This window comes from Mauremys reevesii, linkage group 4, assembly GCF_016161935.1.
Source record: "Mauremys reevesii isolate NIE-2019 linkage group 4, ASM1616193v1, whole genome shotgun sequence".
NCBI lineage: Eukaryota > Metazoa > Chordata > Testudines > Geoemydidae > Mauremys > Mauremys reevesii.
Window position 1 is genome coordinate 30296588 of NC_052626.1, and position 72089 is coordinate 30368676.

Consider the following 72089-nt stretch of genomic DNA (forward strand, 5'->3'; position numbering starts at 1 on the left):
CCAGTTGTTAGTTTTCATCCCCACATGCACTACATGGCTTATGGCTCTGATACAAGAAAGTATTTCCAGTTTTTCTGCATGACAGGTTTAATTATCTCTAATTTGTTTTCTTTCAGGTGGAATGTTCTCCCATTGTTTATTACAGTAAATTCCAAAGGCAGTTGAGTCATTGACTGTATTTCCTTTGTCTAGGGGCTAAATGACGCTGGGTCATAGCATTGCTTTTCCTGCCTCTCACCGAATAACTCCTACGGCTGACTGCAGTAATGCATGCCATGTCAATTTGACATTCACTGGGAATATGTTGACTTACAAGCTATTCTCGGTGCTGATAAGGATCTTTCGCTGTTTCAAATAAAAATTGACAGCTAAGTTGCTCTTTAACAGTGTCACTAGTGCGCTGAAGTCACTGCACTGCAAACTCGGAATCAAGTGATATTGAAAGAGCATGGTACAGTAGTTGGTGGGAAGGGGAAAGGAGCCCAAGGGCAGGAATACTGGTTAGAAACACTTGAGCAGAATCAAACGTCCCAATAAACCTACCCATGCTAAATGTTGTTAGCACTGTTCTACGGCCCATGGCCAAAATCTTCAAACCGGGAGCATAAAATCAGGCTCTGACAGCCCTATTGGGGCATCTAAATAGAAATGGCCTGATTTTTAAACCTGCTGAGCATCTGCAGCTCACATACACTGCCATAGAAAAGGGGCTTGTGTGGAAAGCAAGTCAGTTTCATTTATGTGTCTGAATATGGCTTTAAAAGCCTGACTTCAGGCTCACAGCTTTGAAGAGGGTGGCCTCTCTCTAGCTGTTTCCCTGCGTGCTTTTAAGGTCAGTGTTGTTATAATCACTGGAGTGTCACTGTCTTCTGGGTTTGTATATAGCACTACTGCCACCTCCTTTGGCCCTATTTACAGCACAAGGATAATCTGTTTCTATGGCCAAGGGTTGTCCTCTGCTAGGGGCTGTCCCACTGCCCTTTTTATATGATCTCACAGGCAAAGCAGATGGGGTTGTCTTTCTTCAGGGAAAACCCACAAGGGCTGTGGAAGTCTGACTACTCTTCTCTCTGTCAGTACTGAGCCACAGCACTGCTGGACATGTCGTCTTTTGGCTAGGGTGTAAAACTGAGGTCCTGGCTATCTGTAGTCACTACATTTCCTGTTGCAGTTTTCCTAAGAATAGGCGTATTAACCCAACTTTCCTGACTAAATCCCAGTTGGGGAATTGCATTCTACCTACCTAAATTTCCCCTTGCACTTTCAATGGCAGTAGGCATTCCTCCCCCCCGCCCCCCCCGCCGTGTGTCTGATGTTACTGAATGCTGTTAACCCCTTCCTCCATTTCAGTACCCAGGGGCCATCATCAGTGGCAGGGGAAGTGAACTCTGTAAAGCCAGATTGTGAATCCCATATTTGTACTAGGGAGCATTTTCTCACACCGTTAATACTATTGCTTTCATTTGGACGACTCATGTTAGTAACTGCTCACCAGCATGAGTAAGAAGTTCCCAATCTATCCCATAGTTTATAAAGCATTTTGAGGTCCTCTTGGATGACAGGTGCTATACAAGAATAAGATGAGTAGTAAGGATCTTCTCGGTGTCTCATTTCCCATTCTACCTTTAAATATCTCTCCCTGCCACGGTTCTTCCATAATTCAGTCACAATATCATTACAAGATGATCGAAGTTCCTCTAACATAGAGCACTGAAATAGGGTTCAAAGCAAAGTCTGCTTGACCTTTGCATGTTAATGACGGATTTGAAGATTACACAGCCACTGCGTTGTTTTACCGAGAGCACTTGGGGAGCAATCAGTGCATTGACTGAGAAGTGTGCAATAAAGTTTACTTAGTCCTTGAATAGGCCATGAACTGCTTGAGTGAATGTACCCTTCACCCCCACTGGTCATTTTTCATCCTGTCACTTGGATACATATACATGTGTTTTTAATGTGATGTTAATCCCTGAGCTGCAGTGAAATGATTAACCCTTCACCCCAGAATGCCTTGCTACCACATATGTGGCTCTGATGGTGTTAAGGAATTAAAGCAATAGTGACTGCTGAAAATATAGCAATACTTTTGAATGGATGGGTGTTTCAAAGTTAGCAAAGGACCAGCCTTCGTGGTAAATATGAATGCTTCCTCTCAGAGCGTAAATATATACCAAATATAGCTACCTTTCCCTGCAATACATATTATACGTGTAGTTATTACTCGTGCCTCCAGTTGTTTGGAATTACTTTGTCAATCAAACACTTTCAAGAATAAATGCTATGCAATTTGCAGCTTTTAGTGTTTATGCTAACACTGGTTTGGAATAGAATTGATAATGCAGCTCAAGTTATGAGATCAAGTTACACATGAATGGAACACATCCTGCTCTGTGTAGTCACTGATGTGATCTGTGTAGACATATACACACTCATCTCATGGAGCATGGATTTATGCATTCAGCTTCATGGGAGTTGTAAAACCCTGCCCATCAAGGTGAGGATACATTCCACTATGGGCTATATAGTCTATCCTCATTCCTGGCATGGAATTCCTGGTGATATCAACAGCAGTTTTGCACAAAGAGTAGAATAGCTACTGATTGCTGTTTCCAATTGCCTAAGAATTGCACACACAGGTAATCTGTGATAAAATACCCAGTGATGTTTCTTACCCTGTCCTCTCACCCCACATGCCCCCCTGTTTTGGCTCATCTATATGTTATTTCTTGTATACTTGATTGTAAGCTCTTTGGGGCAGGGACTGTTTTGTTATATGTCTGTACAGTGCCATAATTCAGGGCAACTGCTCCTGTATTTGCCTTTTATAGTCCAGCAAAGACACCCACACTCAGTCACCTCTCTTGGGCAGAGACACCTGTCTCTCCCCCTCCCTCCTAACCAAGGTATTACCAGGCTACACAATTCCGTCCCTTTACACACTGTGTTATTCCCCAGCAAGGCATAGAGTCACTGCAGATAATTCCACAATAATACATAAATATTTGCATTTTTAATATAGTGAAGTCCTAAGATACTTCAACTTAATTCAAAAGAGTTTAACTTAATTACATACAGTTTGTCCAGGATTTTGTCATACCTGTCACATACAGCACCTTGTACAATGGATCCCTCACCTGACTGAGAATTCTAGGTGCTACTGTACTATAAACATTAATTTGTTGATGAAGAAGAATGGATTATTGGTTTAGTATCGACTCAATGGTAAGAGTCTACCTACCAAATCGCTACCACCACTTCCAACACCACTCTGGATTTTCCTTGAGGGTTTGGATAGAGCTCTCAGCTAAATATTGCCCAGCTCCAATCCTGCATAACCTGTAAGAGATGACACAGTCATGGACTAGCTCCTCAGATGACACAAATCAGCAGAGCTCTATTGAAATTGGAAATGGAATTAAAATGGAGCTATCCTGATCAGAGGTGGATTAAGATTTATTGGGGCCCTGGGCACAAAGAACATTGGGGGTCCCTCCACACACACCCTACAGGCCCCCGTCCCCTGCTCCTCCCCTTCCCCCTTGGCCCTGCCTCCAGGCCTGGCCGGAAGTCAGGCCATGGTAAAAGCTGCCCAGGGAGCCTGGGCTGCTGTGGGGAGCCCTGGACCCTCCACCTGTCCTGGATGGTGGGCCCTGGAGGGCAGGGACATGGGCTGGGGGCTGCTCTCGGGCATCCCGGCTCCTTGCCCCGGACAGATGGAGGGTCTAGGGCTCCCCACAGCTGCCTGGGCTGCACAGAAATAAATATGAATGAAAATAAATGGTTCAATGCACTAAAAACGTGGCTATCTTCAAGATGTCATCTTGTCACTACATGGTTTGGTTTTGAATTAATAACCCTGCTGACACTTGTGGCATTAGTTCTGGAGCCTGCACTATCAGGTGCGTGAGTGTGGACAGCTGCAGCTGTCTGTCCACATTATACAGCATTATGCCAGAGAACTCTGCCAAAGTGCCAAATATTGTAATAGCTGAGACATGAGGATTTTTATTAAAACAATATCTGTTGGTAAGTGTTGAAGACTGGGAGTCAGGACACTTGAGTTTTCTAACTAGCAGTGATACTTGATTCACTTTGTGCTTGACTGTAGGCAATTGACTTAACCTCTGTATGTTTCACTATGCCCATGTGTAAAATGGGAGGAAAGGGGGGGCAGCTCCATGTGGGAGGGAGGGGGAAGGAAAGTGACTTAGGAGGGCAGCTCCACATGGGAGGGAGAAGCTCGGGGGAGGGGGCAGCTTCGCACAGGAGGAATATGCTCAATGCTCACCTGGTCCAGCTTGGGGCCTCAAGGGGGAAGAGGAGGAGCAAGTGTGGGGCAGAGTTCTGGCTTGTGGAGGGGACCCTCCAATTGTCCAGGGCCCCTGGGCATGGGCCCCATACGGTAATCCACCACTGATCCTGTTTTACACCAGCTGAGGATCTGGCCCCATACTGCAACATGGCATGGCTGTAGTAAAACGCTTGGTAGGCTTCCACCTTGAATAAAGGCTGCTCCCTCTTTGAGAGTATTGTGCATTTATTTCTTTAGCTTCTCCTTTTCATTTTCTCCTTCAGTAGCAACCTCCGGCATTTGTATTCCTTGCAAGGTTCATATGCTAGGGAGAGTACAGTTCTTTTTAAGCCTTGATTATGCATGTACTTAAGTGCTCTCCTGAATCGGGGCCGCTATTACCAAGCTAATTATGACTGCGCTACTTGAAAACACAAAGGCTTCTTTGTTTATAGCTATTGTTCCTTAACATAACTTTGATTCAGGTTAAGTAAAGTAGCTCTGTGAGATCTGTTATGTCCTTGGCTTAAAAAATAAAACAACTTTTTACTAGGTTACACTAATATTTTGTAATTCATTCTTTATATTATTCAATAAAGCTCTGCACAAACAATCCATCCCACAGGAGGAATATGTGCCAGATGTCAGACACATTTGCTTTAGATACCAGAGTTCATGAGCTTTTATGTTTGTTAATGTGATGCCATGGAAATTATTTAAAAAAAATAAAAGTATAGCAGAATCAGGTGTTCTTACAGGCAGTTTTCAATGATATAATCTTTCCTGGAACAGGTCTTTCCTGTTTTTTTCCTAAGCATTCAAGTATTGGGAACAATTGTAACCTTACTATTGAACTGAGTCCAGCTGTACTATGATTTGCACTGAAATAAAGACAACGTCAAAGACATCTCCGGTTTCACAGTCACGTGGTGCATAGGTTGGTTTATAGCATAATATCAGAATAAGAAATTATTTTAACGATGCTGATTAAAATGACAAAAGGGGTATGCCCACTATTATTGACTGTTTGTATTACCATAGTGCCTAGGACCCCTAGAGGTGGACCAGGACCCCACTGTGATTCTTAGACGTAGTGTACTAGGTCTTAAAGTCAGAGACCCACTGCCTGGCACATTCTCATAGACTTAAGATGCCTTGAAGAGGTCCTGCGATGCCCTGGGCTCTATTGTCAACAATATGCTGATAGTATCTAGTTCCATCTCCTTGTCAGTGGATATGACAATGGCATCACAAAGCCTACACAAGATCAGTGCCCAGATGAAGAGCAACTGGCTCATACTGAATCCAAAGAAGACTGAAATGATACTGTTGATCAGTGCCAGAACCATGGCACTGACCTCTCCATCAAGCTATCCTCCATTAATCAAGATGGTAGGACATCTCATGGTCTTCCTAGTGTCATCACTAATCCTGGATACCCAGGCAGAAACAATGGCAAGAAATGCCTTCTTCCACCTCCTTCTTGCCAAGAAACTGCACCCGTTCCTCTCAGATGATTATCTCTTCACAGTGACCCATATGTTTGTCACTCTCTAGGGCTGAAGATGGAAGCAAGATGGAAACTTCAGCTTACACAGAACCCAGTGTCCAGCCTTGAGAACAAATCACATCACTGTCCTACATACCCTGTCCTCCACATCCTATATACCCTGTCCTCCAGTTCCTGTCCCATGCCAATCTGAGGGCTTGAAGAAGGCCCAGCTACCTCAGAAACAACCTCGCTATTCACAACACATCAGTACAGCTGAACTTCTGTGTGTCAGAAGACACAGTCCAGAGTAAAACTCATGAGAGACAGAGAAGGTTTTTTTTGTCAACCGCCTTCAGAAGTGGGATGACATACCAGCATCAAAAAGACTGAGCCCAACTTGGCTTATTTTCAGAGCATGTTTTATAGCTTTTCATAAAAGTTTTCTTGCTATAACTGAAGGCAAGGAATTACAACAATAAGAAGACAAAACAAACCACCCCAAAGACACAGTTAACCAAGGCTGCTGAACCAGGAGAGGCAAAGCAAAGAGACTGCTATGGACAATTCTGGTGTATCTTACTACTTAATTATTTGATGCTCTGTGCTCCCTAGAAACACTTTAGATAGATTTATATAGATAGTGTATTAGAGTTGTGTTTCAAAAGCATTGCAGTATTGAATATCTGGCAGTCATTGCAAATAGTAGCTAGAAATCTCAAAGAGAAATGTCAGAAAAAAAAATAAAAAAATATATAATAAAAAAAAAAAAAAAAAAAATATAATCAGCTCTATATATATAAAATGATGACCCCCCCCCTGTTGGGGGTGGGGGAAAAAAAAAAAAACAATGAGAAGAGAAGGAGAAAGCCAGTTGTCTGTTAAACAAAAAAGCAAGGTGGCAAGTGGAAAAAAGTGAAAGAGATTATTCTTTTTTTTTATTATTCAGGATGCAGTTTGGGGTTCCTCCCAATGAGAACAGGGAACTCTGTCCCTTGTTCCTCCCAAGGGACAGAGTCTGAAGAAGTTTTTATGGAATTGAAAGACTCTGGCTGCAGAAGTTGGCTGCAAGGAAGGTGTATTAACTCCTTACAGGCTCTAGCTGCGAAGAATTTATATTCTGCTGTTTAAAGACCTTGCCTGCTGGGCACTTTTCTCTCTCAGAAGGCTATGGATATGACAGCTTTCTTTAATGGCTAAGCATATACCTGAGCCAGGCACCCTTTGCTGTGTGCCCCCGCAAAACCCTAGTTTTAAATCCTGAAAGCTGGACAAGGAATAGATGCTGATGTATGCTTACCAAAACAACTGCTGTATGCCCAATTCACCAAAGGGGAAAGGAAATGAGGAAGCCAAAAGAAACACTTTAAAGACATCCTCAAGGTAAACATCAAGAGACGTGGCATCGAAACAGCACACTGGGAGACACCAGCACAGGATAGGGATAACTGGCGAAGACTTGTCAGAGAGGGAACATCTACTTTTGAGGAAAATCGCCTTGCCCTGGTCTCAGAAAAACACCAGAAAACAAAAGAAAGACAACAGTCATGCAGCAATCGTGGCCCAACCGTATCTTCCAACACCACCTGCAATGTCTGCCAATGAGCCTGTGGCACAAGAATTGGACTCTTCAGTCACCAAAGGACCCATGAAAAATAAAACCTGTGAAAAATCATCCTCGACCTTGAGGGATTGCCGACGACGATAAATACCTACATGGGGAACAACTATCTAATAATAGGCTCTTCAATCTAGCACACAAAGGTATAATGTGATCCAGTGGCTGGAAGTTGAAGTTGAAGCTACAGAAATTCTGACTGGAAAAAAGGAGAATTTTTTTTAACAATGAGAGAAACAATTTATTAAGGATCATGGTGGAGTCTTCATCAGTGACAATTTTAAAATTGAGATCGGATGTTTATCTAAAAGATCTGCTCTGGGAATTATTTGGGGAAGTTCCATGGCCTGTGTTATACACGAGGTCAGACTCGATGATCACTGAGGTCCCTTCTGGCCTTGGAATCTATTAAATCAACTGTTGTCATGAACAGTAAAAATATATTGTTCAAATCAATTAAATGTAAAGTGATGCCTTGAAAGATTTATTTAAAGTAAGCTTCAGACAAACAGATGTTTTAGAAATAGTAGCAAATTACTTTTATGCCTTTAAAATATTGTAGCATACTAGCTAGTGTGCCCTCTGCTGGAGAGAATAAGGGCTGCTCAACCACGTGGGGGTTGGCTCTGTACTGGTGACAGAGATTGTAAGAGTCTATGCTTTTGGAGTAGGAAGAGTTGAGGCTCTGAAGTTTCATGTGGCCATGCCACATAACATGGTGACAGACATGATATTCATAGTTGGCATCAGATCTGTGACAATATGAATTTTAAATATTCTCAGACTGGGGAAACCTCAAAAGCGCTATAGTTCAGGTGCATTTAGTATGATCACTCAAAATTTGGAGACTTTTTTGAATTTTCCAAAATTCTAGACTCTGCAGAATTGCACTGGAAATCCTGAGTGCCTGGTGTCTCTATTTTCCATTTCTACAGCTGAAAATGCCACAAGTAGAGCCTCTCTCAAGGGATTTCTGGTTTTGATTTTTGCCAGAACTGGAAGGGAGGAAGGGGAAGTGGAGGAAAGAGAGGACCTACCTAAACACTGAACTTATGTAAACATTTTGGAATCTCAAGAAACATTGTTAGTGAGTGAGTCTAGAAATGAGCAAATGTTCTTGGGGAAAATTCTGAATTGCTTCACTGTATAGACTGTGAAGACTGGGGGGCTTTACAGTACAGTGCCTAGCACAATGGGGAGCTGTTTCCTGACTGGGGCCTTTGGGCATTATACCAATATAAGTAATAATTCACTCCTCCCTAAATAGTCTCTTCTATAGAGGTTTTAGTGCACTCAGCACCATAGTATGTGGGCCCAATCCTGATACTAAACGCCTAATCCCAGTCCCAATTCGTTCATCGGGAATGTTGCCATTGACTTCAGTGGGAGCAGGATGAGCACCTACGTATCACAGTAACTGGGAAGCTAATTTAATGAAATGTTTCCTGAGTTTTGCCCTTCTCAGAAATCCCCTAAGCAGCCACACCTGTGAGGCGCTGCGGTCAGCCTCGCAGACGCGAATTTACCAGGGGAACCAGCTCCCTCCTCTCCTAACAGGAGCGATCAATCACTAACCAAGGGGAACCGCTCCACTGAGGGAGGACAGATGAGATTTACAGCGGGCTGGGGCTGCAGGCTTGGAAACTCCCCCGTTGGCAGCCCTAGACTTGTCAGGCGTTAGGACCCAAGGGAAAGGCTGCCGCAGCCGGTGTCCAGGAGCGCGCTGGGCAGGTAAGGAAGCCAGTGCCTGGGGAGGCAAGTGAAGAAGGCAGAGGGCTGCGGCACCAGAATCGCTTGCAGGTTAGACAGGCGGGGAGCGGCTGAGCCCAGTTCCAGCCGTGTCAAGGGGCAGGCGAGGGAAGCCCTGGCAATGAAAGCTTAGAGCCAGCTGCCTACAGGAGAGCCGGGGAGAGGCTGTAGCTGGGAGGAACCCGCACTGAGCCTGCAGGTAGCTGGGGCAAGGTCCAGGAGCTGGGTGCGTTGAGCCAGCTGTGGGGTAGGAGCCAGCTGAGCAGAGGAGGTTGGGGGATAAATCCTGGGCATTGAGTCCTAAAGCCACCTGTGTGCGGGGGACAGACGCTAGGCACAGAGCCAGCTGGGTGCAGGTGGGAGGGGACAGACGCTGGGGATTGAGGGCTCCAGCCAGCTGGGGGCAGGTGGGAGGGGACAGACGCCGGGGGATTGAGGGCTCCAGCCAGCTGGGTGCAGGGGAGTGAGGGGACAGACGCTGGGGATCGAGGGCTCCGGGCAGGTGGGGGCAGGGGGAGTGAGGGGACAGACGCTGGGGATCGAGGGCTCCAGCCAGCTGGGGGCAGGTGGGAGGTGCCGGGGAGGCTGGGGGAGAGGCGCTGGGGAGAGCAGGTGCAAGCGCCGTCCGCTCTGCAGCATGGCGAGGGAGCCCGGCCCCCAGCTGCCCCGTGTCCTGCCCGCCCAGAGGAAGCTCCGCAGCGGTTTTGCCAAGCCCCGGCCCCTGTGAGGAGGGGAGAAGTTGGCGGTGAGTCTCACACCGCAGCCAGCCTCTGCCTGGCCCCGGCGCCCTGAGGAGGAGTCCGGTGTTTCCCGCGAGGCCGCTCAGCTGCGCCGGCCGCCGCCCGCCGGCAGGAGGATGCGGAGCCGCGCTGCCCAGGGGGAGATTGCCCAGGTAACCAGCCCAGTCCCCGGCGGCGCTGCAGCTGCCCGGGCGGGGCCGCCCCTCGCCTTGGGATTTTTGGTGCCGTCTCGCCTGACGCGGGGGATCTTGCTGCTCTGTTTGAGGAGGCTCTGAAGTCCCCGGGGGTAAAGCTCTGGGCTCTCCCCGGTCAGCTTGGCCCGGCCTCGCCACGGCCCTTTCAACCCTCCGCGGGTCAGAAGGGTTTTCCTGTTGTACTAAAGTGCAGTCAAAGCCCCTAACTGAAACCTGACCCTGCGGTAAAGGTCCAGCAGCAGCATGTGCTTGGTTACTGACCCAGTGTGAAACCCCAGGTCTTCTGAACACTGTTCTCAGTGGTAGCAGATAACAGAACAAGAAGCAATGGTCTCAAGTTGCAGCGGGGGTGCTTAGGTTGGATATTAGGAAAAACTTTTTCACTAGGAGGGTGGTGAAGCACTGGAATGGGTTACCTAGGGAGGTGGTGGAATCTCCTTCCTTAGAGGTTTTTAAGGTCAGGCTTGACAAAGCCCTGGCTGGGATGATTTAGTTGGGAATTAGTCCTGCTTTGAGCAGGGGGTTGGACTAGATGACCTCCTGAGGTCCCTTCCAACCCTGATATTCTATGATTCTAATACAGGCTCGCTTTAAAATAAAAAAACTTTCTCCCTGTTAGTGAATGATGTTGCTCTGTCCTTCAAAGGCCTAAAAAAGAAAACCACAGGCCTATGCCAGCAACAACCCCATGTCTTGTATTGTTGCACTCCAACATTAGGGAAAGTATCCAGGGCATTGGCATTATATTGTGATTATTGCCTTCTCTTTACCAGATGCAGCCCGCCTGCTCTCTTTGGCAAATTGCAGGAGTGCGTTGGCAATGTAGCTGCATAACTGATAAAGCACTTATTTTGAAGGCATGTCAGACACTCTCCACAGTCAATGGTTGGGTTCTAGAAACAATTGAGTTAATTCTCTTCCTTCCGCTCCCTTATATAATCACTTAGGCCTGGTCCACACTTATAAGGGGAGTCGAATTAGGGTACGCAAATTCAGCTACGTGAAAAACGTAGCTGAATTTGAAGTACCCTAATTCGAACCACTTACCCGTCCAGACGCGGTGGGGTCGAAGTCCGCGGCTCCCCCGTCGACTCCACCACCGCCGTTTGCGGTGGTGGAGTACCGGAGTCGACCGCGGCGCTTCCGGAGTTCGAACTATCGCGTCTATATCAGACGCAATAGTTCGAACTCCGAGAAGTCGAACTCGCCACGTCGACGGGGCAGGTAAGTGAAGACCTACCCTAATATGAAGACTAAAATTTAGCTCTACAGGTTTCACAAGAACTACATTATTGTAAACCCACACTGCCACGCAATGCGCTCTGTAATTCATGCTGTGCTTGGCTATTGCAAGAAGTGTTCCCTAAGAGTGACTAGGAACAGAGTTAGGAGAAAGTGTTTGGAGAAATTCTGATTAGGGCCAGCCTTTAACTGTAACCACTTGGTTTGTTGGTAATTAAAAATGTAAATATTAAGAGCTGATTGGAATGTGAATTGACATGTATGTACATTAGGTTTATATATACATACCAAATGTAAAATATTAGAGTGCAGATTATTATTCCATGCTGATGTATACAAGGTTCCTGTGCAAGGAAAATAAACTAATGCACTGATCCTGCAAACTGTTTTGTGCTTAACTTTACATATGAGACTGTTCATGTGTGTAAAGTATCAGAGGGGTAGCCGTGTTAGTCTGGATCTGTAAAAAGCGACAGAGTCCTGTGGCACCTTATAGACTAACAGACGTATTGGAGCATGAGCTTTCGTGGGTGAATACCCACTTTGTTGGATGCATGTGTGTAAAGTTAGACATGCATAAGTGTTTGCTGGATCAGGGCATTAGTTTTTATAACTTCACTGAATCTTTGTCACTTTTGCTAGTGGCATAAAGGTAGTTCTGTGTAATTTTAGTTGGCAAAGTATCAGTTGTAGACATTAGCGATAACCAATTATCAGTTCATGAGAGGTGCTGAGGACTCGCAACTTCCATTGACTTGAGTGGGAAGTCAAATTGAGTCAATGGGACTGAAGAAATCCATCTGTGTGCTACAGCTTGCAATATTGGGGCTTTTGTTTTTATTACAATCATGTTAGTTTTAAGCTGACCGTATCCCATTAAAAATCTGCTCACAACAGGTCTTTCCTTCAAGTTGCAAACAGCCAAGAATGGAGCTTGATGGTGGAACTAGTTACTACATTCAACTATAGAATCATTAATTTTGCATAAATTATGCCATAGTCCAGTTGTAATCCCATACATTCAGAATTTTCACATTGAATCTATTACTAAATCATCATTACTGCATGAAGTTGTTTGACTTAAAATTAAAATATTTAATGTAAACCAAGGGTCCCCAATGCGGTGCCATTTCGCTGGCATTTAGGCAGCGACGCTTCTTGTCATTGCCGCATTTCGGCAGCTGCTTGTCCGGCGGCCACGCTCCTCAGTGGCTAGTTGTCTGGTGCCCGCCACACGGAAAGGTTGAGGACCACTGATGTAAACCAAGACTGATTATGACCAAAATCCAACTGGGCATTGTTCATTCTTAAACTCAGACAAGGAGCATTGTAACTAATCTAATCATGTGCAGAGGAGCTCTTTACAGAACTAGTGGTTTAGCTTAACCACAAACAAAAATAGTGTTATCAACTGAGGCATCTCTCCCTTATTAGCAACAGAACACATCTCATATCAACATATTCTAAGTTATAATATGGGTTGTCTATTAACCCTGGTCTATTAACCTCCAAGTATCATTTGTGAATTAGAAGTGGCTTCAAAACATCCTGTTCTAAAGCCAGGCTGTACTTTTGTTAATGCATTCTGTATGCTTGGGTTATTGAGTGTGTTCAGACACTCTATTCTTACAGTGCTACTTTAATGACTGAAGATTTGGTTGTAATTAAGCTCATCTTATAACTTTAATTATTAGGCATGCTGCCATACTGAAAGCAACACATTTTCTTAGTTAAGAATGAAAGGGCAAATATTGTGGAACCGAATCTCCTTTAACTTACACTGGTGTAAATTGGCAGTAATTCCTCTGAAGTCAATGGAGTTGTAACAATGAGAGGAGGAGAACTAGGCCCTGGACTTTCCTCATTAGCAAATCTAGTAACCAACAATAGAAGTAGTTTGTGTTCAAAGATGTTCATTCCTGCACTCTGGGTTCAACTGACAATAATACTCTTAATTTTGACTTTGCTTGATTAATTGAAATAAACACTGCCATCTCAATCAGTGGGTCTTTTCTGACCATTAGCAAAACTACTCATTCCCTTCTTTAGGCTTTTATTTAATTTTGCAACCTAGCTAACTCTATTTAGAATAAGCTAGTACATTTCTTCAGATGCCTTAAATCTGGTAAATAACCTCACTCTAATCTTCCTCAGACAAATCCCTAACTCCCCAAACACAGAATTTGGGACTTGCTCTGTTTGAAGTCAAGGGTCAAACTCTCACTGACTTCAAAGAGCGCATTGTGTTAAATCCTGTTATTCACCCAGTGAATAACACTACTCAGTTTCCCTGGCAGCCTGATGGATGAGCATCAGTGGATGAGCCCCCTCTTCCTCCAGTCATCTAGATGGTGAGAGAATTGTTAATGATAATGGGGGGTGTGTGAGAGACAATTAAAATGTTCTAAATAAATTTTACTTGGATAGCAAACATAATTTGAAGATTTGCATTGTGACCCTTAGAAAGAAGTCAGTGATTGGGGATACATTTTATGTAAATATGAGAGGCGGTGGCTTTAGTGTGTGTGTGTGTGTGTGAGAGAGAGAGAGTGGATTCTGAATAAGAACCTGCTTATGGATTTCCCAGAGGACCTGATCTTGCAAATAGTTATGCACATGCTTAACTTTACTCATAGGAGTAGTTCCATTGAACTGCAAAGGTTTACTTGTGAATATAGTTAAACATGAGCATAAATATATGTAGGATTGGAGCCTAAACTGGGAGGAGAGTCAGATCCTGGGTTTGGTTTGAACCTATCTATACTGCATAATGTTTCCTAGCTATGTTAGCCCATCTGAACATACAGAATTACCTAGGTCACATCTCTTCTGCTTAGTATGTGTGTTCGTCTGCCCGTCATCTTAGCTAGGTTTAACCTGGTCAGTGCTTTAATAATTTATAATAAAAACCTAAAACCACCTTCACTATAAACGCTGATGCTTATCTTCTCTCTGGATTGCACCCCTGAATTTGTTAGGAAATTCTGTACTGTAGTGAAAATTGAAAATATTTGACCAGCTCTAGTGAGGAGTTCATTTTCATGAGCTGTCTGTCCATACACCAAAAGTATCTTAGGTGTGTCTTGCATAGTCTTGGGGCTCAAGAGATCTGGATTCTATTCAATGCTCTGCTTAGTGTGTTACTTTGAGTAAGTCACTAAGGGACACATTTTCCAAGTTAGGCCCTCAAGTCTAGCCTAAGACCCCGAAGTGATAAGATCCCTTCTGCCTACAGTATTCTCTCCTGGTTATAGTGTTTGTGAATGCTTACAAATGGCTCCAGTTCTTCAAGTATCAAAGGCATAGCAGAATACCTGATAGTTCTATTCTTCCATCTCATGTAAGAAAGTGGGGAGAGACTTCTGGGTGCAAAAACATCTTGGAATCACAATAAGTTTAGAACATGTTAGATAAAGTAAACCCCTTATACTTAAACTGGATTATAAAGTAACCATTGATGACTAGGATAAATAGTCAATAGTCTGCTGTGTTAGAATGGATGAAGCCCCTCATGTGGGAACTACTGCCACATTTTCACTAGAAGTCATGTTGTTCTTGCAGAAGTTTCATTCTCAGAGTTTTCTTTCATTGCCAGCCCCCATCTGAATCTGAATGATCATGCTATCCAACATTCATTTGCATTAACCACTTCCATAACTTATTTCACTGTCTTTTCTTGTCCAAGTCAGTGAACATATCTCCAGCTCTCAGGAACAATGTTATCAATACAAGAATTGCAGTGGTACTTGCCTAATGCTGTGTTAGGCACATGGCTATAGTACCTCCAACAGCTATTACAGGCCATGGCTGGGGCGTGCATGTTTCAGTATATTAAAAAAAAAAAGGTTTTAAGCATTATCATGGGACTATTTTATAATGCCCTTTCCTTTATATTTGAGCTAATCTTGCATGTGAAGAATTGGCTGAGATTTATGGATATTATGCTTTTGGCCCTTTTTTTAAACTATATTAATCATCTGGTTACTAGGACTTGGATGATGACTGTATTTAAGAACTGCAGGTGCAAGACTATAATGCTAACTTTAAAAAAAGAGTGATTTGGACACCAGCAAACAGCTGCTCAACTCACTGGAGGCTCCTGTTGCTGCAATGTTTTCCTCCAAGGGGCTTTTAAAAAAGTCTAAGCTTAAGATGCTCTTTCACTTTTCAGTTAGTTTTTTGTCTCTCCAAAGCACGCTGGCCCTGCATCAGGGAAAGGTTGGCTCCATTCTTGTGACTGTTAGGGTGCGGGGGAGGGGTGTGTGGGTCAAAGCAGAGTTGTCATTTGGGGCCATGCCACAGGAACAACTGCCCATAGTGTTCTCCTGCCAAAGTTTACTTCCCCCTTCTCCGAGGGGTGTCTTAAGAGCAGAGGCAATTGTTCCTGCAGGTGCAAAGGTTCAAACGCACACTTGCTCAACTTTATTTTTCTTCGGGGAGGTAGCCAGCAGCAATTCAGTTTTACTTTGTGCCTTATTACTGTGCTGGTGGTCTGTTCCTGGGCTCTCTGCACAGATGTATTGGTTTGGGGTGGGTGGGTGAGGGGTTTTATCTGCCTTCCCCAGTATCTGCAGCTGCTGCTTCATCAGGCAGAGAGCTAAAGCTAGACTACACCAGTGCTCATCCTGTGGAGTTAAGTTAAAAAGGCCCGCCTGGAGAAAAATGTGTATGTAGATCTTCTTTGTAAGGGCGGAGACGTCTGAACAAGTTACTTTTGGCCAAGCACGGTAGTCAGGAGGTATCGGCTATTCTGCTGCAGGCAAAAACCCGTTCACAGGCCACTGTGGTAGTTCAGCCATACCTATATGCCCCCTCCGCACAGGAGCCAGTGCAATGAACAGTAGAACCACAGTGAACCGTATTTCTGTTATCAACAAACCAGCTTCCTTTGGGGCTTGTCTGCACATGGATGTTACATCAGAGTAACTGTAGATTGTTTGCTTCATGGTGGCAACACACATTTTAAAAAAAAAAAAAGTTACGAAAATTCTTTCGTGTCTTAGGCTGCAGCAAGTGATCCCTCTTGGAACAGGAGTAACTCTACTTTTGCACTGAGTTTGTTCACTTTAAGGTACATGTGGTCCCTTTCCTAACTATTCCACTGCTGGTAGTCTTCCCAATGCTATCCCACACTGCCCTGCGTCACACCTGAATCAGCCTGCCTGTGTGCCCTCCATTGCTTCAGAGTCTTCTTAATTGGGTGTCATCTCTCTGTTTAAATGCTAGTGTAATGCTGACAGACCTCGGTTATCAGTGGACGGGATCAAACCAGGGACCTCTGGAATTTAGTGCATGAGCCTCTACTGCAGGGGTAAGCAACCTATGGCACATGTGCCAAAGGGGGCACGTGAGCTGATTTTCAGTGGCACTCTCACTGCCCGGGTCCTGGCCACTGGTCCTGGGGGCTCTGCATTTTAATTTAATTTTTAAGTGAAGCTTCTTAAACATTTTTAAAACCTTACTTTACATACAATAGTTTAGTTATATATTATATACTTATAGAAAGAGACGTTCTAAAAACATTAAAATGTATTGCTGGCACATGAAACCTTAAATCAGAGTGAATAAACGATGACTCTGCACACCACTTCTGAAAGGTTGCTGACTCCTGCTCTACTGCATGCGCTAAAAGCCAACTGGCTGTTAGCTAAGGCTGCAGGGCAGACTCATTTTCTCTCTCTAAGGGCTGGTCTACACTGGGGGTGGGGGTAGGAGGGATCGGTCTAAGATACTTCGACTTCAGCTATGCGAATACCATAGCTGAAGTTGTGTATCTTAGTTCGACTTACTTGACCGTCCTCACGGTGGTGAGCCGACTGCCGCGGCTCCCCCATCGACGCTGCTTACTCCTCCTGCCGAGGTGGAGTTCAGGCATCGATTCGCAGATCAATTACTATCCGGCGAGTAGTCTAGACGTACCCTAAGTGGTCTCAGTGCCCCTAGATGGAACAAAACACTACCCCCAGGAGGTGTGTGGGTTACATTAGCACTTAGCCAGGTGTAACCCTTATGGATACCAGGTGAGGTGTCACACCTAGTCATATACCAGTTATAGCAGCTATGCTCACCTGTCCCTGCTTCCATGTAGACCTTTGCAAAGCTCCTGGGATTGCCAGCCCTCTTTGGAGAGCTGCATGTTCAGTCCAGTCTGGAGAAGTCACCAGAATGCAGACATCTACCAGATGCATTCTGAGCAAATGAAGATGAGGGAACGTTCCTGGAGGTGGGGCAAGTGCTGATTCAAAGCCCAGGAGCACCAGCACAAGGCAAAGGACCAGAACAGGACCTCTAGTAATGCTCCCACTACCTTCCCATACTGTTAGTACCTGGAATTGCATTTTTCGAAGGGATACTCATGCCACCGCCACGACACAAAAGTGATGTGATGGAAAACTTTCCAGAAAGCAGCCAGAATCCCCAGAAGGTGCTTTTGACTGCCCTAAAATCCAGGGGATCTAAGTAGGAGGGATTTTTTCTGGGCAGGCAAGAACTGTGAGACCCAGTAGATTCAGAGATTACACAGGAACCCTATGCAGTGGAACAGAGCTCTACCAGCAGCCAGCCTGAAAATGCTGCAAAGGGGAGCTGTAGCAGTCAGTATTATGGGCTGTATTACAAAACAGCCTTTTCTGGGTACCAGCTGTCCACCACTATGTTCGATGGAGCTGGGAGCCTCTCTCCAGCTGCTTGGCCAAGTCTCCTTCCTGAGCCGCTTGCTGTTGTGGAACCTTTCTCGCCACTGAAGCTGGGGGGGAGGGATAGCTCAGTGGTTTGAGCATTGCCCTGTTAAACCCAGGGTTGTGAGTTCAGTCTCTGAGGGGGCCACTTAGGGATCTGGGGCAAAAATTGGTCCTGCTAGTGAAGGCAGGGGGCTGGACTCAATGACCTTTCAAGGTCCCTTCCAGTTCTAGGAGATTGGCATATCTCCAATTATTACCTGTCAGCACCATGGTGATTAAAAATCAATTGCTTTGCATGGCAGATACAGCAATAGAAAATAGCTTGGCTCAAAGTTCTACAAATGCCCTCAGCTTTTCGCTAACGTGAGATTTTGAGAAATTCCCCCAACCAGCCTTCAAAGATATTTCAGAATGCATAGATGTTTTTAAGCCATAAGGCATTCATTCCTGGCTGTCTGGAACTCTTGGGTTCAGAAGAACTACTGCAGTTTTATATATTTGGCAGTGCACCTTATACTGAGGGGAGAGTGTCATAAAGAGAATTTAAGATACAGACAGTGCTCTCTTGGTGTGCACAAATTACATGGAGAGATGGAGAGGTTGGATGGTCCAATGATTAGTACCCTAGTCTAGGATTTGAGGCACACTAATTCAGTTCCCTGCCCCACCACAGACTTCCTGTGTGACCTTGGCCAAGTCACTTAGCTTCTCTGTGTCTCAGTTCCCTATCTGTGAAATGGGAATAAGAATAATCCTCTACCTCCACAGGGGTGTTGAGGCATTCGATACTATTGTGATAGGGGCTATATACATTCCTAAGACAGAAGGCAATGCACCTCTGCTGGGATACCTGTATATAGCTAGTGTTTCCCTCCTTCGACTCCTGCAGCAATTGGAGCATCACCCTCCTAGCCAATAACAGGGCTGTGTAGCTTTCTGGTTTGCCCATTGCCTTTTTTAATAGGACCCTTCTGTGTCTCCTGGGGAATTTGTCTCAGAGGGATATGACAGCCTGCAGAAGTGCACATGTAAGTACTAGGCTGCCTACACCCACCCGACATTTTTACAGCGCTATACAAGGTGGGGGAAACTTGAAAAACAACATATTGTCTCAAAGCAAACCCCAGCATGGGAAGAGGAGATGGGAATGGCATCCCAAAATGGTGGGAAAAGCAGCCCTTTATCAGCGCTGGCACAGCAACTAGGATTGGGAAGATAAATACTTGGGCTTTTTCTGACTTCCCTCAGCACCTGCAATGCCCCAGCTTGCACATACAGAGGACTTATCACCTCCCAAGAGAGGGACAAACCTCAGAAGGAGAAAAAGGCAAGAGGCAGTGTTCAAAGGATGAATGACTGCAGCCCAGCAGAGGGCTGGGAAGCCCTGAAGTGTGGAGGGAATGGCTTCCTGGCGCACACTCAGAGGCTCAAAAGGGAGTGTGGCCCTGGAAAATGTGATGCAACCAGTGCAGAGGCAGTAGCTGCAGTGCAGCACCTTCTGTTACAAAGGTCAAGCACAGTGCCTGATCCCAGCACTGTCCTGCAAGCTATGGGGAGCATGCCATACTGGGATCACCCTTTCAAGCAACTAAATTTCAGGCTCTTCCCATTGCAATCCACCCCCCTCAAGAAAATAGTTTACAGGAGCGTGTGAGCATGCTACACTATGAGCATGCCACAGTTCCATTGCTTTTGTGTTTGCACTATGTTCTTGGTTATTTTTTAAACTCAAGCAGTGTTATGTTACCTATGAAACTTATAAAAAAAATCATAACTCTGCTGATAAAGTTTGAAGAAATTGAGGGGGAAAAATCATCTGATCACAGTGCATGTCTTCCATGCTGCCTGACAGCAATGCGAAAATGGCACTTGCAAATTACAGATGCCAGGAGACGAATGATGGGAGTTTGACACTAAGTCTCAGAATTCCTGTAAGTTCTAGTAGGCATCCCACAGCACACTGAGAATACCACTGCACACAGATGAGTGGCAGAACGTTGTACCATAGGATATCTGCCCAGAAAACTTCATGGTTAATTTGAACAAGCATAGAGCTGTGTATGCAGAGATTCATAAGGGAAGTACTTTAAACCAGCATAACAAAGCGGTGAGAGTTCAGTTCAATATAGTTAGTTCACTGTTTCTAGAGTGAACAGACTAATCCAATGTAACATCTTCATGTACATAGTGCCTTATATCAGTGGTTCTCAACCAGGGTGTGTGTACCCATGGGATTATGCACAGGTCTTCCAGGGGGTACATCAACTCCTCTAGAGATTTGCCTAGTTTTACAAAAAGGCTACGTAAAAAGCACTAGTGAAGTCAGTACAAACTAAATTTTCATATAATTACTTGTTTATACTTCTCTATATACTATACACTGAAATGTAAGTATGCTATTTATATTCCAATTGATTTATTTTGTAATATGATTAAAGGAGAAAGCAAGCAACTTTTCAGTAAATGTTCTGTGAAGCTTCTGTATTTTTATGTCTGATTTTTGTAAGCAAGTAGTTTTTAAGTGTGGTGAAACTTGGAGGTACACAAGACAAACCAGACTCCTGAAAGGGGTAACAGGCCTCTGGACAGGTTGAGAATCACTGCATTAGAGATTTGCTCAGAGTAGGGTCATCAAGAGTCTCCCATTTGAGGATTCCATAGAAGACTTTCTTTAAGAACATTTCTGCTTTTGTTGCATTGCTGGACGAACTCTTGTGTGACATTATCCATCTGGAATGATGTGGACATTTTAAATGAGGCCTGGGTTTGACTGTTAAGAACTGGGATGCTAGAAAACCTGAAATTGTTTCTGCAGCAGAGGCAACTGTAGTATCTGTATCTGGTCTGTGATTTTTGGTTGCCTATTATTAGCTCTGTTGCACAATAGCAACACAGAGTTTATTTGTATATTATACCGCAACTAAAGACTGCTTCCTGAGCTGATGCTCTTCCTCCACCTTGGCTGGCAACCTGCGGAAGTTGATAGTAATATCAGTACTTTCTAGACACATCGTGAATGCTAGCAACAAAATGCAGGACAAATTGTTGGTCACGAATACTTCTTAGTTTAAGTTTAGCTGTGGCTGTCTTCCCCTAGTGAGCATAGCAGTCATCCCTATCTGAATCTGAAGATTCTGTCTGAGGCGGTTAATGGAGGGATGGGGAAGATTGGCGATCATTCATAATGGCAATGGGGTCATTGGGCTAGGGAACGAGAGTGAAAATGACACTCGAGCCTGGTGGTTAGGACAATCATGTAGGATGTGGGGAAACCCATGTTCAAGTCAATGCTCCAATGACTCTTTACACACAGTGGAACAGCTTCAATGGGAGAGTTAGAGGGAGTTCTCTGCCAGAATATCCCCTAGCCCTGTGGCTAGGGTGCTCTCCTACAAAGTGGGAGACCCAAGTTTAAATCCCTTCTCCACATCAGGCGGGGGGTTGAACCCAAGTCTTCCACAGCCCAGGTGAGTGTTCAATTTACTGTTTTTTATTGCAATTTTTTGATTTGGTTTGGGTTGAACCAAATATATATTTTTTAATAGGGCACTGCCAGCAAACAAACAAACAAAAAAAATCAGTTATTCACCCAGTTGTAGGTTTAAATTTACATGGAGGACATACTGTGGGAGACCTAAGGAGCTCAATCTGTTTATCAAAGAGAAGGCTAGGAGGTTATTTGGTTTATACATGCCTATGTGGGGAGAAGATATCTGATATTTAAGATTTCTGTTAATCTAGTGGGCAAAGGCATAAAAGATCCAATGGCTGGAAGTTTAAAGATAGAAACATTTTCAACAGTGAAGGTAATTTACCACATTCCTTGATTATATGTTCCAATGGTTGATTTTGTTGTCCAGCCTTGATATAAAGACTCCATCTTGCTGAAGGACTTGCCCTTGTTCAGTCATATACTGCACTTGATGCAGGAATAAGTGGCTGTAATTCTCTGACTTGTATTGTATTATATAGAGGGTCAGACTAGATGATCACAATGGTCCCTTTGGCCTTAAAATCCATGATTCTGTTGTAGGTGAGGGTTATCCCCATTATGAGTGGGAAGCATTCTGGAGAGGAAAGTCTGGTGCCTGGAGGAGAGTGGTGTTGGTGTTTTTGTGTGTGCACAAGTTTCAAGCAGAGGACTCGCCAGTGGAAACGTGATGGGTGGGCTGCATGCTGATTAAGAAAAGAAACGGAATGGTGGGCATGCTGAAGATGATCAAAACTATGTCCTGCTGCACAACCTGGGAAATCCAACTACTTGTATGCACAGAAGGAGAAAATATCTTCTTTGTGGTCAGGCCCCAGAAGGAGCCACTTGTCAGGCTCAAAAGAAAAAGCACTGGGAACTTTATGGACCCTCCCACCCTGCATCAGTTTCTTCTTGCTCCCACCAGTCTTGAAAACTAAACAAAATAAGAATGTTCCCTCCATTTCTATGGATCCAATTAGAGTAGTTAATACACATAAGAAAAAATCTCAGACATTTTAACTTTTAAATGGATGTTATGAGTAGTATACTTAAATGTAGTTTTAAACTTCAGCCTCCTTCCTTCTCTGACCTTGAGGTGGTGAGATGGCTCTGGTTGACTCCTCACAGCGGCTGGCACTTAGACAACTACATATTTGTATCAGATGCTTATGTCCTGGCAGCTGCTCAGCAAGCATCAAAGCAGCACTTCCAGAAGATCAAAGGCTGAGGTAGCCAGGGGCCCCAGTTTTCCACATTGCAGGATATAAATCCTGCTGACTTCATGCAATGTTACTCATATCCTGCAGTGGGGGAGTAGAGCCCCAGCAGTGACTCTGATCTAGCAGATCTGATCTACATCTCTCAGTCAAGGGCATTCATTTCCAATGTCAGGGTATCCTCAATACAAGAGAGGCATTGAGGAACATGGATACTGCCATGCTGCTGCCGATCAGTATTCCATCTAGTCCTGTATCCTGTCTCTGACCATTGCTAGTACCAGATGCTTTATGTGAAAGTATAAAGCCCCCACACTGGACCATTATACAATAACCTAAGCAAGTGGGACATTTCTTCCTAGCCCCAGGCAGTTAGTGGTTTGTTTGCAGCATGCCATTTTATCTTACCCTGTGTAACTGTATTTTTATTACTCTTATTTAAATGGGATTTTTTTAAACCATGCTATGCTCTCTGCTTCAGTACTGTTTTGTGAGAGTCCATCATAGCTTTGTGTGTGTATATTAAAAATTCCATGACTTTTTATCAGTTGGAAATTTATTCTTTTTATGGTGTGTCATCTTGTTTCTCGTATTATGAGAGGCTTAATAGCAAAGCCAGATTTACTCTGTTCATTATGTAATACTTTGTCACATCCTCACTTGGAAGACTTTCTGCCTGTAATAATTTTCATTGCCCTTCTCGGGAACTTTTCTATTTCTGCTCTAACCCTTTTGACAAATCTTCCAAGATCCATTGGTTTGAGGGGCTACATCTCCTGTCTCCTTCTGGGGATGGGAACAAATGTCCTCCCTGCATTTTCCCAAAAGACAGAAGAATTGGAAAGAGACTCTGTATGCAAACTCCCAGGGTTTCTACGCTCTTAAGTTTTATCTATGTAGGGAAGAATAGGATCCTTGGTGAGTAGATACTTAACAACTAGCTTGCTATAAGCATTACTGATTGTCGGGGTTCTGCTACTCTAGGTAAACCTGTCAGCAGCCCTCCCTACCAGGCTGTAGTTACATAGATAGTAACCTCTACCAGCAGAATTCAGTAGTCTATACACTTGAATTTTTACTTGTTTAACTTGCATTCACTAGAATTGAGTAATGGTAACTTTAGACAGGACACAAGTGTTTTATTCCTACTCAAACAACCTTCTGCTACCTAGGGTTAAACTCAGCTAGGAACAAATGCTTGTGTCTGGCCTATTAACAACTGTTCGTACACAATTAAAAAGTCAAGTTTAGATCTACCCAAAGTGACGACAGCATATTCTACCTGTATGGTCTGAACCAGCCAGGCCTAGCTACAGAACTGAACAAGCAAGACTTTGTTTTTTAACCACACGCTCACTTTGGCTTATGGATGTGGTGAACGACGAATACGTGTGCTTACCCTGCTGCTACTTTGTCTGAAGGCAAATTTCTCAAAACCATTTGCTCTGCTTCTCCAGTTTCTTGATATTTTAATCTAGGAGCCTTCCCTTTCCAATTGCATGGTCTCCCCAGCCCAGCATCACTTACACAGCTACTCCCAGCAACCCACCTGACATTTGGCTGCAACCAGTTGGTCCTGCTAAGACATGCACAGAGAGTCTGAGGGAGCCTTTCCAGCCTGCAGTGGAAGCAGCTTTTGCTGTAGTGTGTTTTGTTAGACCTCCAGTGATGTGTGGTGTTACCATTATGCTCTTTGCAGGATTTACAAGGCTTAAAATGGACTGGATCTCCTAGGATTGAGATCTAGCCAACAGGGAAAACAGAGGCTTGCGTGATCAGTACCTGGTGAGGGAGTGATAAAGTCCAAAGTGGCACTGTTCAAGGGGCAGATGGTCAGCTGGCATAAATGCTCCCAGTGCCAATGAAGTCAGTGGAGCTATGACCACCTATGTCAGCTGAGCATTTGCACTCAGATGGCTAACAAGTACTGACCGTTCCTCCTCCTAGTTATTTTGTTGAATACTTGCTATTTTGTCAGGACACGTTGCTATTTGCAGTAGTGCTGTAATGTACTTGTGGAATGGAGGTCTGGGAATGAGTTGTATGTATTTCAGGCTAGAAATAAATCTCAACTGTTTTGGTGTGTCCTCTAAATGTAATCCTTTGGGAAACTGCAGTATGGCAGATCCAGTCAGGGATCAGAATATTTCACTTTTATCTTCATTTAAAAACACCTGTCCACCTCCAAAAAGCAGTGGTATTGTTAAATAAACAAGCTATTCTAGCTCTAATTTTTTTTTAAACAATATATTTGCATCATGGGACAATAACAAATCTGACATTTCTTTGAGACCACTTCCAGCCTTGAATATTTATACTACATTCAGCTATTTCCGATCCTGTTCAGTTTATTTAATGAGTTGTTGAAAATATTTGCATCTCTGTCCAAACATTTGTGTCTCATGTCTTGCAATTATTCTGAAAGCATCTGGCAGTAAAGTCTTTGATATCCAGTTTATCTGATTTAACTCATTTAAAATTTGTATCTGAGAAACCTGGAAATCATTAAGGTAATTATCCTTTCTGGTCTAAATAAATTAAAATAGCAGTGATTTAATTCTCTGGATTGTGTGTGTTGTTTTTTTTAAACTATATTCTTTCATCTTGTCTTCCATGTTATTAGGGGAATAATTGGACTTTCCCTTTTACTTTATCTTTTTGTAAGAGGACTATCACTGAGTTATATTTGATTATCCAACTGTTGGATGATTGGGGAAGATAAAGCTTACAAGAGAGTCAAATTCATATTGAGATGTGGTGTGAGGAAAGATTGGGCTTTGTGGATAAAGCACTGGATTGGCACTCAGGAGAGCTGGGTTCATTTCTGCTCTGCTACAGTCTTCCTGTGTGACCTTGGGCAAGTCACTTAATTTCTCTGTTCCTCATCTGTAAATTGGGGATAACAACTCTTCCTTTCCTCCATCCCCTTTGTCTGTCTTACTTATTTTTACATGGTAAGATCTTCACAGCAGGGACTCTCTATGTATGTATAGACCTAACAAAATGGGGCCCCAACCTCAGTGATAAACCAGGGCAGGATTCCTGATGCTGACACAGCCTTTCTTTGGTGCAGTGGAACATCAATCTCTTGTGTGCTTAACGTATATTTTTGCTATTTTATAAGTGTTTCTTTCAATTGGGGCTAAATATAGATTGGCCCTCATTTATATGTGAGTACAGTAGTGAGGCACTGTACTGAAAATTTTGTAACTAGATGTCTGAGCAAAGGGTTCTGGTTTACAGAATCCTTCCTTCTTTACAGCCAGCACCAAAATCATGCAGTACTTGATAATTATTGGAACCTATAAGGACAGTCCTATACTACTCCCCAGCAGGATTTTTTTAAATTAAATAGTGTATATACAACAGAACTTCAGTATTGCCAATCTTAAGAGAACCAAAATCATTAGTCAGAACCCTCTAAAATTGAGACTTGCCCCCAAAAAATCACAAGATATTTTTAAACAAACAAATCCTTGTTTGTTTTTGTTTTGTTTTTAAAGTCTCTTTTGACTTTTTAACTCCTCTCTATTCCTCTGCCACTATGTGTGGGAATTTCAGGTTGAAAAGTCAACCTTTAGTACAAACACATATATACACCTCTCCCTAGCTGCTCAGGTGGTGACTGCTGCCCTCATCCCTATGAGAGGGGAACAGACATTCATTTCTTATTACTGGCTGGGACTTCTCCATCCAGGATCCACCAGCATCACCCTTCCCCCATTCTGCTGCCCCAGGCCCCTCTCTCGCTGCTCTAGGACCATACACGAAGGTAGGGCTCAGTGGCAGGACAGGTCTCTATCCTCAGCCCCAGGGTTCTCTCTCACACACACACACACAGCTCTGCCCGCAAGCCCAGCTCTGAAAATTGTGGGATAGAAGGAGCTATTCGCGTCATAGTGATATCTCTTCCTGTAGGTGCCAAAATACTGTGACTTGCAATCAATTCATGAGTTGGCAACATTGCCTATCACCAGGCTAGGAGAGCTCCCATCAGATTGCCATCACTATTCTCTGCCCCCACCATTTCCCTGCAATTCTATGATCAGCCCCCTCCATTTTCCCCATCTTCCTTTCAGAGTCTCTACTGCTTCTCACAGCCCTGGTGTCCTGTCTAGCCCTAGGAACCCTGGAGTGGCAGCCATTTTGCCTGTGGACATGGCTTCAATCTCACTGAAAACAGTGGAAGATCTCAGGCAACTTTCTCAGGCAGCCTCACTTCCATGTGCACACAGACTGTAGGGAAGTATCGGCCATCTTGCTCTCCTCAGCCCCATGGGCAGTAACACAAGATATTTTCAATTTTGAATAAGAGAAGATTCATGAGTTTGCAGCTTTTGATCAGGTTTTCATGAGAAGTTAAAAACATGCCAGAATTGCTAAAGTCCTGATAAAATTGTGGGAGTTGGCAATGCTGGAATCTGTTAAACAAATCTCTATCCCACATAACTTCACTACTACTATATGCATAAAATCAGTGGCAGTTGTGTGCCTAATCCTATATGACTCTTTGAAAATGTAGGAGTGAGAAGCTAAGTGCACTGGGGACTGGTAGATAAATTATTCTGAATTATTTTAACTGCTACTCAGTTTCTAAAGTGGAAACAAGGAGCTGTAACATCTAAATTTGAGAGTAAAGCCTTTCACTATATTCAGGGTATTTAATTATTTATGGTTAGCTTTAAAAATAGTTTTTAGAGCATCCAGTTGATCACGGAGGAACCATGTCAGACACGCTAAGCAACGTAAGTCAAAACCATGTTTCAGATGATCAGTCCCTTAGCAAGCCTTCAACATGTTTCTGTAATGTGCTTGTGCCACAAGCACAGGCTTCAAAACTCTATGCAGAAGATGCCACCTGCTTTGAAACCTTTATGTTCTTTAACACAGAAAATGCTAGCACAAACATGGCTTTTAGTTACCTATTTGCTCTGGGAACTTTCTTTTTAAAAAAGTCTAATTTAAACTAATGCTGTGATGTACTTAGTACGTGTCTATATACTCTGCAGTTTGCCATTGATATTTCTCTGCTAGTAAAACATTAATGTGTAAATAGCATTATCTGAGCATGTTTGTTTCTGTACAGTAGATGATGAATTACTCTTATACATACAGTATAGAAATGTGTGGCTGGTCCCACACTGGACTTGACCTCATGTTTTCATTAATCAAATGATAAAGTCACAGTTTGTTTTAATTTTAACAGAATGTGGCCTGCTTTTATTTAAAACAAAAATCTGCCTAGGATGCAGAAATAAGATACTACTATTATTATAAAGTCAATTAAAACAATGCTTATGTCCTTCTTCCCAAGCAAAGGACTCAGCATAGTGATGAAAAGGAGGTAGTTTGTCATTGGGGTAATGAATGGGCATAACTATTTCCGATCACAATGGGTCCTGCTCAGTAATGTTAGGAGTATGAATTAGTAGATCTGTTTTAACTGCCATGTACTGCAGTGGTCTCCAAACTTTTTTGATCGTGCACCCTATCAGTAAAAAATTTTTGAGCATGCATCCCCTGCTGTGCCAGCTCTACCATTTTTGCCAAAGTGCAAAAAAAAAAGAAAAAAAAAGCCACTTGGACTCCAGCCCAAACTGCCAAAACAAAAAAAAAAACCCAAACCACTCCTCCTGCCGTGTACCCCCAAGCAGTCATGCCTGCGGGAGGCGCACCGGAGCCGCGGGACTAGCGGACCTCCCACAGGCATGACTGCGGAAGGTCCGCCGGAGGTCCACCCGAGCCGCGGGACCAGCGCACTCTCCGCAGTCATGCCTGCGGGAGGTCCGCTCGTCCGGCAGCTCCGGTGCACCTCCCACAGGCCTGACTGCGGAAGGTCCGCCGGACCCGCCTGCCGCACCTCCCCGGCAAAATGCCACCCCACGCGCGCGCTGGGGTCTGGAGCCGGCCCTGCCCTCAAGGATCCTCTTGCGCACCCCACTTTGGAGACTGCTGATGTACTGAACTGTTTCTGGTACATGTGTGGAAAATTAGTTTTCTTGCCCTTGGACACCTGGGGAAGTTCTAAAAGACTTTTGGTCTCTGTGCTAGTGTTGGCAATAAATTCAACCTGGTCATTCTAAGATAGAGAATGTTATGCCCAAGCAAAGTGTTGTCAAGTCTTAGGTACCATTGTTAGAGCAGGGGTGGGCAAACTTTTTTTGGCCTGAGGGCCACCTTGGGGATCCGAAACTGTATGGAGGGCCAGGTAGGGAAGGCTGCGCCTCCCCAAACAGCTTGTCCCCCGCCCCCATTTGTCCCCTGTCCCCATTTGTCCCCTCCCACTGCCTGGTCTCAGAACCACCGACCCATCCACCCCCCCTGCTCCTTGTCCCCTGACTGCTGCCCCCACAGGACTTCAGCCCCCCCCCCCCCGTCCCCTGATTGCCCCCTGGAACCTCCTGCCCCTTATCCAACCCCCCTGCTCCCCGCCCCCTTACCATGCTGCTCAGATGCAGCGCTGCCCAGCAGAAGTTCACAGCCCTGCTGCCCAGAGCACTGGTGGCATGGCGAGCCGAGGCTGCAAGGGAGGGGGGACAGCACGGGAGGGGCGGGGGGCTAGTCTCCACGGCCCAGAGCTCAAGGGCCAGGCAGGATGGTTCCGCGGGCCATAGTTTGCCCACCTCTGGATTAGAGCAAATTTAGCAGCTGTTACAAGTCCAGTTTAAACACTGTGAAAAAGAGAAGAATATAGGCTCCAGTTGCGTACTGATAAAAACAGGGAAGGAAAATCAGTAAAGTAAACCTCTAATTCCACAATGCTTAGCCAAGAGGTGGTATGAGCCTGAGGGGTAGGAATTCTTATACTGTACATCTTTTTAATTGATGTGCAGAAAATCTATTGGTGTAATCCATTGGTAGTGTTCTCACATCCAAAGATTGTAGATTCAAATCCCACATGGTAAAATGAGCTCATTAATGATTCTGAGGCCACTTCCTACAGTATACATCACTTCCTTAATGCTCAGTGAGAAGTGTCCTCTTAAGAATGAGATATTAAACCAAGGTCCTGCCTATCGTTGAAAGTTAAAGATCCCATAACTCCTTTTCCAAAGGAGCAGAATGTTCTCCAGTTTCCTGGGTAACATTCTGTCTTTCAGCAAAACATGTCCCATATTCAGGCTGCTTCTGAGCCCATAATAGTTACCATAGTTGAATATATAATCACTAGGCTACTGGTGTTTAACTCCTTGGCCCACAGTGAGATCTTGAGCATGAAGGAAAATAGATGAAGTTGTGGTCCCCAGCTTCATTCCTGAAAATAACCACAACCCTTCAGAGAAGTTAAAGTAAATTAAAATTACAATAGGCTCTTGCCACACTGGTGGAACATTCACTTTTGTGACTTACTAGGGTTTCAAACACCTGAAACTAAAAGCAAGAGGGCTATACGTGACACGTCTTTCCCTTTAGTCAGTTCACCACCACAGCTCCCAGTAGAGAGAGAGAGAGTTGGTGAAGCAATATCCATTTGCAGTCAGCTATTCTGGAACTTTTATGCAGCAATTGTAATAATGACAAACCTTTATCTAGAGAGAGGGCATTTCCATTTACTTTTCACTTACATTGCCATCTTGAACTCATGTAATTCACAGCCTTCTAAGTGAAACCATATGTGGGTTATGCATTATCATGGCTAACAAATTAAAACATATGCTATACTTATCATTAGTATAATTAAGTACCCATTGATCACTTATTTCCCACTGATAGATACAGTTGAAAGAAAAGTCACATATGGCAAAACACCTGTGTGTTTTTTCTTTCTTAGGTTAGATGTATACAATTTACAATGGCTCCAGAAGGAATTTATTGGAATATTTGGTGGCATCTAATATTTGTTAATAGAAATGACATTTAGCAATAAAATCATTTGATCAGTGTGTGATGCTCCCTAGCTGTCTCTTTGCATACCAAAAAAAAAAAAAAAGACCAAACTGTTCAAAGCACACATGGGAGTAGTCTCTATACTGGAACATGAAAACGTTCAACATAATTTCCTGTGACTAAGATATCCAACCATAAGTCTGTTTTTTGTATAACTCCCATCTTCTCAATTTGTTGTCTTTCCCACCCCTTCTGCTTGTCTCCATGCTCTGTTTGACCTCATCTTGTAGCTCCAAAGGGAGGGGATAGCGAAGACACAATCTTCTGTAAAGAAATGCAATGAGATGTGTGTAAATAATAAGGCAGCTAGAATGTGGGACAGGAGGCAGTGCAGCTGTTTAAGTCTCTCTGAAAAGAGATTATAAGCATATGAGCAAAAGAGACATTTAAATAAGAGGCCATTTATTACTGTCATAAAGTACTTTTAATGTTAACCAACTGTTATAGGTTTGCTTTTATTCCTCTCCACTTAGTTTGCTAGAAGCTGTCGGCAATTTCCACTCTTTTGTATATCTGGAGGACACAATTGTGTATGAAATGGGTCTTCCATTTGATACATAACCTGAGAAAGCAGTAGTTCCATGGAAAAAGTAATGTTTGGTATCATGCATAAATATCACAGTGTAAATTCCATGTTTTACATATTAACATGAGTAATGTAAAATTGTGTGAAATATTAGACAATAAAAGGACTGTGAACAAAGGAAGTTGGATAAAAAGAAACATCATGTAACTGACTTGACTAATGCTAATAAATTCTGTGGAGATTAGTGGATCATATGAATGTGAGGAGAGCATTCGCGCTTTTGAAAAGAAGCATTTTGTTTATCTTCAGTGTCCCAACCTTAGAAACACCAAATTTTAAGATACCTTTCTCCACCTCCATGCTTTATGTATAAGAAAAACTAGTTTAAAATATGATAAACCTAATGGTACTGCTCTTGTTCCCATTGAAGTCAATGGTTTGGGCCTCAGGATGTGATGTGGCAGTAATTTTAAAATAATGGTGTTGCATTTTAATTTCTGCTACTCTCATGTTGTGTGTTTTCAGAATTGACTTCTGCGTTGGAGCATTGTTCGTGTTTCACTTACGTTGAAATATTAGAAGCTATGGCGAAAGAATGCCTAAAGAACTGCTGCAAAGGGTGTTTCTACGTGGAGAAGGAAAAGAATGACTGTGAGTTCCACACCATAATAATAAACATGCAGGTTAATAGTTTTGATATTGAAGCTTCATTAATAACACTTCCCAGGGATAACATGCTAAATCATCCACTTCTTTTGGATTAACTTGAATTATTTTACAGCATCCACACTATAGCCTTGATTTGAAAGTTAGCATATTGTGATAAACGTTATCAATCAGGGACTGAAAATGACAATTGTACAAAGTCTACTGCTTGTTGTATTTGGCCCTGGAATACTAGCAAAAACAAAACCATTGTTACTCCGAGGGTCATGTAAAGGTCTTATCTCTCTCAAATAACAAAGGCTAGAATTCAGCGCTCTACTTTCTGGAAGATTGTAATCACAGCTTTCAATTGGTGTAGTGTATTAATCCCTTTTCTTACTGGATCATGATACACTGTATGGTGAAGTCTTGTAAGAACTGAAGTGAAAGCAAGGTGCTTATTACAATAAAGTCTGGGTGGCAACACATTTTGGGACAATACAAATGCTTCCAGAATCAGTAAACTTTCCAGTGCTGCTCCTATATGCAATGACAGTAAGGAAACCCTGTGAATCCTTGATCCTGTTAAACACAAAAGATCTCTTCAGACTGAATGCACTTACTACTTTATTTCTTTTAATAGTTTCCATGGAGAAGGAATCTGAAGCTGCAGCTGAAAACAGGCAAAGCATTGTGGAGAAACCTCCATTGTCTTCTGTGTCAGTGAAGCGTCAAGTTGGCTGTTCCGAGGATTATCTCCTTGCAAAACTGCCATCAGATGGCAGGGAGGTCCCATTTGTGCTCCCTCAGCTTAAACTAGCTTACATACAACCCAAGAACCTTGGCAGTTTGTCGCACGTTGGGGAAATTCAAGGTAAATTAGAATTCAGAATGGTGAAATAGTGCCAAAAAACCCCAGCAGAAAAATGACACCATTTCATTAGGTATATTTATTAGGCCTGTGCCTAAACAATGTAAATCAGACCAGTCTCCAGATGGTGGTTTGGATTCCAATGCTTCCCAACCTCACTGCCTTACCAAAATGTGAAGGTAGGTCCAGGAATTTTGCTTTTAGACAGTCTCTCTGTTTCTAATGTTTAAACTAATTTTATCCTGGCATTATAGCAAAATGAGGGTTTGATGTTTTATTTTGGCTTTTTTCCCCACATTCTTAGTAAAAATCCATGCATCTAGAAATTAGGTAATAGTTGTTAATATATTAGGTATTAGGTAATAGTCCCAGAAACTGCTGTTCAGCCATTGTTACATCTTGGGGCATTCAGCCTCTTTGGTTTCCCCTTCTGTAAATATTCATGGCAGATTCTGAGATTAAGAATTTCTCCAGAAGCCCAGTCTCCTGCCTTTTCCTCAGTCACTGCTCTCTTGCCATCTACAAGAGCTGCTTTGAGGAACACTTTCACAGTATGGAACCCACTTGTTCTGCAAGATGAGAAATGTTCAAAGTTGACATCAATCAACAAAGCCCCCAAGTCTCAAGTTTCACTCAGAGTAGAGAACGACATCTGGAGGAAAACAAGTTACCTGCAAAAAAGCAATGTGAAAAGGCAGTTCTGTAAGGTCTTGGAGACCAGAAAAGGCCTAAGACATCCACACCAGCCAAACTTCCCATGAAAGGAATGGGATGATGAGACCCACCGGCAGCAGTAGTGACTCAGTGGCTTTCTTTCCAAAGACAATGACCAGTGTAGGCCAGCATTTATGAGTTACCACACAGCTCTCCAAAGCAAGCACATGTATTTTAATGACACAAGCGCACAGAGAAAACCTTAAAATGTCCTATATACCTAGTAAACGTGCCAGGAATCACCCATCTTCTATGTGGAGAGTTCGGTAAGCAAATGGCCTTCCAACCTTTCAGCAGAATTGGAAGAAAGCGCACATCCATTTGTTGGATCAGGAAGTCTTTTTAAATTCAGTTTTTTATACCAAAAGCACATTACTTGTCTCCTAGTTGTTGGAGAACCCAGTCTGAATGAGTATATGTACACCACATGTGGGGGGAGTATCTCTCTGGTATAGTTCAGTCTTGGCAACTTGCCTTAATCACAGCCCTTCCTCACCCCGTACCCGGAGGAGCTGTGATAACCATCCCCCATGAAGTAGAAGAGTGATGTGCAAACTGGGGGGTACGAAGGAACATTCGGGGGGCAAGCAGCGGCACCAGGCAGCTTGGGTTAGCCCTGTGTGGCGGGGCCTGCACCAGCCCCTGCCAGGGACAGGGAGGGAGTGCCATCTCCACCCTGACTCACCTCAGCCGGCCACCCAGCCTGTGGTGCACCGATTTCTGCTCCTGTCAGCCTCTGTGCCCAGCGCTGGCTCTGCCCCCAGAGAGACTCACGTACACCTTCCTCCACCCTGGAAACCCGAGGCGGGTATTGGTCCTGCCCTAGGAGTGCAGCCTGGCTGCTGAGGAAGCTTGGCTGTGCGGTAATGGAGGGGTGGCATGGACAGATTCCGTTAACGATAAGGGAAAGTTTGCTCACCACTGGAGTAGAACACAATCTTACATCAACCATTCATAAATGTAATACAGTGGTCCCCAAAGATACTGCATGGGGTTGTCTTATCTTTCACAGTTGCACTGTATTTTGTATTTTGAAAATGGCTAGTTGCTATGACGTTTTGTCAACAGAGAATACCAGTGCTTTTCAACTAGTCGCACTTTTGAGGGACACTCTGGGCATAAGCAGGAAGCTACTGGGGTGTGGGTGTGGGTGTGTTCAGGAAAACACCTCAGTTATTCAGTTGTAATAATACATGGACCACTATAAAACAATACTTTTACTCAGCTTTGATTGCTTTGTATGTTCAACAACCAAATTTCTTATTTTGTAAGCATCATGCTTTTGCAAAAGTGTAGACCTTTAGACTTTTTTTCACTATACATCATGCTACTATCAGGTGACTTTTGTTCATTGGAATCTTGGATCATTGTTTTCTGGAGAGCTCAGAGATGTGCTATAGGTGATAAGAAAAGTGTCTCTTCACAAATATGCCTCATGAGTAAGCATTTAATTTAAGCTTAAGTATAATTCTGACAGCAAATAAGAAACTGTGTCTTCCTGAAATGATTCTGTTCGTTCTTAGCAGTAAAAATGTATATTTATATTTGGGAAGGACAAATAGCTTTTAAGAGTTGTGGAAGCTATTTGTGTTAAAGGCAAACTACTTTTTTAGGAAGATTTATTGAATGTAGAGAAATGTGCTGCAATTCCTTCTTCACTATAATGTAACACTAACTAAAGCACTAATATGTTAAAGAGAACCATTAGAGTACTTGGTTTTCAGCCATAACAGTCCAAACTCTGCTGTTAATGCAACACCATTTTCTGTATGTGTGATTGTGTATTTTCCTTTTTTAAACAGGAAATTACTCTCAGAATTGCTGCTTGCATCCTTACTGAAAGTGACTATGCTCTGGCAAATTTTCTTTGCGAGGCTTGCAACAGTTTGTCTCATGGTCTTACATGAGAAGCTAAGCTAGCAAAAGGAAATATCGGTTTCTGACCCCATATGTTAATATTAATATTCATCTAAATGACTGAATGCTCTGAACTAATTTAACTTTCTGGAGTTGGTGCTTCCATCACACTTGAATTCCTGAATGATCATTTCTTTGTTACATAGGATTCTTTTAGTTAGTCTCTGTTTTTATTCATTCTGACACCATCTAGAGGAATGGATGGTGGGCTTCAGATAAATAAAATGAAATTATGTCAGTCTGTTTTATTGTTCTGTTTACCAAGACCTTAATATTTTGCCTGAACTCATTAGAAGAAGAGGAAAGAGAAGTAGGGCGGCTATGGTCTAAGGAACTGAGCATGCAGGTGGGAGACAGGGATTCTATGGTCTATTCCTGACTCAGTCAACGAGTGAGGTGATCTTGGGCAAGTCATTTTACTTCTCTGTACTGATAGGTATCCTATTGAAATTAAGCGAAGAGTATACACAGCCACAGGCTATATTCTCTCTTCTTTCTAGACCCTCCTGAAGGTTCTGGGGCTACTATAGCAATGTGGAAGCACAGGTTCTCTGCACACATGGTCCAGTTTCCTGTAAATATTTGTCTTGCTCTCTGTCGTTGGAACTATCTATGTATAAATCAGGTTAGATTTATATTAAGGAACTCCAAGCGGTGTGTGATTCTCAATGTACAGTTTCATTTTTGTGCCAGTAATTCCTAAGAGTGCTGAAATCTGACATAACCTGTTAGTTTTACCTAAGCAGGTAGCAAAGTGTCCTTTGCCTGAAAGGCATGTTGCCTGCTTCATGAACCATGACAATACATTAATTAACTGCTAAGACTCTTACACGTGGTTTATGTTGTGCTTCACAGGATCTGCCAGAGCCTTTGTTAGTGACAGGAAAGCAGAACTTTCCAATATATACCAGCAAGGGCCCCATGGTGACGTGGTGTATAATCCATTCTATAGGCAGCAGCATATTTCACCAGATCTGACTAGGCGCTTCCCAGAAAAATCAGATGTGAGATTATATGGATCAGGTAAGAACTCATCCTGTTCTCTCTCCTTTCTCACCAGAAGGTTTAAATGCAGAAGAGAGCACCCATTGGGAATATGGACGGTATGTCCGAATACAGCAATTCTCAAACTGTGGTCCCGTTGGCCACAGAACTAGCTGGTCATGTGATACGGGCTCCTCCTCCTTGTTCCCAACAACTCTGCTTGCTTCTTGCCTCTTCAGGGCCTAAAAGACCCCATATACAACCTTTGGTACACACTAAGAAAATATTTGACACTTGATCTTAATATTAATAAACCTGAGAGCAAGTACTATTGTTCACTAGACACTTAAGTGAAAGAGTTGAGACTATTTGTTATTGGAGCAACTTCCATTGGTGAAAGAGACAAGCTTTCGAGCTTACATAGAGCTGAAGAAGAACTCTATGTAAGCCTGAAAACTTCTTCCTTTAACTAACAGAAGTTGCCCCAATACAAGATGCCAACAGTGATGAGTACTGTCATTAACCATTTCCAGCTAACCAGGAGACTCTGCTCTTCTTCTCAAATGAGGACCTTGCTATTGTGATATCACACTTTGTCACCTCCCAGTTAAACTATTGCAACTCGATCTACCTGAAGTTTATATATAGATGCAACATGAGAACTGCACTATTAATGACTTTTCCCTTGCAAGGTTTCTGTCACCTCTTTCAAAATCTAGCTGGTACTCTCCTAAGCCTGCTGTGCTGCAGCATGAAGAAGTTCCACTGTGTTGCATGCTTGTGAACTTAAAACTAGAACTGGTTTAAAGTACGTAAAGGGAAAAATTATTTATGATTTTTTTCATTTCATAGGGTTCAAAATAAGCAGTTTTCAAAATGGGTTAATCAAAATTTGTTTTTTATAAAATGAAATTTCACAAAATTTTAAATTGTGGTTACCAATTTTTTGTGAACATTCTTTTTTTGGAAAAAGCCGCTCTTTTTTGTCAGTCTATTCAACTGAAAAATGTCAACAAGCTGTACTAGAAACATACTGTAAATATCCCATCTTCAAAACCTCCAACTGATTTGTAATCCTTTCCTTTAGCTACAAGAGTAAACAACTGGATAACAGTTTCCCAATAGTCTATGAGAGTTCCTCTGTTTTGCATATGGATTATATTTTAGTAAATATATTTTCACCTTGTATTAAATCAAGTTATGGGCTTGCCTCAGCTCATTTGCTTCCATTACATCAAAACTATGTTTCAAGGGCTTGCATGTTTCTGTAACACAATATTTCTGTATAAGATTTTGTAAACAGACCAGAAGTCCTGTCTCTCTCTTGCAAACAAAGAAAGATAATTTGGAAGTGATCCCAGACCCACAGATCTTCACTAAAATGTGTCTGAATACTGTTACTGCTTTCCCCTCCCTCCTCCAAGCCAAGTCAGAACTGTGTTTTCCTTTTTTGCCTCTCAGGAAGAGCATTACTCTGTCATGACAGCTCATACTAAGCAAAATTGATTATTTCCTTTTGGAGGTAGTGAGGCGGCAACTGAAAGTGACAACATCCAAATTTTCATTGTGTCCTCCTTTTGAACTGCAAATAATGGAAATCTCTTGAAATACTGAAGTGGCCTTCTAGTAGGTTTAAAATTGGAAATTAGTCAACATGGTGGAGTTAGAGGTATTTGCAGGTCTCTTGAACACTGATGTTGAGATGGAGTTAAAAAGCTTCTGAAAAACAGTGACAGTAACTCACCCATGTTAAGGTGTATTTTCTGTTATTAATGTTGGGGTATTTGGCTGGTGCACAGCCACTCTGCACGGCTTCTGGGCAAAAAAAGATTCCAACAGCGATGAGTTCTGTCTTCAACCATCTCCAGCTAGCCAGGAGATTCTGCTCTTCCTCTCAAATGAGGACCTTGCTATTGTGATATAATACGCTTTTGTCACCTCCCAGTTAAACTATTGCAACTCAATCTACCTGAAGTTAAATGTAGATGCAACATGAAAACTGCACTATGCAGCAGTCTGCTCATTTAGCAAGAAAGGTTAATGATAAATTACCTCACTGGTTCTCTGTGCCACTATGGCCTCCAGACTGACTTTATAGTCCTAATTCTAATCTACAAAACTCACTAGGAACTGGACAGTTGAGACCAGTTTCCCATCTGTGACCTAGCAACACAACTATGACCTACAGAGAGACTGCAGCAGGCACAGCCAAGGATAAGACTCCTTGGTGCAGAAGACAAAGCACTCTCGGTGATGAGACCCTTGTTGTGGAAAACCTTAACTAAGGAGGTCAGCTTGAATCCCAAGCCTGACCAGATCTAAAGATAAGACCCATCTCTTTGCTAAGGCATTCCATAAGCATTGCTACTTCCTGCCATTAAGGAGGAGAGAGAAGTGCATGAAGAAATAAGGAGGCAGGAGAGGATGTCAGTTTGGTATTTGGCACATAGGTATTTCTAAGGCATCGATCATTTCCCTTTTTCTGGTTATATATGTAGTTCTGTATATTGCAATTTGATCTTATAAAATTTGCAGGATGTGTGCAATGCAGCAGCGTTAACTTTGATGCTGAAACCTTAACTCTTGCACTTCCTTATTGCTTACAGTGTGAACTGTGCACCCTTGTGCACGTAGCCTGACTGGGTTTGCTGAGCACCTAATGGCTTCTTGAATTTAATAGTAAAATAAAAGGTGCAAAAACTTTTGGAAATCCTCATTTCCTTATGTCTCTTTCTTAGTGATTTATTCTTAAGTTATAAGTAGCTTTTCATTTGAAAAACGATGACCAGCTCTTTCTCATCCAATAATGGGCTTTTTTTCCCTCCCCAAAACAAAATTCATAAATCACTGACTCTTTCAATCAAAACTCCATTTTCAGTACCCCTTTTTGGTAAAAATGCTGATTTTTAAAAATGAAAGGGAGCTGGGTCTTAACCTTTCAAAATGGAAAGTGTTGCAATTTTTCATGATTGGTCCCACCCCCTAGGCACTTTCCATGAACTATCTTTTAAGGGTTATTTTAACTTGTTCAGCAAAAGCCACAGACACATTTTTTTCCCACTCCAGGTATGAACTGTCACTAACCTAGACTTTGTTCTGTGGCAAAGTGTATTGTATGCTGTAATTAATATCACTACAAAAGTTATTTTTCATGCTCTTTGCAATTACAATGTATAACCCTGTAGATAATATATTAAAAATGCAGTGATTTGGGTATGGCTCTGGAGTACATGTGTGTGTGCTCTACCATGCAGAACATCCACATGCACCTAAATGGTTACAAATGTTTTCAAACTTATAATTGTTTGGCTCCAGACTGGATGAAATAAGAAAGTTTAGGGATGGACAAACATCTGATTAACTTGGTTTTGAATCTGGCATTTACTAAGAACTACTTTCTCTTCTTTTCTTTTCCTGACAGTAAAAATGTTATTTACTTTGAACAGCAGGAACTATGTTTGTCTCTTTCTGTTTCAGTTTGTGATTTAAGGAGTAGCACACTTCCTGGATCACCTGGTTTAAGCCATTCGCTGTTTGATCTCACAAATCCACCCCATCGTGTCATCCAGGTGAGTTTTTAATAACTTAGGCTACACCCAGAACTCATTTTCTTTTGTGTACCTGTGCCTGATACCATCACATTTCAAGAGTAAACATTTAAGGGCCATTCTGATGTGCAGTGGAAGAGCTTGAGGGAAAAGTTCAAAAGTGTAAATAATTTCACTAGGTTCTTTCCTAATCCCTCCCTTCTCCCCCACAGTATAGTTGGGACATTTGAGGCAGTTGGTTATCAGAAAAGTATAAGCAACTGTGGTTCCCTGTTTTGCACTTCCCTTGCAAAATATAAAACTGGACAGTGGGGTGATGTAAGGGGTTTGTTTTCCATTGGTGCAGCAGGAGATAAAGATCTTACTAACTCCTATTTATGCAAATAGGACAGAATCTTCATGCATCAGTAGGGGGAAAATCAACGCTGACTGTGAATGCATTTTATGTTAAATCCCACCACCAAGGAAATCTGCACTGTCAGCTTCAAGGGGTTAGTAAGGAATGAAAGAACTTCAATTTACATCCTCCCAATTATCAGTGTGTCCCATCTTTTATGATCAGAACTTGCTGGGCTCTTTGTCACACTCACTGCTCTGACTAAAGAGGCATTTTCTTTGCAGAGATATGATTCAGTCTCCAGTGTACCCAGTAGTACCTCCTCGAAGAAGGATTCGCAAGGCAGTAACAGGAGCCTGGGTAATAATTGTTTGTTTTGTAACCAGCAATGGAATAATTGCCTTCACACAGTGATATCTAAATACAGTGAAACCCTGCTATAACGCGACGTTTGGGGACCAAAAACTTCCATCGCGCTAAGTGCGGAGTCGTGGTATAGCGGGGTTTCAAACCACTCGGTTTGTCAGTGGTTCCCAAAGCGGTGCATTGATGTGCACCGCCTAGTGCCCAGCAGGGGAGAGGAGCTGCGGGGGACAGAGAACTCCGGGGCTGCGGGCGCCGGTGCTCTCTGTCCCTGGCAGGCGGGGGGGCCGTGGCTTCTCTCCAGCTTCAAGAGGAGCTGCGGCTCCCCGCCTGCCAGGGACAGAGAGCACCGGCGCCCACAGCCTCGGAGTTCTCTGTCCCCGGCAGGCGCGGGGCTGCAGCGTCTCTCCCCTGCAGTGGTGTTGGGGACCACTGATACTGTACAGTACTGTGAAAACATTATCTAAGTTATATCCGCCTTAAAGGGGAGCCAACCCATGATCGCGTTATATGCGATTTCGTGTTATAGCGGGGCGTGTTATTGTGAGGTTTGACTGTATTACACTGTGTTACTGCAGACAGTGATTTTATGGAGTGGTGTTGAGCAAAACAATTGGTGGGTAGTTTGTAACTTGATGTGTAAGATGCCTACTTTACTCAGTCCTCCATCTGCAGCTTTCCTATTGAGAGATTGAACATGGGATTTTTAAGAGCACCTTAGTGACCCAAGGTATGGAGATGCCATAATTGCAGCTTGTGTGATTAAAGCTAGCTAGATCGGCGACGCTGTGGCAGCGCAAGCTTCAGCATGGGCTAGCCCCATGAGTAATTACCCAGAGGTCCAGGCATGCTTGTACAGCCTGTGCTGCCATAGCTTCACTGCTCCAGGATCTGAGTTAGCTAGATTAAAGCTAACTCGGGTATGTCAGCTCAAGCTGTAGTCGCACCCTGTGATATGCAGTATAGATATACCTATAGGAGCACAAGTTTTTCAGTGCTCTGGAAAATCCCACCCTGAGTTAACTAGCCAGTTAATTAGGATATTAGTCCACTCTGTGGGGGGAGGGGGAAAGGGAAGTATGGTAATAGCTTTCTCCTCCTCTTCTAATGGAGAAACTTGCAATCCAATACCACTATTATTGAGACCAATAGTGGAATACTGCATACAGTTCTGGTGTAAACATTTTGAAAAAGGATGGTGAAAACCTGGAGAGGGTGCAGAAAAGAGCCACAGAAATGATTTGAGGACTGGAGAAAATGTCTTTATAGTGAGATACTTAGAGCCGAATTTGTTTAGTTTATGTAAGAGATTGAGAAGTGACTTAATTACAGTGTATAAGTAAGGCTGCAATTTTGTCATGGAGGTTGCGGAAGTCACTGAATCCGTGATTTCCAGAGACCTCCATGACTGCAGTCCTGGGGTGGTGGAGCTGGAGCTGTCAGCTGGGGGACCCCCTACGCGCAGCTCCCTGGCCACCACAAACAGTGGGGGACCCCAGAGCCCCAGCAGCGATGGGTGCTGGAGCCTTCTCCCTCCCCATTCTGTCACAGATAATTTTTAGTAAAAGTCACCAGCAGGTCATGGACTTCTGTGAATTTGTCTTTATTACCCGTGACCTGCCCGTGACTTTTTCACTAAAAATGTTTTGAGACAAAAATCTTAGCCTTATGTATAGGTACATTCATGGGGAGAAAATACCAGCTAGTAAATGTCTCTTTAGTCTAGCAAAAAAAGGCACAACAAGAACCAATGGCTGAAAGCAGAAGCCAGACAAATTCAAGTTAGAAATAAGGCACAGATTTAACGGTGAAGGTGGTTAACCACTGGAACCGACTACCAAGATAAATTGTGGAGACTCCATCTCTTGATGGCTTCAAATCAATACTGGATGCGTTTCTGGAGAATGTTTTAATCAAATACACATTATTAGGCTAAATACAGAGCAAATGGGTGACATTTAATGCCCTGTAATATACAGGGGGTCAAATTGAAGATCTATTGGTCCCTCCTGGCCTTAAAATCTGAGCTGAGATATTTCAAACTCAGTTTGAGAGAGCTTTAAAATATGCAGGTCACAAAACTGAACAGCGTCTCAGCTTTTCAGAATGGGCTCTAAGATATTGCAAGGCTTTTAAAAAGATTTGTTGGCTTTTTCCCCAGATACCATTACGTTATCAGGTGATGAACGAGACTTTGGAAGAATGAACGTGAAACTGTGTTATGTTCCTTCTGCAGAACAGATCTGGATCACAATCTTGCATGTAAGAGAATATTGCTGGGCTTAAATAACTGACTCAGATGGAGACTTTATTGTACTTAGTAATCTGTGGTATCAGTTCTCCCAGCTAGGCCGGGCTTTTTGCTTCTGTAAAACAATCTCAAAACTGAAGAATCAAAATATACCCTCAGTTTGGCCTAAATGTGATACACCTTTCCCTGCTTCTTTCAAGACGTCGTCTCCTCCTGGATTCTTACTGTTTTAATCACTAATGGACTTCTTTCTGCCACGGTTAAGGCTGTGAGTTTGTCATGGAAGTCAGATTCCATGACTTTCTGGGACATCCGTGACTTCTGCAGCTGCTGGTGTGACTCCAGTTCCCGGCCAATGGAAGCTGTGGCGCTAGCGCTTGGGGCAGGGGCAGAGCGCAGAGCTAGGAGCTGAGGGAGGGATATGTCGCCACTTCTGGGGAGCCTCGAGGAGCCGGGTAGGGAGCCTGACAGCCTCACCAACCCCCCCCCCAGCACCAGCAGGGGGTCCTGGGCCGTGGACTGCCCCCCTCCCCTTGAGCAGCATCCCTGCCCTCCTCCCACTCACCCCCAAGATTTAGTCAGAGATACATAGTGCAAGTCATGGACAGATCACGGGCCGTGAATTTTAGTTTACTGTCCGTGACTTTTACTAAAAATACCTGTGACTAAAACGTAGCCTTAGCCATGGATAGTATGACTGCTTGTGGAGTAAAGTAGTGTGCAAGAGTGGCAGAATCAGGCCCTATGTGATTGCTTCACTGCATCTTATTTCAAGAGCAAAGCTATGTTTAATTCTGCCAGTACTTCAGTGGCAAAACCACAACACTGGTATATTTTGGGATGTAACTTCTTGTGGCTTTTCCGTTTGCGTGTGCAGCAAGTGTTTACACAATTCCATGAACTGTGAATGATTTTGCGGTAGTGGAATTTTGAATAGCCAGGGACCCTGCAATGTTGCATGAAACAATACACACTGCCTTAGGGGCGTTTTCCTGACTGACTACTATTGTAATGCCATATAATTAATTCACTAAAGTTTCCTGGATAACTATTCTACCTTGCTGCAGAAATTGATTATCAAATACTTCAAAAATTAAACTCTAAAGCAACATGGACATCAAATGTGCTCTGATTTACCTTAAAAAAATATCCTGAAGCTTTTTTCCTTACGGCATACAGTAAACAAGAATGCATGCTTCTGTGTTAGCCTAAAACTAGGGGTTTATGCTGTCTAAAGTGACTCTCTGTTTTCAATGTCGTAGTGCAAAGATCTGAGCTGGCCTTCTAGTTGTGGAGAAAATCCTTATATCTCTGTCAAAGGAATTCTGATGTTGCCTAAGCCAGTGCAGTTCAAATCTTCAGCTAAAGAAGGTTCCAATGTAAGTGGTAGCAGAAAAACATCAATACATTTTTTTTCTGCAAACATAAATTATTTTGATCCTGTTTCTACTTCATTCATTTTCTTTGCACCAGGTTATCCATAAGAATTGTTTAGTGTCAGGACATTATCATTATAGGCTTCTAAGAAGTTAAAAAAAGGGATAAATCTTGTTTCTCTCACCATTCCTCTCATTCACCCACCCGCTTTTTGCAGGTGTAGAAAATGCTGAAAAACAGCAGAATTGCTGAGGCCCTGCTCCTGCTCCTTTGGAGATGGAGTTCGAGTGACTGGAGACTAAATCATAGAGCACTGATCTGCAGTGCATTTCTCTGCAGAAGTTCAGAGGAGAAGTCAGGAGAAGTGGCATAAGGCCAGTGGGTGCAGTTGTTACATATGCCCACTGGCCAAGACACTGCCTTAGAGTGTGTACATGGCTCTCGTGGTTCTCCTCCTCATGTTTTCTCTGGCTTGGGGAGCAAAGTGGAGACTTCAGTTTGCCCCCATCTCTGTACAGGTCCCCGTGCAAACTTGTTAACTCTGCCTCTGCACAAAGAACAAGAATTTGGCTCTAAGTGTGACAATTAACAGTACACTTTGGAAAATATGAACTAGTATTGGGGGAAAGTGGAGGAGTAAGACATGATTATCTTTGTAGGCAGTGTTTTCGTAGCCATGTCAGTCCTAGGATATTAGAGAGAGAAGATGGGTGAGGTAATAGCTTTTATTTACTCCTGGGAGAATTCTGTGCCACTGCGCACTTGCAGAATTCATGTTATCCATCAATTTCTTTGCTTCCATGCAGAAAAATGACTTTTGACAGGGAAGCAAAGGGAAGCCACAAGAGTAGTCATGCACCCTTCCCCGGCAGTGCAGGCACATCGGTTCAGGCACCCAGAGCAGCCGGTAGAGACATAAACCACCACCTGGTGGGGAGAAGGCTGGGAAGTCGTGAGTGAGAGAGAGAGAGAGTGCTTGCTATTGCAGCATACTCTCGTGGAGGGGTAGACGTGGGGGACGTAGGCAGTAGGCAGGCTCTATCCCCTCAGGCAGAGCAGAATGTAGCAGCCTGCCTTGTTAGTGAATTCCCCCAGGAGTTTAAAACAGGTTTAAAAGTTATAAGGCTTCTTTACATTGCCAGAGTGGTGAAAAGGAGCCTTATTGTAAAGGATAGTGTGGCCTTATAAATGCTTTATTGATTAGAACTGGTCTAAATTTTTGTACTGAAAAAATTTCCTATCAAAATGTGCTCTATGAACTATTTGCTACTGATCTTTCTGGAGATGGTCAGTAGCCAATATAAATTGTGAGTTTGATTTCCTAGCCCTCACTTGCTCTTCAGCTGCCTATGATGTAACACTGAGCACATGGCTGCATATATTTTTTGACTAATAATTAGAAGTAAAGGGTCAAACATAGCTACATTACTATTAGCAAAGGGGGTTTGGGGATTTCCTTCCATGCTCCCCACTCCCATTCTCCATGCATTGTATTGTAGTTTAAATAAATTACCAAAATAATTGAAACCGGTGTGATTATATTGCATTAGTTTGACAAATGAAATTTGCAGAATTTTAAAATATTGTGAGCAGAATTTTTAATTTTTTGGCACAGAATTCCCCCAGGAATATTTTATTGGACCAACTTCTGTTGGTGAGAGAGACAAGCACAAAGGAAACCTGCACACCACTTTCAAAAGACGAGCCTTGGAACTTAAATTCATAACTCTGCTAGACACTAAAAATCATGAACTGAACAGAGATGCTGGATTTAGGGCTTATTACAACAACCTATAATCCACTAGCAACTCCCCCTACCCCAGGTTCTTTCCCACCCCCTTATGATTAGAGGTGTGTTAATGGGCTACTTCACCTGGAATGCTTCCTTGAAATATGTGCTAACTACTTATGTTAAATAATCTGTTCCACCTTATATGTAGCTGTGACACTGAGGGCTTGGCTACACTTACAAATTTGCAGCGCTGCAGCAGGGTGTGAACACCACTGCCTGCAGCGCTACTAAAATGCCGCGCGCGCCAGTGTAGTGTGCCGCGCGCTCCCCCAGCCGCTGTCCCCCCACCCCACCAGAGAGGAGTGCTGGCTGGGAGGCTGGGAGCGCTGCTGGCGCTGGCTTACTGCTGCTGCGCTCTGCGCGCGCGCGCTGCGCGCCAGCAAAAGCCCAATGCAAAAGAGTACTTTTCCCAGACCTGAAGAAGCGCCCTGTGTAAACTCAAAAGCTTGCCTCTCACCATGGCTATCTTTGGTGATATTTGATTATTAGAATTGGGCATGAAGGGAGAAAATGGCACAGTCTGAAATGTTACCCAACACATCTAGATCCTCCCAGTCCTTTTGGAGAAATGTGCAATTTAACACTTTTTCTGAGTTCCCTTTTCCATGCTTCTTTGTACAAATATGAATTGGGGACTGTATCATTTGGTGCCTTAAATTTTACTCTGCATTTCTCATGTGTCAGGGTCCTACTGGCTGATTAATGACTGAGTATCCACTTCGACCTGTCAGGAGGGCTAAATGAGAAAAAGACAGGCCTAGAATCACCTTGCTTGTGCAAAGGGGATAGAAATCCTAAAGTTAGGGACCTACCTTGTGGAAGCCAATCCCCAAACTCCTACTGACTTCTGTGAGAGCACAATGATATGCTGTGGTACCGTCTAGAGGTCAACTGAGAATGGGACCCCACTGTGCTGGGTACTGGATAGGCAGAGTATTAGGTAGTCCCGGTCCTGAAGGATTCATAGTCTGAGAGGTCAGACACCCGGAAGGAGCCAGAGGTGTAACATACAAGCAGAGGAATGGTTTGTAAACATCCATGTTGGTGCCACAATTTTTTTCTTTGGTTTTGTTGTTGAATTCCTTTTAGGGGGTTAGTAAGGAGGGGACTAACTATATAGAAAGTCAGCAGAGATGGTAAAGACAGGTGGGGCAGAGAGGTGTGTGGAGGGCAGGTGGAGTGAGGCTGAAGTGAAAAGAACGAGAGAGTTAGGGTAGGAGGGGTTGGCACAAACAGCCAATCAGTACCAGGCAGAGAATGTCCTGACTGAGAACTGTGTAAGGCTATGTCTGCACTGCCAAAAAAGGTGTGTTTTTACGACGAGATAACCAAGGAGTTTTAATTGTCTCATCGAATTTTACAGTAAGACTTGGTGCATGTAGTTTTTACTGCAGTGTATCACATGATTGGTCTCTCATCTCCAATTGACCTTGCCTAGTTACACTGCAGTAAAATGTACAGAGCGCTCTCTCTACAAGGATTTCACACGAGATAGCTAGTCCATGTTAGTTATCTAGCTATAAAAACACACCTCTTTAGGCAATGAAGACAGCCTAAGTATATTTCCAATTACACCTTTTGTAGGATTTAATTTTTTTTCCCCCTGGGTTTCATGCTGTATAGGGCTCTTCATTGTTTTGATTGTACTGTTGTATTACATATGTGTCCTTTCTTCTAGGACATTGAATTCATGGAAACCTTTGTGTTTACTATCAAATTGCAAATTCTGCAGACTGTAAGACTGGTGTTTAAAATCCAAACTCAGACTCCCCGAAAGAAAACAATTGGAGAGTGTGCCCTGCCACTACGAGAGCTCAATTCACAGGAATCCAATCATTGGCTGGATATAATGCCTCCTTCCAAAGTTTCAGTAAGTGACTGATTACCAGTTATGCACCATACACCATGGTAGCTAGTGTCATCACATACACTAGAAAGAGAGCTGAAAAATAATGGGAAGAAAAGTAAAATCACAAGTGTAAGACTAATTCTAGAAATATGAGTGTTATAATTAATATCTTCCTGCACTTTGTATTTAATTCCAAAAGACTTTACAACTGTACACTTTATAACTAAGCTCCGGAAACTCAGCTGCTTCTGGGGTGAAGGGTTGCAACCAGCTGTTACACAGAACACACACTCTGGCAACTGGGGAAATTTTTGACCAATGACAAATTCTCAGCCCTCGGATCTTTATTGTTCACTCAAAGTAGACGGCCTGAATTCTTATGGATTAAAAGTACTAAGTAGTATTACTTGCTCTTTATTGATGTTTTAACCATTTAAATGTGTTTACGTTCAAGCTGCATGCTCTGGAGCAATAATTCAGGCAGTTAACTGAGCAATAAACAGCAGGTGGTTGCTAAGTGTTACAGGAAAGAATAATAATAATAATAACCTGGGTTAATTTATAGGACCAACTAAATCAGAAACTACAGTAAAGCTATCTTTTGAGGAAATGTAATAAGGTTTGTTTTACTTGCTATTCCCAAGCCCAGTTCAGTGACCCACCCACAGTATGGCAGTTATTACAGAACTGCATGTGTCAATAGCAGGATCATCTTAATTTTCATTGTGGGGTTTTCCCCCTAATATGTTTGCCATGAAAATGTGCGCAGATGCTAGTATTTTCTATCAATCAAATTTGAGTTAATGAATTTGGAAGCAAACTGCATCTGAATAAATCCATAATGTTCCAATGAAAATGATACTTGCCATGTGTAGATATTGTTATTGAATAACCATAAATGCTCCTCATTCTTCACCTGAATCTATAATCCTCTGTGTGTGACATCCGAGAGCATTAAATAATTAGTGGTAGGATTCAGATGAACTCTTAAACACAACATCCATTGCAATAGATTCCTGAGCTTCCCACTTCCCTGCGTCTGACAAAGTGGGTATTTACTCACGAAAGCTCATGCTCCAATACTTCTGTTTAGTCTATAAGGTGCCACAGGACTCTTTGTTGCTTTTTGCAGATCCAGACTAACACGGCTACCCCTCTGATTCTTAAACACAAGCAGCCCCACAAAGAGCCAACTCCTGAGGCTTGCCTGGTTTAAAAAAAAAATCTAAATTTTGCTTTCAGATTCTGTTCATGAAATTCCATCCTAATAACTCAAAATAGGCAGAGAGATACTGGAAATAATGTACAATCATAGGCATTTTTTATAGAGCTTTCTAAGATACTCCAACAGGTCTTAAAGTTTGTCCTGAGCATTTCATTTGTGTAGTGTTGTTCATTAAATCCGAGATCTTATTACATTTACACGATGTTTGTTTATGGAACAAATACATTTTACATAGTAAAACTCCAAAGCCTCTGGTCATCCATAAACACATTGGGTAAGTGTCAGGGTATTTATGGAATAAAGTGATATTTATCTGTCTATACCTCAGTACACAGAAATGCACGAGGAAAGGGTCACCAAAGCACGTTTTGGGTGCTTGTGGAATAAATCTGGTTTCTATTTCATAGAATCATAGAATATCAGGGTTGGAAGGGACCTCAGGAGGTCATCTAGTTCAACCCCCTGCTCAAAGCAGGACCAATTCCCAACTAAATCATCCCAGCCAGGGCTTTGTCAAGCCTGACCTTAAAAACCTCTAAGGAAGGAGATTCCACCACCTCCCTAGGTAACCCATTCCAGTGCTTCACCACCCTCCTAGTGAAAAAGTTTTTTCTAATATCCAACCTAAACTTCCCCCACTGCAACTTGAAACCATTATTCCTTGTTCTGTCATCTGCTACCACTGAGAACAGTCTAGAGCCATCCTCTTTGGAACCCCCTTTCAGGTAGTTGAAAGCAGCTATCAAATCCCCCCCCTCATTCTTCTCTTCTGCAGACTAAACAATCCCATTTCCCTCAGCCTTGCCTCATAAGTCATGTGTCCAGCCCCCTAATCATTATTGTTGCCCTCCGCTGGAGTCTTTCTAATTTTTCCACATCCTTCTTGTAGTGTGGGGCCCAAAACTGGACACAGTACTCCATATGAGGCCTCACCAATGTCGAATAGAGGGGAATGATCACATCCCTCGAATTGCTGACAATGCCCCTACGTATACAGCCCAAAATGCCATTGGTCTTCTTGGCGACAAGGGCACACTGTTGACTCATATCCAGCTTCTCGTCCACTGTAACCCCTAGGCCCTTTTCTGCAGAACTGCTGCCTAGCCATTTGGTCCCTAGTCTGTAGCAGTGCATGGGATTCTTCCATCCTAAGTGCAGGACTCTGCACTTGTCCTTGTTGAACCTCCTCAGATTTCTTTTGGTCCAATCCTATAATTTGTCTAGGTCCCTCTGTATGCTATCCCTACCCTCCAGCATTTCTACCACTCCTCCCAGTTTAGTGTCATCTGCAAACTTGCTGAGGGTGCAATCCACACCATATAAGTAAATTCATGTGTTTCATGAGTTATATGCAACTTAATCCAGATATTAAAGCAACATTCTTCTTTTTATAGGTGTGCAAAGCAGAACTTCAAATAGGAACCTGTTTTCAAGCAATAAACAGCAGGATTCAGTTACAGATTCTTGAAGCCCAAAGCCTCCCAAGCTCATCCACACCGCTCTCTTTAAGTAAGTACATCGGCTGTCTCATACCTCCTGTCTAGAAGCATTTGTAACAGGTAGAGTACTGCTTGAATGACCTGGCAATTCATCGCATTCCGCACAAACCTCAAGCTAATATTACATAGTGCAGTAGATTTCCATTGCCAAGATTCGTTTCCACAGATGTCAGACTAGATTAAATTTGTTGTTTGGTTTGATGCTATGTTGGTGTGTTTGGGGTTTTCTTTTGTCCTAATATTAATTCTGACATGCAAGAGCATTAGCCTGCCCTTGCTATTTGGATGCTGTGTTAATCAGTTCAATGTTATTGAATGTATTAGGCATGTGTGATTTTAATGAAAGCTCTTGTATGGTTCTTGCAATGTTTAAGTAAATATGAACACATTTGGCCCTGCTTTTAGCAGGGCTGCCCGGGGGGGGGAAGTGGGGCAATTTGCCCCGGGCCCCACAGGGGCCCCCATGAGAATCTAGTATTCTATAGTATTGCAACTTTTTTTTTTTTAATGGAAGGGGTCCCTGAAATTGCTTTGCCCCAGGCCCCCTCAAACCTCTGGGCAGCCCTGGCTTTTAGGTAATTATTAGAATATAAACTACATACATGGCTCTTGTCAGGTTTTAGTGCATTACCCCCTTTGTGTGTCTCACATTTTTCCTTTATTCTAGATTTCTTTGTGAAGGTTTCAATGTTTAGTACAGAAGGGTTGATTTATAAGAAAAAGACTCGTCTATTGAAACCCACCAATGGCCAAGTGAAGTGGGGAGAAACGATGGTTTTTCCAGTTAGCCTGAATGAACAAGGAATTAATTTTCTCATCAAACTCTACAGCAGGACCTCAGTGAGAAGAAAACACTTCCTGGGACAGGTTGGTTTTTATTTTTTCCCACCCCCAACCGCTGGTAACTAGCATAAATCCAGAGGTTAAAAATTTACGCACCAGGATCACTGCTTAGCTACTAAGTTATGTAATCTCTGAATGTCAATCATTTTGTTCAATAAACAGCCAGTAGCAGCTTTGGGCCTTGTCCTACAAGGAACTGAGCATCTCCTGAGTGGTGCTGTGCTCCTACAGTGCCCATGCAGTGGTAGTTGAGGGTGCTTATTGCCCCTCAGAATGCACTTTGTACCTCACAAGATTGGGCTCATTGATTATTCTTCCCCCAGAGTCCCACCATGTGAAATATCACTCTCTCTCTCACTCACATACATACAGATGAATACTTAACCGACCAAGGCTTTGTCCATCTTTTGTTGGTCAGAGGTGTGGGGGGGGAAATCCTCCTAACCCACAAAAGTGCTGGTGTGAACAGCGGTATGTCGGCTGGAGACACTCTCCCGCAAACATAGCTACCATCGCTCGTTACGGGTGGTTTAATTATGCTCGTGGGAGAGCTCTCTTCCCACTGGCATAAAGCATCTACACGGGAGACCTTACTGCAGCGCAGCTGTGCCACTGTGAGGTCGTTAGTGTAGACAATAGCTCAGACTTTCTAAAATAAAGCAAATCTGGCATTCACAGGAGCACTGCAGCTCTGAATAGCCTCTACAAAAAGAGAGTGTATCAGCTTGCAGTGCTCAGGCAAGTATGCAGAGAAGGAAATGTCAAGAGCTTAATGACTGCTTCCCCTCCCGTCCCCTGCTATTAGGACATTAAATGTTACCTTTGCTTCTCTTTCAAGTCCCTGAAAGGGAAGCAGGAAGCTCAGGAATCTATTGCAATGGATGTTGAAACTAGCACAGTTCTGAGTACGCAAGACCTAATCACAATTCCATTGTTATCTTGAACCTCATAATGATATTTGTTTGCTGTAGATAAAATGCTTGAGGGGAATGCAATATTTTCTTTTATGGTAAAGTTGGTGGTTTCCATTGCACCTTTCTGAAAGTACCATGTGGCTACATTTATTTTACTAACCAAGAGTTTTTAGTTGGGCTTTTTAAAATCTCCCCTCCCAACTTCCTTCTCTTCTGTCCTCCTTTCTGTCTCTAGTGGATCACAGGTCGGTCTTGATAACCCACTCTCAGTGCTGTCTGATCTGTTCCAGAGCCCTCAATGCTAGGTAGTAGTAGTAGTTGTCTCTCTGAGAGCCGTAAAATAACACATGCACCTAAATTTTAGAACCCCAAAATGTCTGGGTTTTTTGAGAGCCTCATTACCTTTATAGTGTCCACATCCCTCTGAGGTCCTATGCTCTTTATCACAGTAAACATGTAACTTCCCATTGTATCGGTATACCTTGTGCGTATGACATTTGAAACGTGTACAGTTACTGGAGAGCTATAAGTTCTATGGAGGCCATATCCTAGCATGAGTGATTGTAAGGTGAGCTTCCCCATGCTGGATAGAGCAGCATTCCACGTTTGTGCTGGATCTCACTGTGATCCTGTTACTAAAACTATATTAAAAAAGGAAAAAATAGGCTTGTGCTTTCTAGCTATTTTAATTTGGAGTAAATAATAACATGTGCATGATGCTGCAGTTGTCAAGCTTTGTCACTTCATCTTGATTTATGGGGCTGCTTTTAATAATAATTCTTGTGGGGGTTTTTTTGAAGGAAAAAAAAAGTGCACTACCTCTGCTCTTTAGAGCTGATTTGGAAAGGTTTGTTTAGGCTGAAACAGGCAGACACTGCTATATAACACAGGCAGATACAAAACATGGCCATAGGAAAAATGCACTGCTAGCAACTGGCTGTAGAACTGGAAAAAGATTAATATAGCTGAATCCAGTAACTTCATTCCTTAAAGAATGTGATATTTAATTGGATGACATTCTCGGAAGACAACTTAAAGTTTAGACTGTGCTGTTTGTAGGTACGTCTTTGATCATAAGCATGACTATTTTAATGCATAAAGGAGTTTATTTGGTGATCTTTATTTGGTGACCCAATCCTTTGGTCCTCTGGCTGGCAAAATTCCCACTGACTGCCCTGAGAGCCAGGGATTTGTATTAGCAAGATTGGTCCTCTGAAGCATGGAGAAAAGAAATGAAAAGCCTTCATAAATATTGATAGAGTTCTGTTTGTCCCAATACCTTTTGTTAATGGAAGGGGGGGGGGGATGTGGGAGGGAGATGATTAGACAGAAACTTCCTCCTTTGCTCTGCACTATATTTCCTCATTTTGTATCTGCTGTCTATTACCTGAGCACTGCTGACAAACTGATTTTTCTCGCATGATTATACATGGTATCGGGCACATTCCTTCACATGTTGTTCTAGCCATTTCACCTGGAATGGCCTTTTAGACTATGTGTTAACCACTTATGCTAAACAATCTGTTCCACCTTGCCTCGCTGAGTTCCTTTCCCAGACCTGAAGAAGAACTCTGTGTAGCTTGAAAGCTTGTCTCTTAGTCTTTCACCACCAGAAGTTGGTTCAATAAAAGAGATTACCTCGCCCACCTGGTCATTGGGGCAAGAAGTCCATTAAGTTCAATGGAATGCACAGTTAGGCCATATCTGTTTTTTTTAATTGTGAATTTAAATGCATTGTGCAAGTTCTGTAGAGCCATTCTGAGACCTAATGAGTTCTGAGACTCCTCCTGAGTGTTGACTTTCAGCACCCATGGAATTCAGAGATCGCAAATGATGCTCAACTGGCTGTGTTGCACAGTGGAGATATGTATGTTGTTGCCTATGATGAGTTCACCAAACTCCTAGTCACTGTCCAGGACAGAAATTGAACTCAATGTTTTAACACCCTGTGCTCCCAGCCCTGGGCCAGACCATACTAACTTACTCTGCAGATACATGCTAGCTTTCATTATATGCATGCACTGTTCAGAAGTAACGTTGAGGGGATTGGCTGAGGCTCCAGTAATGTGATCTGTATGACAACTCAGCTGTGTGTTTTTTGTTTTTTTTTTCTTACCACAGGTCTGGCTAAGCTCTAATAGCAATAGTAGTGAAGCAGCAGATCAGTGGAGAGATACAATCGCAAACCCCGAAAAGGTAGTCATTAAATGGCATAACATAAATCCATCCTGAAGATGTCAGAGATGAATTCAGTACTGATATGGACTTGCTACAAGAAACTCCTGCGCACTCTTAAAATGAACTAATACAGATAAGAAGAGGGAAAATACTGCCTACTTGAATGTTTCAGAGAGTCTGGACTTGCATCACATATTGTTAACTGGAATAAGCCAAAAGGAAAAGGGATCAGAGCTTTCAGAGAGTACTGCTGGCAAAATACTGGTATAACAACAGCTGGGAATGAGTGAAACTGTACACTGAAGTAAAGCACCACCTTGAGAAGTGAACTGTTGTTGCTGTAGTTTTTCCAAGAAGGATTCTATAGTATAGTGTTTATGTAAATGTAAAGCATATTTTAAAAGGGGTGTGTGGAATTAAGCACATGTCCTTTTGCGTTTTAAACTTCTTTAATAGAAGGCTCGAAAGGGGTTTTGTGTATATTTTTGGTTTTGGTTTTTTTTGGTTTGGTGTTTTTTTTTTTTTCCCCAAAAGGATTTCTCTGAACTTTTTCAGTAACAATAGAAATGCAGTTCTCATCTTCCCTGGAAATGTCTATAGATGACTGGAGAACTGGCCGGATTATATCTTTGATACCAAGCAAGTGAAATCAGACTGAAAGGGAAAGTGTTGTTATAAACAGTCTAAACAAACTCTTTTTTTCTAAGTAACTCCTGAATAAACAGGAGAAAAGATGCAACATCACAACACTTCCATTAAGGGTTGAGAATGTTCCCATCCTCCTGAGACTTTCACAAAACAAGGGAAATGAAGACATGATATTCCTGATATTTCAAAGACAACACAAAAGCAGCAGAATTTAAAAAATAAACAAACCCCTTTTAGGCCACTTTTTTTTCTACTTTTTTAAGTAAAAGAGGCAACAAACATTTTTCTTTTTCCTTGCAGATTCTGTAACAATGTTGGTATCAAGTCTCTGAAAGCAGAAACTTGATTCTGATTTTTCCCCATTGTTCTCTGTCATGGGTCTCCATGTGAAGCCTTTAGTTGGGCAGGCTCACATTGACATCAGTGGGAGTCTGCCCACATACGTACTTCCCTTTTGGGGCCCCTTCATTAAGATCGAGGGGGTCGCATGAGTTTTGACTCCATTTGAACAGAATGAAATGAACATCTCTACAAATGAGCAAACTTCAGGGGGTAGAGCCTCAGCTGTGGCCTTGGAGCACTTAGCACAGCTAAGGAGTGGGGAACACACAAGGACCCTGGGGTCACCCCAAGCAGTAGTCAGAGCCCAAAGACTGCTCTACCTTGTGCCAGCTGGCAGCAGCCACAAAGAGCCATTCCAGCAGCAGGGATAGTGGTGGGGCACAGACCCTCTTTTCTCCCAGCTGCCTCTGCTATTTTTGACACTGGGACGGGTTGGATCACAGAAACCCTCTTGGGAGCTGCCACGCGATGTGCCAAGACTACTTCTACCCCTGCCTTCCCTGCCAGCTCAGGGCCCCAGCACCCTGTCTTGCTGAGCCAGACACTCCCATCTGCTCCAACAAAGACCCAGGGTCTGAATTACTTGCCCCAAAGCTGCAGGTTTACCTGAAAGCAGCCAACAGAAGTGTTCCTGTCTTTAACGCTCCGATGCCCAACTCCCAATGGGGTCTAAACCCAAATAAATCCATTTTACCCTATATAAAGCTTATACAGGGTAAACTCATAAATTGTCCGCCCTCTATAACACTGATAGAGAGATATGCACAGCTGTTTGCTCCCCCAGGTATTAATACATACTCTGAGTTAATTAATAAGTAAAAAGTGATTTTATTAAATACAGAAAGTAGAATTTAAATGGTTCCAAGTAGTAACAGACAGAACAAAGTAAGTCACCAAGCAAAATAAAATACGCAAATCTATGTCGAATCAAACTGAGTACAGATAATCTCACCCTCAGAGATGCTTCAGTAAGTTTTTTCCTCAGACTGGACACCTTCCAGGCCTGGGCCCAATTCTTTCCCCTGGTACAGCTCTTGTTCCAGCTCAGGAGGTAGTTAGGAGATTCTTCATGATGGCTCCTCTCCCCTTTGTTCTGTTCCATCCCTTTATATATCTTTTGCATAAGGCGGGAATCCTTTGTCCCTCTGGGTTTCCACCCCACCCCCCCACTGGAAAAGCACCAGGTTAAAGATGGATTCCAGTTCATGTAACATGATCACACTGTAAGACTCCAAGCCTTCATTCCTCCCAGCCTGACTCACAGGAAGGCTTGCCTGCAAACAGAGCCATCCAGTCAGTTGTCCTGGTTGATGGGAGCCATTAAGATTCCAAACCACCATTAATGGCCCACACTTTGCTTAATTACAATAGGCCCTCAGTTATATTTCTTATTTCTAGTTTCAGATACAAGAGCCATACCTTTATATAAATAGGATGACCACATTCAGTAGACAATAAGCTTTGTATTGATACCTTACAAGAAACCTTTTGCACAAGGCATATTCCAGTTACATTATATTCACTCATTAGCGTATTTTTATAAAACCATATAGACTGCAACGTCACAGACACAGGGAGTGGAATAGTGCTGCAAGAGTTACTATGGCTACTCTGTGCTGCCCAAGGATCTCCCTATGCAGGCAAGGTACTGCAGGGGCTGGATCTGTTTGCTTTAGGGCTGCTTTGTGCTGGTGGAATGGGGAAAAGTGGCCAGAGCAAAGCCTGGGATTGGGGCCAGTATTTGTGGATAAACTTCTCCATTTGTATTTTTTAAAACATAAACCACTTCCTATCTAATCAATGATGTTGTAGTGTTTACTTACATTTTTTGAAAGCCAGACTAACCTGTACTGTGGAACGAGCAAATATTTACTGATATAGAAGTGCTTATAAAATGTTCATTAGAACACAGCACACCATAGGACTCGGGTTTTATTTAAGAGGTAGGCCAAAAGTGAGAGAGAATTTTAATACAGCTACAGAATCTGAAGAATAACTACTTGAGGTTCATCTTCAGTGCACATGGCACCAATATTTATTTATTTTTGTGGTGCCACCTTGGCACACCATAGCTAAACCTAGCTTCTTTTCATTCCATATCTTCACATAGCTGTTTATGAATAATAATAATTTTCACTCTGGGCTTTAATTTGATAAATAAGCTGGATGTATAATATACAGACATCTAAAACCCACAAACCTTTTTGCGCTCCTGTAACTTTTGGAATGTTAAAATAAATCTGAAAATAAGTATTTACACAATCACTCATCCCTTACCAATTCCTTATTCGCTACCTATACAGAGTGCACAGACACTGTCTGCGTACTCTATATGGATAGACAAAATGAGTTTATCTTATTGGTTAACTTCAAATCCACTCACATGATGGGTTTGCATACTTGGATTTGGATGAGAATGTCTTTGGAATATGCTCTTCTTAAAGGAGAGAGAGGCTGTGGGAAGGAACAGCTGAGGGCCAGAGAAAATAATCTAATGGAAGAACACACACCTTGTAGATACAGTCCTGTAATGTTGGTTTACAGTTTGATGCAGGGGAGGATTTTCATGAAATGTCTTCCAGTTTTTTACCAGTTATATTGTTGGCTGAAACTTTACAAATTTCAGCAAATTTTCATTAGCATTTGAACAAAAAACAAATGGGGGAGAATGCAATGATTTTTTTGTGTGTGTATTTCCACTTTTTTCACCAGCTCCAGAAAACAACTAAAACAAGATTTTAATATTTTAGCCCTGGATCCTCACTGTTAGGAGACAAATTTTGAATCCTGCTCCTATTGATGTCAGTTGCAAAATTCCCATGGGGCCCGACTCATCCTAGGTTATAGTACTGATTTATGTCTGATCAATTTGGTCTGCTGACTTCAGTGAGAACAGGATCTGGCCTTTGCTGATCTTTCTGTAATCTCTCTATTTTAATATGTCCGATGTATCTCCTTTCATGATAACAAAAGTATTGTAAGCAGCAGTGCAGAGTATCTGTTGCTTCATGCAGTCCTGGTAGGGGGCGGGGAGAGGGAAGGAGAAGGGCAAGGAATGTTCCAACATTTTGGAAGCCACAATTTATTACAAAGTCTTCTCTAAAGAGGAGAATTAGAACTGTTTAAAATTACTTATGGTTGTCTTCAGACATGGAGCCTTGTTTAAAACATAACTGGTCATGTTCCCTTCTCGCTATGTTGACATTTTAACATATACCTTTTATGTTAACATTTTATTCCAAATACATAGGTAATAAACAGAAGTGTTTACACATCTGATTTTTTTGTTGTTGGTTTGTCTAATGCTTACCTAGTCCTCCATACTCCAGTACAGTTCCTATATTTTTCTTTACCAAACTCCTTTCAGCTTGGCAATTTGTGAGGGGGGTGAGTTTTTTAATTAAAAAGGGGTGTTTACATTAAAACTGCAGTTGTGCATGGTCTCTGCTCTTTAAAGGAAGATCTCTCATTTAAAATTAGATCTTGATCTCTCTTCATTGCCAAGGTAGCCTAGAAAATATAATCAATGCAAACTGATTAATAAGATTGAAAGGAATCGAGAGCTGTATAATTCCTTTGCATTAGGAAAGTGGAGGAGGGGGAGAAGAAAGGGGTGAAAGATCTTTTCTTTCTCTCTCTCTCGCTTGCTCTTTTTTTTGTGTAAAATATTATTGGTCAGTTGAATTGGGAGTCTAACCCCAAGAATATTTCCCCCTGGCTGTGTGATGATCTGGATGCAACCAAGTAAGAGAGCTGCTCACCCAACACAAGCCAGAGACTGCAGGATGACCCACCTGACAACACTGCTGATGGTCTCAAGGAACAGCTACCAAGTAAGGGAGTTGCCTACAAGAGCTTCCATGAGGTGCTGGGAAGGGGAAAGAATACAGTGGGTTGGAAGGTACTGGAACAGAGGATTGGGGTAGGGAGGGACTGATGGATTTGGAAGTATGGAGTTGATTTTTATTGTTGGGAATGTGAGAAGAGTGTGGTGCTGACTGGATACTTGGAGAATATACATAACACCCTGAAGTGGATTTTTTGAATGCTTCCTGTAAAACAAAAAAGGCAGCAAATTGTAGTATTATAAATGCCAATAACTCAGTTCTCAGATGGGGGGGATTCAGGCAAGGTCCTTGGAGCAGATGCAGCAGCAGCTAAACCATGAATCAACTGAGAGGTGGCTGATGAAGGACTCCATCGGCAATGTAGACTAGATGGGAAGTCTGTTTAGGGAGGCAGCATGGGGATGGGAGATCAGAGACGTAGAGTGTGGTTAGGACCACAAGGAAGAGTCTGTGTAGAAAGGCTTGATGTACACTAGGGGAGCTGAGCAAAATTTTGGTGGCTCTGGGCCTAACCTAGACCCTGAATTTCCTCCCACTGAAATCAGCAATAAAACTACTATTGATTTCAGTGTAAGCAGGAGTTAGTCCTCTGTCTTCATCTACACATGGGCCTCAAAAGCATTCGCAAGTTATTTCAGTGTTGTTAGGAGATCAGCTGAACACCCCAGGTAACTTCTCCTGAAAGCTTTGGCTCTTTGCAGCAATTTGTAATGAACGAGGTGCTGGGGCTCAAGCAATTATTTTACTTTCACAACTGACTCAGCGAGTCCTGAGGTGCCAGTGTTATGAACTGCCAAGCCCAGGCTCGGCTCAGGATAGCCCTGGCACAAATTGAGCACTGCTTTCCAGGAGAGTGCTCTAAATCACATGCAAAAGAAATTAATCTCTAATGGGTTTTTTAATAGATCCTCTTTCTCAGCTTGTCTTGTATATTGTAAAGAAGTTAAGGTGAACACAACCAGTTACTGAGAGCTGTGTGACTACCTGTTGGGTAAGAGATAGGGTTCTCAACAACTTTATAGTGTGGGTGTGGAGAGCCATTGAACCAAACTGAAAACCCCATATATAATGGAAACCACTTCAAGGGGGTGCAGGAGCACCCCCTCACCCCGCTAGTTCCAGCATCTATGGTAAGAAATCCTGCTGCTTAACTCCAGAATCCTTTTCTTCAAGAGCTGGTAGCTGCCATGCTATCAGGACTTGTGTAAAACCCTGACTCCATTTAAGTTGATAGCAAATCTCCCACTGACTTCAATGGGGGGTGGGGGGGGCAGGATTTCACCTGTAAAACTGTAATAGTGGAAAAATAGCCATCACTTTAGGAGCAATCTTCTGACACCACTTAGTGAAGTCACATGTACACTTGATGTCTACTTTGACAAGGGGCGGCTTTAGCTTTTTTGCTGCCCCAAGCACGGCAGGCAGGCTGCCTTTGGCGGCTTGCCTGTGATAGGTCTGCTGGTCCCGCGGCTTCGGTATACCCACCGCTGAATTGCCGCCAAATCCGCGGACCTCCCGCAGGCAAGCCGCCGAAGGCTGCCTGACTGCTGCCCTTGCAGGGACCGGCAGGGCGCCCCCCGCGGCTTGCCGCCCCAGGTACACGCTTGGAGTGCTGGTGCCTGGAGCCACCGCTGGTTCTGACTATCCAAAAAAGATGGAGGAAAAGGGAAAATGTAGCAAAGAGCTTTCTTTAAAGGGGCAACCTAAAGAAATCACTCTTGCGTATTAACATTTTAAAACTACTTTTGGTTACAAGTGACACCCAAGCTGGCTACCACTGAAAAGGCTAGAGAAAATATTTCTCTTTATTTCAGTTAATTTACTTTGTGCATTTGGCAGTAGGTGGTGTATAGTCACTTTCACCATTTCTCCTGGATAGTCCATTTCTCCTACATGTTAGTTTGATTCTCTCACAGCAACAAAGGGGAGAGAAACACTTTTCAAAATGTAATTGTAAAACCACACACAATGGGAAGAGGACTTCAGGGCATCTTGGAGGACACACCAGGGTTTGGCCTGGGGACCTCCACAGTTTAGTTATCAGCAGTGTCCCTCTCTGTAGTCCAGGAGGAAAACCTGCTCTCAGGTCTCAGCTGTTGCCTTTCTTGGGTGGAGACCTGTGTGTCTCTCCCTCCTGAATGGGGTATCTTGGGCTGATCAGTTCCCTGCCTTCACTGTGCTAAAGAGTCTGCCTCAGCTTACCTGTTTCACGTCTCTCCTCAGAGATGGTACACAGTGTGATTGCTACAGTTATAAGGTACCAAACATCATTTCCTATGCAAGCCTATTTTATTAAGGTGAAAGCACTACAGAGAAAACATGCTGAAAACAGTAAAAAACGTATATGCATGCTAAGCTTACCAGAGATCACCCCCTCCAACATGGGCTCTGGGAGGAGCAGTCCTTCAAAACCCCACCCAAGAGTTTTCCTATGATTTCGAGTTCATCACACCCTTTGCTCAGAAGAAGAACCCAGTTTTGTGAGGGCCTCCATAGGCCAAAGTCCTTCCAAACCTTCCCTAAGGATTGGGACCCTCTATGAAACCAGAGGTCCTGTTCATCTGCTGTATCAAAAAGAAGGCCCTGAATCAGTTTAAAGTCGGGCTACTTATTCAGAAGTCTTTTCTTTGTCTGTTGGGCCCTGGAGAATCCAGTGTGAGTCTTTGATCTATCCTTATGTAACAGGTGATCAGCAGACAAAAGGTCTCCCCCTTCAAAGGCTGTTCATAAGTGTGGGTTTGCAATTCCCCCCAAAACCCAGTATTTCCTAATAATTCCACTTCACACATATAGTCCTAAAAGGTCAGTTGTCTTCTATATTGTTCATCAGTGTCTTTTTTGAAGTTCACAATACCCCAAATATTGCATTAATCCTGTCTTCCTCCAAAAGTACTTCTATATATCCCACAATACTATGTAAACATTTGCATTTTTAATACAACCAGCTCCCAAAATACTTAAACTACTTTCAACAAGGTTTAACTTACTTCACTAAGGTTTGTCCAGGAAATTGCCCTTACTCACAGAGAGAAGGAGCCAAGGATTGGTAGCCGTCACCTAACAGACCCATATCCTCGGTGGGTTGGATAGATAGGGACATGTTTACACACACATACGTCTTCTGGACAAAGGAAGTTCATTCAAAGGGTCTGAGGTCCACAGTAGCTTGGTTCCCAGACATGAGCTCATACCCTCTGTGGATCAGCATAGAGGGAGATCTGTATCATGCACTGAGCAGTGGGTTACAAGTGCATGGCCTTGTCTTATCTCAGGGGTTGTACCAGTACAACTTAAATCAGTTTGAAAACAGCCGTAGATGAACAGGCACAGATACCTGCCTGGGCACACTTTTCAGTTGAACACTGGCTATAAACCAGGTTTAAACAGACTTTTAAGAATGTACATACATAAAGTTGCATCAGTTTCACTAAATCAATTTAAAATAAACATTTAGTTGATGTAGAGTTGCATCTAGACCAGGCCCATGAAAATGCATTTAACTCTCTAGATTTCAATTTGATGGTGTTCCTTTGAGAAAACAATGCAAGATTCTTATTTTAAAGATGGTTGAATGTTGTATTGAGCTTATAAGTCATAATATATTTTAAAAACCCCTCAACTCCTTAAGTGATTGTGTTTTATATTTAGGGCAATAATCGTTTGTAATGTTCTGTCCTGGAAAATCCATTTGATAACACCAGCTCCATTGTTTGCTGGCAAGACGTGTATGTAACGAGGTAATTTCTAAACATTAAAATAAATACACATGCTGCTTAACTTGACATTTCTGTCTGACACACATAGCTTTAGCTCTGAGTTATGAGTTTGTTTTGCAGCCAGAATGTATGGTTGATTACAAACCGGGAGTGAGGGTGTCCTCCTAGTTGCTTTTAGTCTGGCAAAATATACATTGCTTAGCTACATGGGGGGAGGTTGTGGAAAGCCTGTCCAGTATGATTTGTGCTGAGAGTCACCTTCCTTGTTTTTCCAGCTTCTGCTGTAAAATTACATCACAATGTAAATACAACCCTGTACGTGATGTAATGCTTGGTGCTGCTCTTAGCAATGTTTTTTCCATGCACTATGTTCTACAAACATTTGCTTTAGATGGCTTACATTCTTCTACCTAGCTTACACTGAGACCTCAGTCCATATCCCATCAAAATCCTTGACATAACTACCATTGCATTCAATGAAAGCAGGATTGGTCCTGAAGGCTATTTTAGGTATCACAGCATCACTATAATATAATTTATCTCCTAAAATAACATGTTTCCCATAATTTTTTACATAGAGAAGATTGTAGAAGGGCTTCTGTTTTCAACTATATTTCTATATATAGATACAAGATATACAATTTTACAGACAATGGGAATATTAAGTACCTGCTCAATCTCCATTTCAGTGCAGATGTAGATCCCTACAGTCCATGGACAAGTGCCTTGTCTACTTTTTTGTTTAAAACACCCAAGTCATGGTGCTTCCATCTCTTTCCTTCGGAGAACATTAGCTGTCCTAATAGATCTCACTGTTATCAGTGTCTTCCTAAGAGGGTGATTCTAAAGCTTATTGAACTCAATGAAGGTCTTTCCACTGACTTCAACGGCCTTTGGATTAGGTCCTATTACTGCTAGAGCTATGTAATCCTTTTCCTTGCTTTAAATTATTTGTAGATTCTTTTGTGCACATTCCTTCTCTTCCTGCCCCTCATTCTCCGTTAATCACGCTCCAGTCCCTGGATCATTTCTCTTGCCCATCTCTTAATGTCCACCATTTGGTCAATATCTTTGCAGGTTTGAAGAGCTGAGGAGCAGCTGGTCTCTATGGCACACTACTTAAAAGTCCATCATGAGTTCTAGTCTCAAACCCACTTGCAAGTTACATCAGCAGAGACCTACAATAACTTATCCTGTGTATCTGCAAATCTCCCTCTCTACCAGGATTTTTTTTCCTGCCACTGATAATAGGAAATCAAGCTCCTATGCATTCCAAGACCCATGTTGCTATACGAGAAGGGAACATTAAAGGAACTGTGCTGAGGCCCAGAGCCTCCAGGCAGTTGTGTTCCATGTCCAGCAATGTCCCCGAATCCACATGCTTCTTGGGCTAGCTACTAACTTAGAAGGTTGAACCCCTGCCAGGTGTGCTGAGGAAGGAGCAATCACGCTGCTTATTGTACCCCCAGGGGAAAAATCAGGGAGAATCTCTTATGATATTTCCTGGCATCTACATAAGGAAGTCCACATAGGAGTAGCATGTGGCTCATAGATTTCTGTGCAGGGAGAATTCAAAGCATGAAATACTTGGGGACTACTTTTAAAATAAGTATGCTAGGAATCCAACTTTTCCTGATTTGTAGCCAGCGTATATCACTACCATGACAAAAGAATGGCCTTTGTCCTGCTAGTTTGTAGCACTAGAGGAATACTTCACATCGTTCCCCAAATCAGATGTGGAATCAGTCACATGGGAACAAGGCAAACGTAGTTGCTTTCTTCCTTTTCTTGTCCTGCAAAAAAGAGGTGCAGGTTGGAGGGAAATTAGTGCAGGAACAAAAACAAGGGTTTGTTTCTGAAAACAGTGCAACATATTAGTAACTATTGACAAAGTCTTTTATTGCAGTGATTTAGTGTTGGTGATTTTTAGCTGTTTACTTAAGAACTTTCAATAATTTCTCAGCTTTGTTAAATCCCATGTACTTCCTGATGCTTCATTTTGGTGCTTTTAATAGGCAGCAGGTTTAAAACAAATAAAAGGAAGTTCTTCTTCACGCAGTGCACAATCAACTTGTGGAACTCCTTACCTGAGGAGGTTGTGAAGGCTAGGACTATAACAGTGTTTGAAAGAGAACGGGATAAATTCATGGTGGTTAAGTCCATAAATGGCTATTAGCCAGGATGGGTAAAGAATGGTGTCCCTAGCCTCTGTTTGTCAGAGGATGGAGATGGATGGCAGGAGAGAGATCACTTGATCATTACCTGTTAGGTTCACTCCCTCTGGGGCATCTGGCATTGGCCACTGTCGGTAGACAGATACTGGGCTAGATGGACCTTTGGTCTGACCCGGTACGGCCTTTCTTATGTTCATTTTGGTGCTTTTCTTGGCATCTATAAAACAAAAAATGGCAGATGACATTTTCTACTCTTCATTAGATTGGACTGAATTAGCTGAATGTGAATGTTCAGTGGTGGTTAGAAACTAGGATACATCCTTCCAGAGTCTTGCTGATTGTCTCACCTATTTTATAATGGCCAATGGGCAGAAATATTTAATAATACTGTAACTCTTATAACACCTATGCATCAATCTCAAAGCATTTTATCAAGGAAGATGACAGTTATCTAGTCTTATATTATGGATGAGGAGATGCCTAAAGCATCTGTGAACTTCAAAGCTTGTCACAGTGGATTTGAACTTTTCTCATAAAAATAACCCCTCTGTGATAATCTCAAATCTTACTAGCTGTGGAGAGTTTATTTATGTTGGCTTGTAAGAAATGCTTGCTAAGTTTGATAGGTAATATAATGGCCAGTGGCAGCATTCACAAGAATGGCACCCTCACATGCACTCTGATCTGATCTGAGAATTCTTTAAGGTCCACAGCTAGCCAATGGTAACAACTTTTCTTCGCTACCAATCTATGCCTCACATGAACCAGTGAACTGAAGATGAAAAGTGCAAGGCAATCCCGTCCTCTCCAGTCTAGTGTGTATCTATATTAAAAGATGGCTGCATAGACAGAATTCAAGTGCAAGCTCTTCTGCTGAAGTATAGTTTTTGTTTGGCACTCTCCAATTCACAGTCCATTTTCTGCTATGCTCCCTTCCTCTCTAGCCTGTGGAAACCATCCCTTGACTAGTCAAGTATGAGTTGACTTGAAAATTCATAACTGTATCTAAGTTATACAAGCCAGAGTGTTAACTTTTTACCACAGCTTCAAGACTTGCCCTGGGATCAGGACAGAACCTCAGAAGTTCTGCCTCTCATATCTGTGTAGCTTGAGGCAATGTTGTTTGTTTCCAGAGCACATAGACTGCATCTCATTGGGATCTTGCCAAAAAAAAAAAAAAAGCAGGCATGGGACATGTCTTTTACTACAAGACCTTTCTCAAAGTACTTGATGATGGATCGAAGTGAGAATGCAATAAGAAACTAGAACTACTGGAAAATCAAGTTTTTAAGTGCAGCATATATAGATACTAGGAATCAATAATGGTGAAGGTGCAACATGTGCTTGACATTATGATGATATACTGCCAGTTTACAACAGTAAGCTGATACATCTTTGTAGATAGAGGAATGCCTCAAAGCCCCTATAAAAGAAAAGTATGAAATGGGATAGTTGCACTATTACAGAGGAAATGCAAAAAATGAGGATAAGTATATTCTCCTCCTCAATGTGCAGATGAAGAAACTGAATCTTGGAGACATTAAGTGACTTGCCCAAGCTCTCGCATTAAGTTGGGCTGCAGTTGGGAATAAAACCTGGGTCTTCTGAGGCCCAGTCCTGTGTTTTAACCCACTAGACTTCAGTGCCTCCATCCACACCAGGCATTTATGGGCCATGCAGTGTCTATTCTCTGGGGGGAGGGGGGGATTTCTTGAGCAAACTATATCCCTTTTTATATGATTGATTCAAAGCAGGTTATAATTAAAGGACTTATGGTATTAACTCTGTTTTCAAAGCCAAAGCTCACAGAATCTGTTACATTTCCTTTATTATCTATGTAAACCACCCTAACACCTTTCTGAGATATAGCAGATGCTGACATTCTCACCCAGCTCAAAACAGCCTGAACAGTACTCATGGCACCTTCTGATTCTCAGGTACTTTATTTCCTCAGCATCCTCTTTCTCCTCCCCACAATTGCACCTCTGCATTAGTCACCTGACAGGCCAGGGGTAGTCAGATATGTCCAGCTATTACTACTACCTTTAACCTGCCAAATAGTAAGTCATTGGGGTGATAACTGTCTTCTATCCTCTGGGACAAGTTTGAAAATTATTTGCAAATGGCCAGCTGTATGACCAGATCAAAGTGGTCCACAGAGTATCAACCTTGTCACCTTCATCAACACATCAGCTTCTGGCAGAACATGTGAGTGAGAAATTTGACTCTGAGCTAGATCACAACTGGACTTCACTTCAACAAGGCTATGGCAGTTTAGCTCAGAATCTGGACCTATAGAGATGAATCAGCTCTCAAATCATAGAAACAACAGTCTTTGGTTACAAAGTGATAACCATGGTTACAGCAATGGATGCAAGAGTCACCATTCCTTACCCAGCAAGGCTGCAATTGAAGCTCAGAAGCAGATATTATGGGATGAAAGTGCAGCTTCAAAGTTATAAATAGAAATGAGGAAGGAGATGCATGGCAAAAGTGTCAAATTGATGCTGATTATTCTTCTCTTTTCCCTTTCCCATGAAGCTCCATGAACTATCTGAGCTGGATATTTTAAATACTAGTAGTTAGAATATGGTTTTAAGATCACTTAATAAACCTCATTCATTTTTTTTTAACTTGCTGAACGAGATTTCTTGAATTTTTTGTTGGGGGTGGGGACGGTGTATTGTAACCTTTGTCAATGGTTTGATGATTTCTTCTGACTGACAGAACTCTGGTGTCAGTGAACGGCAGGCTGACCCCTTTGTTAGTTGAAGGATGGCCTTGTGGGTAAGGTGCTGGAACACAAAACCCCAAGGTTTTATTCTTGGCTCTGTTCTATTTTTTGTGATTTTGGGAAAACTACGGAATCTTTGTGGGCTCACAGGGATGTTGTGAGGCTAAATTCATTGAGAAGTTCTCAGATAAATGCCATGAGAAAAAAAATCTACCAATAAAATACATTTGGAATTACAGTAAATGCTACACATATTGTGACATTTGTACTATTTTAAACCTTTTTTTTTAAAGTCCTAACCTGTTGTTGAACAGTTTAGCTCATTAAAACTGCTCGCATTTGTGTTTATTTTTCACTAGTTATGCTGTTTGTTAAACTCTTGCATTTCTCTGAGCTCAATCAATGCAAATAGACTAGTCAAGTTTACTTTTTTGAGTGAATTACACATTTCTTCATACATGAACAAAATGTTGCAGTGTTTGGGCTACTGAGTGTGACATTCCCCAGGGTACAATCTGGACTGTTGAACAGCTGTGTCCCCTCTCACTCTCCAGTCTGGGGTGCCTTTTAAACTGCTTGGCAGTGAGAACAACCATTCCTGGTCTGTTCACACACAGCCTCTAGCATGCAAAATCACTCCCAGCTGAATATGAGTGCTTCTAGACAGCCACTCCTGAATCATATTACAGAGCAACATCAGCAAATTCCCAATCCCAGACTTGTCCCCAGAAATAAACCATAGTGGACGACCAGCCCTGCAACTACCAGCGCTGCAGATTTGTAAGTGTAGCCATACCCTAAGCAATGCAAATATGTTGGTGTAACCTGAATGCCACAAAAACTCACTTATAAAGAATAAAACCTATAAAATCCTTCCTTTGGGCATTTACATTCTGCTCAATACAAGTAATTATCAGTCCATTAAGTAACTTTCATGCCACTATTACCATAGCATAGTGGTGTAGAGTATGCAAGACCCAGGTTCTGCATACAGTGCCTCATCCACTAATTCCTCATGGTCTGGGTCTGGCCCACATAAGATGTTTAGCTTTGCATCATAAAAGAAATGGATGAAAGTTTAAAATTGAGCTCTACTGACTTTCTTATTCTTGGGCCCTATCCTGTCGTCTTTGTCCCTCTCCCCTCCTTCCTTGATTTCAGAGGGAGTTTGGGGTGTGCAAGGAATGTATTTTCAGGCCACTCCTGCATTAATATGTATCTCCAAAGAGCTAGTGAAAGTTTTTTCAAGCATTTATTCAATGTCACTTTGATCTTGCTTTGGAGGCTTTAGTATTGATTTCCACTGACTCTATCCATCCTCATCTGCTTAGCTGATGACAAAGATGTTTAATAAAAGAGGATAACTGTGTCCACAGGAAAGCTGCAGTGGTATGCAATTGAAGAGGGATTTGTTCCAGCAGCGTGAGTTCTGGCTGCCTCCTGGACACATCCAGGACTGGATAGAAATCGGTGAGAATGCTTTCTTTTTTTTCCTTTGAGAGGGTGTCTCCACCCACACCACCATCATTTTCTTCTTTTACTTAACAGCAGGAATCTGAAATCTCTGGTATTATGCATCTCTGTGGGGATTGCAACTATTTATTCATGGAGACTAAGTTAATAATGTGGAACACAATACAGACAATAATAAAAACAATTGTTCTGAATTCAAAGCAGGAGTGAGAAAAATGCGAGTTGTTTTAGTGTGTTGAATTGGTGGTAAATTTAAATCTGTTTCTGCACTGGCTTATTAAAGTTCAAAGTGTCATTCTCTGGTAATTTATGCCCTGACATTTAAGATTTTTTTTTTAAATGTAAGTCCTAATATCAACAGGAACATTTTCATAAAGTGAATTTCAGAAAATTGCTTGTGTTGAAACCTGTTGTTTTTATTGTCCTTACAATAACACGGAGCTTGCCAGCCCCATGGCACAGTGGTATTGAGACAATGTAGATTTTAATGCCTAATATTTATTATGTATTTATTATTTCCTTTTCAATCTTGGTTAAATAATGTTCTTGAATTTTAAAACCCTTGGTGACCTAGCCTGAATGTCTGTTTTATACATAAAACTTTTAAGGCCTGGATACTGTTGTCTTCATTCAGGCAAAACTTCCACTGGCTCATCTGGGAGCCATCCCTCACTGCCCCAAGTCCAAGGGCTGCAGGGCTAGGCCTAGAATATCTGTGTGTTGACTTTATTGCACCTTACTGACATACGGAAACCTTTTTCCTTTACAGAGCTTCCTGCTGGCACACGGGGTTTTCTGAAAATACATAATCTCGGCTCGTTATGCAATCTAGTGCAGTCTAGTGCCAGCTCTTTGTTTAAGAAGGGTGTGAAAGGATTTGACCAACAAGAAGGTGATGCCAAATGTTAACTGCAACGTCATTCAAGCACCTGCCTTCATGAATAATCCCGGATCCTCTCAAAGATGTACGTACACTTGGAACTCTTATCAACTTAAACATGAAACCAGCCATAAAAATCACATGACTCCTTTTTATCTTTAGTTAATATACTAAATAAGAACTAGTTTTTGTTTTATATGAACCATGAATGAAAAGGACCTATCAGACATTTAGTACTTCTCAAACTGCTTTAAACTCTGGCCTGGACAAAATTCCAACTGTAATAATTACGTTTTGACATTGTAAATTTCTTCAGCTGTTTCATTTTGGTACCGCAATCTTCACTTCCCATCTTAAGCTATTGTGTAGTGTTGCAGGGTGCTGCTAAACAACTGAGTCACATTGGGGTGGCTGTACTTCATTGGCTGTCAGTTATTCCTATATATCCCTTTCTTGAAATAAAAGGTTGTAAAGAGCTTTGGTTGTGCTTTACCAATGCAAAATTATTCAGCAAGGCAACAGCTGAGAGTCTTTTTGCAGGACCTGACGAAAATGGATACTGAGTAGTCACAAGATTTTGGTTCAAAATTTTATTCCCTAACAATGTAGGGCCTTCTGCCTTTGCATGCTTATCTTTATTCAGATAAAAAATGCCAGATCTGCTCTTCGTTACTTTGGTGTCTCTTTAGTAACTTCATTGACATATAACTGAGTGAATTTGGCACAATAAGCAAACTTCAGTTTTCGTATGTGTTTGAGCATATATGTAGTGAGTACTTCTAGCAATCTTTAAGATGAAAAGCACTGTGTGAAGCTAAGAAAACAGTACAGATTTTAAAAGATTTGCTTCTGTATTTATTGTCCATCTTTTCGAGGGCTGGGATTTTTTATGTAAATAAAGTTTAGATATGAACAGAGAAAGGGATTTAACAAAACACTGATTGCAAGTAAAGCTGCTTTTTTGAAATGGTTGGCTTAAAGCTCAGGCTAGTTAGGACTCCAGGTAGGGTCCTTCAGTAAACAAGTACTGCCTTCGCTATTCAGTCAGTGATTATGAATCTTTTAGAATCGTCGAATGCTCAGCAATGTAGAATTCAGAGGAAGAGGGTCCTTGTTGAAAGGTGCAATTTTGTATTAGAATTGTTTAAAAAAACCTCAGATTTATAACACAATGAAATTTTTAAGATGGGAAAATATAATATAGGTGTGAATTAGTGAAACCATTATCCCCTGATACAACAGTTAAACATGTTTCAAAGGTGACTGAGGTTTGTCATATAACATCTGTGTTTACACACACACGAGCATCTCTGGTATACTGCACATGTCAGAGACCATAGGATTCTCTGTTATGAAGCTCTATGTGTGTTTATAAAATGAAGTTATAGGTGGGGCTGGTAGTGTTTCCTATTATTAAGGTTGCCTGACACTTCCCATTATAAGACCCTGTTCTCAGTTGCTTATAACTTTGCTAAATTTTTATGGGCTTTGGGCTAAAATTTTCCTTGCTGTGTGTCTGCCTCAGGTTGAATTTGTTTTGGAAGATTTCAGCCAAACAGTTCAGCTGATTCCAAGAATAAGGCCAGGAAAAAAATACATTGTTTTGCTCATGTTTAAAAAAAAAAAAAAAAAAGACCTTTTACTTGAAATGCTGAAGGGCCCTCTGTTTTAGAGTAAGGACTTGAAAATCGGTAAGGCGGGGGGTGACCTTTGTATCATGGATGTGCCTTTTGCCATCCCACAAAAATCTATCCCAATTTTGACAAGTTATAAACTTTTGAAAAATCTCAATTTGCACATGCCTAGACACTTCTTAGCTTTTAACAGCTTAAAATCTCCAACGTCCATCCTCTCTAAGCTTG

The 72089-nt window shown here is 42.4% G+C and overlaps 1 protein-coding gene across 6 annotated transcripts; it reads left to right on the forward strand.

Annotated features, from left to right (window-relative positions):
- The first annotated feature begins 8921 nt into the window (after positions 1-8921).
- On the forward strand, positions 8922-54741 carry TC2N (tandem C2 domains, nuclear). Of its 6 annotated transcripts, none has more exons than XM_039533478.1 (13): positions 8922-9346; positions 9784-10039; positions 31631-31756; positions 32394-32624; positions 36108-36275; positions 39714-39805; positions 40406-40481; positions 42646-42746; positions 43998-44114; positions 47583-47774; positions 50373-50487; positions 51145-51344; positions 54356-54741. In XM_039533478.1, exons 3-13 carry the CDS (start codon positions 31690-31692, stop codon positions 54464-54466), a joined length of 1470 nt encoding a protein of 489 aa, XP_039389412.1. In that variant the 5' UTR covers positions 8922-9346; positions 9784-10039; positions 31631-31689; the 3' UTR covers positions 54467-54741. The 6 variants fall into 6 exon arrangements, with proteins under 6 accessions (XP_039389412.1, XP_039389413.1, XP_039389409.1 ...); XM_039533479.1 differs by having other exon boundaries at positions 9833-10039; XM_039533475.1 differs by having other exon boundaries at positions 8922-9129.
- Positions 54742-72089: the final 17348 nt, after the last annotated feature.

Coding starts and splice junctions, on each gene's coding strand:
- TC2N (XM_039533478.1), top strand. CDS start 31,690: ATGGCGAAAGAATGCCTAAAGAACTGCTGCAAAGGGTGTTTCTACGTG. Junction 31,757..32,393: donor GGAGAAGGAAAAGAATGACT/GTGAGTTCCACA, acceptor TTCTTTTAATAG/TTTCCATGGAGAAGGAATCT. Junction 44,115..47,582: donor CAGCTAAAGAAGGTTCCAAT/GTAAGTGGTAGC, acceptor CCTTTCTTCTAG/GACATTGAATTCATGGAAAC.